General features: G+C 39.1%; 2 pseudogenes; both read left to right on the top strand.

Annotated features, from left to right (window-relative positions):
* The first annotated feature begins 13,743 nt into the window (after positions 1–13,743).
* LOC120572343 lies at positions 13,744–19,235 on the top strand (annotated as a pseudogene).
* Positions 19,236–20,926: 1,691 nt separating this feature from the next.
* Positions 20,927–58,324, top strand: LOC120572545 (annotated as a pseudogene).
* The last annotated feature ends 13,765 nt before the right edge of the window (positions 58,325–72,089 follow it).

Below are 72,089 nucleotides of genomic sequence, written 5' to 3'. Positions count from 1 at the left end.
AAGAACAGCTTTACATACATACATCACCTTGCAGTAATCTATACAGTGGTACGGCACAATATGCAAGAGTCTTATCCTGACAGATCATCTGCATCAAACTGTGGTTTAGGCCATGAAAAGAAATCAAAAAAGGTTATTGAGATGTGGTCTCTATGGAACGGAGGAACACTAGCCAAGCCAGCATAGACTTCATAATGTTCCAAACATTTTCTCCTCAAAGTAAATGAGCACATAATAGCACATATGTATACAGCCACAAGTGTATATAATACAAACAGGTCAAGTATGCCAGGGGAGATACAAAAAAAACAATAATAAAAAGAAATACAACTCAATTTATATAAAGCATTTGAAAAGTACAAATAGTGTGTGTGTTCTAACAGAGTTCTTATACTGCAACAGGATATAGTAGAAATATAGTGTTTAATGAGAATGGACAGCCCTATGAAGTTTTATTTTGGAATTTGGACTTCTGGATGTACAATTTTGTCAAAATTAAAATCAGGTTTTGAGATTTGTGTAATAGTTAATGAAACCAATAAGTAAATGTTCCCAGCACAAGGAGAATTCAGGGTAAATAAGATCAGCTAAGTATCAAGACAGTTTACTCCAAAGTAATATAGTATGAGGGCATAACCAAAATAAATGCATAAGAGTTTCTCTTTGATTCCCACAGAATGTACAGTTTACATTAATGTCTTTTTTGAGCTTCTGTAAATAGTGGTTCGTTGTAAAACCTATGAAGCTTTTTAAAAGAAATCTCTTTGACTTTATTAGTCAGAAAAAACTTCTGCGACAGAAGCCAGACCTTGTCCCAACATATATCTCCAACAAAGCTGGACCAGTGTGATAAAGAGGAGGCTGTACTAATGACATCAAGTTGAAAAAGTTGACGAATTATTTTGTTAATATTCTTACAGTGTGGAGAGAAGCAACTTCTACCGACATCAGTAACGAGTACATTACCTAAAACAGGGAGGTTACCATCATCCCTAAAACCTCTAAAAATTAATAAATAATTGTTTAATAAAACGTGTTGTTCCAAATATAAAATCTGTGGCGACTAAAATTATGTTTGAAGATTAAAGACCAGGCCAATAACATTTATTTATGAAAAGAAGCAAGTTTGAGGAGAATTTTGTCAATATTATAGTTACAGATCAAAATAAAGTTGAGACCACCTAACGAAGAAAAGATGTAATGGGGAATAAAGTTCCACAGAGAAGTTGGACACCTGAGGTATCGCCTGATACAATTGATTTTAAATGTATTATTTAAAGTAGTAAAGTCCAAAACGTTAAGGCCACCTTTACAGTACTCATTCATTAGAACAGATTTTCTTACATAATGAGTGTGGTTTTTCCAAACAAAGTCAAAGAGAAGTTTGTCTATAGCTTTACAGGTGTGGGTATCAGCACAAAGTGAAAATGCAGTGTATGTTAACCTAGATATCCCTTCAGTCTTTGAAAGTAAAACCATGGTTTTAATGGTCTCTTAAATACTGTTGATTCAATTTTCTTTTTGTTTTTTCAATAATAGGATTAAAAATAATTGAACATCTCTAGGAGTCATTCTTATCTATAGTAATACCTAAATACATTACAGAATTCATTACTGGAATGTTGGTCACTAAGTCAGTATTACAATCTTTTATGGCTAACAACCTTGACAGAAGCCCCAGTACATCAAATCTAGGTCACAATCCATGATTAGTCTTAATAGAACAATTAGCCTTGTTGTATAAGGTTCTAATGGCATTGCAAAATAATTCACCAAATCAAAATCTCCTGAGTGAATGAAAAAGAAACTTGTGCTCCATAGTGTCAAGAGCTTTAAATAAGTCTAGGAAAAAAAAAAAAAAAAACTGTTTTCTGAAATTAAGTGTGAGTACTCAAGTATATCTAAAACCAACCTAATATTGTTAGAGATAAGCCTGTTAAGCATGAACCCTGATTGTGCTTCGTCAATAATTGATGCCATTCACTCTACTTCTACTGATAGTTAGATGACAAATGAAGTATCAAATACAGTCTACTCTTCAATACACTGGTACTATTTAGAATGGTCTGTAATAATGAGAAATGTCCTTGAGGCCTGGTAGAAACCTATGTCAATTGTAAGGCATTGCCAATGTACACAGATTTAAACTGACCAGAAGGAGAGCACACATTACACCTATTTTAAAATCTTTACACTGGTTATGTTAGTTTTCGTTTTGATTTTAAAATTATGAGGCAATAAATGGCCCAGCACCAGACTACATCTCAACAAATGCTTTTATTTTATAATACAGGAAGGCCCCTCAGATCCTCCAACTTTTCCCTTTTAGCTCTTCCACAAAGCAGAACAAAAACCACTCATTACATTTCTGCATTAAAAATGAACTAAATAAAAAATACAAAACTTTTATTAGCAAAATGTACTTTCATTTTCAATATCTGGTCGGTTGTACCACTGTCTGGTTATTTTGTCCAGCGTCTATGCACCGAATTTGGATGACATGCAATTGTTCAAGGATTACCTGACATCAACACACCTAAGGGCCATCCACACGCACTGCCTGAAACACACTTTTTTTAAACCTGGTCCCAACGGAAACGGGTTCTTTTGGACAGCGAATCTGCATACATGCGTATTGATGATGTCATCGCCACACCCCTCGACCTCTAACGTTATGTAGCTAACGTTAAACATCGCTAAAGTAGCTGACTCTCCAGCAAGGACGTAACGTTAACTGCTATGGTTAGCTGTTTATAAAGGGGAAGTAGACAATTTATCAACTAGCTAGCTAATCTGTCTGCTTATCAACTCCTTGAATGGATTATTGTAATTTTTAGCACGGCTTATTGTAGAAAGGCTACCGCAAGAAAAACGTGTTGATTATCAAAAAGACATGGATCATTGATGTTTGTTGGACTGACAATGTTAGCTAGCAGCGTTAGTGCGTTAACGTTAGCTGTGCTAGCTAGTGCGCTGATATGATGTCCGATGGCAGACAGAATTGTAAAATAAAAAGCAATCTAACGTCACATTATACAATGTAAACAAAGACGTTTTCTTGCGGCAGCCTTTTTAAAATGAGCAGTGGTGAAAGTTATTACAGTCTATCATGTTATGATCGGGAGTGACTATGCTTTCCTTCTCCATTTTTGCTGAATTTCTATTGCAGAAACAGCGCCACCCATAGGCCTAGCATATGAAGTAGCGTGTTGAGTCTTTTACAAACACATCGTTTGAACACAATTCTTTTTTTACATGGTTCCAGGGAAGACGGGGAAAAAAAAGATCGTTTTGGTATGTGTGGACATGGCCATAGTCTGATCCTGGGAGGGGATCTTAACTGTGTCCTTTCCACTTTTCTCGATCGAAGCTCTCAAAAACCTACTCCACTTTGTAAATGTTCTTCCATTTTTAACAGCTTCTTATGCTCCTATGGTGCATCGGATGTCTGGCGTTTTCTAAACCCCACAAGCCGTGACTATTCTTTTTTTTTTTTTGTTAGGTCCATAAGACTTTTTCGCGAATTGATTACTTTTTGCTTGACAATAGATTACTTTCGAAGCTGTAGCTACCAGGCTATTGTTATTTTAGTCCATAGCCCATTAACTATTAACTTTACTAAATCAGCCTCTATCCATACAACAGTGGCGCTTCAACTCCCTTTTACTTTCTGATGAATCCTTTCTCGACTTCATGTCTAACCATATTGTTTCCTTCCTAGAAATAAATTGGACTCTATAGCAACCTTATGGGAGACATTAAAAGCCTTTATGAGGGGTCACATTATATCATACTCCGCCTTCACCCAGAAACATAAAATGCAAAGAATCAATGCCTTAAAGGATGAAATATTGGATATTGATAGAACTTATGCTTCTTCCCTGTCCCCTGAGCTGTATAAACACAATTTGAAACCACGTTTCCACGTTCTAAGTTCTACGAATAAGGAGAGAAATCAGGCAAGATTCTGGCGCATCAGCTACGCCAAGCAGCAGCCCGCCAAACTATTACAGAAATTCGCACTCCCTCAGGTACCACTACTACCTATCACGACAAAATAAATGACACATTCGGTAACTTCTACTCTAAACTCTATTCCTCTCACTCCCTTGAAGATAAGACACCCATAAAAAGTTTCTTTGAAAACTTAGAGATTCCCTCCATTGACGAGAATATTAGAGACAGATTTGAGGAGCCGATTTCTGAAATTGAGATAACAAAAGCTGTTTGAGCCATGCAGACAGGGAAGTCACTGGGGCCTGACGAATTTCCAGTGGAATTATATAGGGTATTCTCAAACCTCCTCCTCACCACTATTGGCTGAAATGTTTGGCGAGGCATTTAGGGCTCACTCTCTTCTTCCGTCTTTATGTGAAGCTTCAATTTCAATTATACTTAAGAAGGGTAAAGATCCCCTCGACTGTGCGTTGTATCGGCCAATCTCGCTCCTCAATACTGATGTAAAGATACTGGCTAAGGCCCTTGCCCATCGCTTGGAGACCGTCCTCCCTGATATAATTTCTCCAGACCAGGCTGGATTTGTTAAAAATAGCCATTCTTTTTTCAATCTCCGTCGTCTTTTCAATATTTGTATTCCGAGCCCTCTCAAACCCCGGAGGTGGTGGTCTCATTCAACGCTGAAAAGGCCTTTGATCGCGTCGATGGGATTACCTTTTTTTTTACCCTTTACTCAAATTATTGTACTCCTTTCCAACGGCCTCAATTCGAACAAACGACACCATTTCACGTCCCTTCCAGCTGCGCCGAGGTACTAGGCAGGGATAACCTTTAAGTCCTCTACTCTTTGTAATAGCAATAGAGCCCCTTGCCATAGCCTTGCGCATGGACGATAGCATCCGTGGTATACATAGAGACAATGAACATAGTGTATTGCTCTTTGCGGACGACCTGCTTATCTTGGTATCTGACCCGATGAGCTGCATCCCCAAGATTTTAAATTTATTAAAGATTTTGGGTAGTCTGTATATGCATGGAGGTGAACTGTTGACCGCTACATTTGCAACGGCGACGTACCGCAGACGTCGCAGTTCACACCTATCGATATTTACCGACGTTTGCCTCCCCGCTGCCAGGCTTCAGGTTACGCTTTTGCACGCTCCCCGGGGCGTCAGGGCCGACTGGCATCGGAGGCTTGGGCCCCGTCATAATTGCTTGCAGTTCTAGTTAAGATTTGTAATTTGAGGTTAGCCATGTCAAGCCCACATACAGTCCATCACCTGTGGTCGCACAGGAGAGCTGAACATACCAATTCCTATCTCTGATGCGGGTCAAACCGAGCTTCTCTTGGATTTTGTGTGGCTAAGGGCCAGTTCTAGCCCTTTGGTTGCCCTAGGCGAGATTGAGTTTTGCGGTGTATGTAGCCTAGGCATCATTTACTCTTCCCACTTTTGCATCTTTTGTTGAGGAAGTAACCTCCTTAAATGTGCATATTAAAATGATTCACCTGAATGATACATGAATTCATTTTAATGAATTAATAATCCCCTGGACTGTAATCTTTCAGATGTGTTTGAGCAAGAATTCTGCTCATGTTCAAAACTTCAGCAAATTCTCTGAGGTTTGGAGGAGTCGTGATATTTTGAGAAAAATAAAGTGATAATAGGCTATTACAAAAATAAAGTCAGTATATTTCATAAAATAATCCACCTGCACCATAGTCTGCTGTGCATTACGTGATTGCTCTGCTGATACGGTAGATCTCAGACCTCTTGACAAACACAGAGCCCTGTTTGGGACGCTGGTCTCTGAATGAGACAGTTTAGGGAAGTGGCTGTACGCTGCTGTACATCGGAGGTGGAAACACAAAACTATGCAGAAATAGGGACACATCTGCCGCAGCATGCCCACACAGAGCGCTGCACAGACCCCGGAAGGGGCCCTGCAGCAGCTCCGTGTCTGTGCCGCTGCTCGTCTCTATTTTTACAGCGAGAGTGGTCACTAAGTGACGCACAGGTCTGCTTCAGAGCTCTGTGTGTTTGAGTCTGACCCATAGACTGGAAACATTGCGTAATGAAAGGTTGACAAGTAAACGTGTGGCTGAGGGGGCGCCCTAGGATGATCGTGTTTAATAAACACGTTTTATTTCGCTTGTCATTCTAATTCTATTATTAATGGGAAGTAGACCTAAGGGCGACACAGCGCCCCCAACACATTTGACGCCCTAGGCAATCGCCTAGGTTGCCTATGGCAATCGCCGGCCCTGTGTGGCTTCATGGCATCAGGAAGGTCTTACTTATTGGCGAAAATCAATATAATGGCATCCCTCATCTCCTGGTCATTAAAGGGACACTTCACCGATTTAGCATTAAGCTTTGTATCAGTAGAAACCCGGTAGTATTTTTGAATGACCGTGCTTCCCTCCCTCATGTCCCCCTGAGAGGGGAGATCTCTGTATTGTGGGTCTGGAAAAAAGCCTCAGATGACGCAAAATGACGATTTTTGCGTCATCTGAGGCTTTTTTGCCCAGAGACAAAAGACTACAGCCAATATTAGGAGCCACTTCCGCATAGCCCATAGGGGATTGGACTGTCGGCTTTTTCCGGAGATTGCCGAGGAAAAAATGAGTGTCAGCCATCTTGAATCCTCGCTTAGCTTCTCAGCAGGAGCAGAAACAGTTCATCCCGACGAAAATTTTAGAACAACAATTATGTGCATTCAAACTACCACACACGTGTACCACTGGGATACATTGGTACACATCGGAAAATATGCAGGACACTTTATTACAGACGCAATACTCGACACACGCAAGCTTCGCCTGCATGGAGACCAGCAGTGGTGCTCGATGCCTCTGGCCGGTAAAGAGACCTCATCAGCGGGGAGTGTTGAACAAGTGTGCCGGTGGAAAGCTAACGCTAGCCGGCCACCTGTTCCACCAATACTGCTTGCAAGTGTCCGCTCATTAAACAAACTGGACTACATCCAACTTCAACGAAACTCCCAACGTGAGTTCAGAGACTGCTGTGCTGTGTTTTTGTTGTTGTGGAAATATTGCTGTGGACAATCCAGCCTGCTGCTCGGTCACCGGGTAAGACTACTAGTGGAGGTGGGCTGTGTTACCCCGGACTGCCTGTTGCAGAAATGGGGTGATTTGTATCCAACTAACTGCTAACTGCTGGTGGAGTTTGTGACTGTAAAATGCCTACAATTCTAGCTACATCCCACGCAAATGTACGGCTGTGTTTATACTCGATATTTATACCACAGCCCACCAAGAGCTAATGCTAGTAGCTAGCTATGTGTTAGCCTTCTTTTATTACATGGCTTGGTTGAATTCTAATGTAGAATGCGGTCTGTTATTTGTTGATAACACACCGTTGCCATGCATAGCAGAGCGTTGCCATGGACACAGTTCTGTTCAATCTGGAGCTATCAATCAATCCGCTGAAAGAAAGAAGTCCGGATAATGTATCAGCTGTGGCAAAAAAAAGCATGTTTTAAATGTGTAACACCACTTGAGCCACGGTGAAACGTTTTTTCGTGTATGTGGTTGAAATGACAATAAAACACACTTGTTGAGTTGATCGTCTCACTGTCTGTCTGTAAAGGGTATGCGTGACTTGGGAGTAGACGCTACAGCTGCGAAGCAAGTGCATTCGGGGATTTGGTGTCTTTCATCCACATGAGCCAAAAACACATTTTCTGGCTTTTCTCGGCCTAGAAGCAGGGGCGGATTGGCCATCGGGAATACCGGGAACAATCCCGAAGGGCCGCTCCATTTCAGGCCGAACCGGCCGGTGGTCCATAAGTTTTATTTTTTTTATTTATTTATTTTTTTTCATACGCGACCGGCCTGGCCGGCCGTTCAGCTGCAGTCTGAACGGCTGTGTCTGTGTGTGTGTTTCAGACCAGGCCAAACCAATACTTTCAATCTTGAGGGGGGATACGAGCGGCCCCTCCTAATTTGGACTGATCCTCGTTTTTCCTGACATCCGATTGGCGCAAACTTAAGGCGCCGAAAAAAGAGTTTACTTTCAGTCAGGTTTGGATTTGGTGATGTGAGGTAGGACAGTTTTAGGTTTTTATGAGTTTTAGGCCTGTATACCTGAGTTGTTTCTGTCTCCAAATGTTTGCTTTGATAAGCTAATTGTTTTTATTTTCTATTGTTGCACACATACACTCTCATCAGGAGGAGAGAGGAGGAGGAGAAGCAGTACGAGAGAAGAGGGGTAGCAGGAGGAGAGAGGAGGAGACACACACACACACACACACAAAAATCTCTATTTTATGGGACTGCATTGTAGTTTTTGAGTATATGAGTGTGAGCATTTGTAACTATTTGATCAATCCAACTGACTGTGCACATGACATGCTGGTAGTTAGCAGTATACTGTGACTTATGTGTTGGAGATTAGGTTTTGCTGACCTGGTTGTGTTCAGTGCAGTGGTGACTTACTTATACAACCTGAGGAGGCAAGTGTCATCCTAAAGTTTCTTGAAGGTCTTCAGCGTAATCTGATTCTCTTCTTACTATAAAAATACTATTAGAATTAAATTAACTGCAAAAAATCCTTCTGCTCGTGCACCATGGGCACTCGCATAAAAGGCCTCTCCATCTTAAAGTCCCGGGCTGAATTTCAGTCCCAGTACGGCCCTGCCTAGAAGCCACCAATTTCTAAAAAGAATTCACATTTCTACTACATAAGTGACCCAATTTAAATATATATTCATCTTTCCAATGGTGAAATATTCCTTTAATGATGCGGTGGAGTTCCTGCCTTGCCTCGTTGATGCGATCCCTGTCTGCTCAATCCACCATGATAATTAACCCTTGGGTGCCTGTGCAGTAGTGTCGCCACAAAGGACGAATCTTAACGTTACTCGGCCGTGCTAATGTTAAAACCTGTCAAGCATGCAGCGGAGTAACACAATGAACACAATAACAATCCACCTACGGTCCCACTACAGACCGTCGAGAAAGACGGTTTACAGCAATGATTAAAACACTGGATTTAAGATGTTCTTGCCTCGCTGAAATACGTCCGCCAACCTAACGTTATACAAACACCGAAGGAGCTGACAGCGGAGCCCCGCCCACTTTACTACAACCTAACATTACCTGTTGTCAGTGGTATTGTTTAAACAGCAATCTTACAACTATTTTGTTTTGAAAAGGAAGCATGTTAAAGTTGTTGTTATGTGTATTTATTTAATTTAAGTTTATTTTACTACTTTGTATTTTGCACAATAAAAAAATAGTTTAGATTCTGTAACTGTTTCATGCATTCTCCTTCATATAATGTTATATAATGTTGTGGAGCCAAGCAAACCCTTCAGTAATCAAAACTTTTATTAAACATGACATTGAAATGTTTGTTTTTATATTCTGACAGTACTGAATTCTGACAGTAAAATAAGCCATTATAAACCTTTATAAAGACCCAGTCAAGCAAAAGAAAGAAAATACCGTGATATACCGTGAAACCGCCAGAATCTTGAAAAATACCGTGATATACATTTTTGGTCATACCGCACAGCACTATGTTATCTTCTCTCATCCGCTCCATCTACAAGGGAGATCACATTCTCTGAAACAGTGCTGATCCAGTTCAACCTTTCCCGAGGAGGCGGCGGTGTCATCCATTGTTTTGAAAGGTGTCACTTCACTTTCAGCTCTCCATCGCAGCCCTGCATGGCAGTCAAGAAAAGAATCTCCTGAACCATTCCTGCTTAATTCACCTCCACTGGACCTTGCACATTTTTTTTTCATCTCAACATCAAACATATTGAACTATACTCTGAAATGTTGATATATTGCCCAGCCCTACGTCTGCCCAAACTTACCTTTCCTGACACATTTAACATTAACTTGTACATAATCCATCCCCATACACTGGAGTATGTCAAGAGTACAGATGACCATCAATACGCTGTTGCAGGATAGTTGAATGACAGCAAGTTATGGCACTTGAAGAAAAACAAATGTGATAACAGGACATGCAAGTCGTCAATTATCAACATTGTTATTTTGGTGGTGGTTAAGTCTAGATTGATCATGCTAGTAATGTTAACTAGCAAGTTGTTCGTTAAGGGCTAAAGTTAAATCAAAAACAATTTCTTCAGCGTATTCTCTTGAGTGTATGGTGGATCCGTCTCTTCTAGTTGTGTGGTTGATATGATGTAGGCAGTGTTGGGAAGGATACTTTCAAAACGTATTTCGTTACAGAATACAGAATACATGCCCACAAATGTAATTTGTAACGTATTCCGTTACGTTACTCAATCTGAGTAACGTATTCTGAATACTTGGATTACTTCAGGATTACTTCCACATTGAATTGCGTTTTATAAGTGTAGGAATGCAGCTATCACATCCAGCTTACTAAACAGGCCTATAATGGTGTGTTCTTTTTATTCCAACTAGCTGAATGTGTACCTGAACAAGCAGATAGATTATTGTATTGGTAGTCCCGAACTGCATACTACAAAAATCTAACCGCAGTCTTGCTACCACGAGCTAATTTTAGCTAACGTTAGCTAGCATGTAAAACGGGGCTAGTCAGTCTTTAAACGGCTCTGGATCTAGTAAATCAGCACGTAGGAGAATGTAAAGTCGCACGTCAATGTTAAAATAGCAAGGTGACCAGTAAAACTACAGCAGACGACTACACCTGGCTAATTAAAAAAATAGCTTACTTTAAGATGCTTCTTCAGGTTGGAGGTGGAGTAATTTGGACGCTGAAAGTAGGTTGGTTGCTGGCAAGCAGAGGTTGCACTGCACAGTTATATTTCATTCTCCCTGTTCGTTCTTTAATGTGAAATGCTGTTTGAATTTCCAAGTTAGAAACTTATTCCTGTCCTGGCTCTGTCGTGCCGGTTCCGACTCCATTGTGACTGATCACGCAAATAGCTATTTTTTTTTATTTCATATCGGGGCTTCTGGAAAATGCATAGAGTTGCCTTAATTTAGTCAGAGTGAATAAACTCGTCATGTAATCCATTGATTTCAACAATGTAACTGTATTCTAAATACCAACGATTTAAATTGTAACTGTAACGGAATACAGTTACTCATAATTTGTATTCTGAATACGTAACGCCGTTACATGTATTCCGTTACTCCCCAACACTGGATGTAGGTCCCCTAGCTTTGACCGGACACACAAATGGTGACAGCAAAGCACTGTGACGTCACGTGGTCCTTGTAAATATACCATAAACTATTCACAAAGGACTACTTGGACCCTAGTGCTGCTGAATTTTTTATGTTATTTAATATATCTCAAGTTTTATATCTGTCATGCTTTTGCGTTTGTCAGTACATTTTTCAGCTTAACATTTTTAGGAATGCATGGAATAAAAATGTATGAAAATGCTTATAATGATTTATTATTACAACTTAATGTCCATTTGAGTCAAGATCATAAACCATAGTATTTAAATGTGTTGAGGGATCTGACACCTGCTGTTCCTGTGTCATGGTAAGTCTCCTGAAAGGTGAAATGTTTTTAAATCCCACACAGTGATGTGATAAGTCAAATGAGGTATGAGACATGTATGTTTAATTTAGTTGCTATATATTGAGCGCTGGTGGGTGTTGTTTGCATAAAGATATGAAAGTAGAGGGAAGATGTCAGAATATATCTATATCTAGCCATCTTCCGGTCGACTCCGCTTACTGGAATTAAAATAATTGATGATAGTGCCTTATGCTGCCATTATAATTCTAATTTAGTTTGTGTTGAGATAATTCTTATTTGACTGTATGCAAGACAGCTGTGACTGTCTAAAATTGTACCAAATGAGCATTTTTTGTAGTTTGTAAATAAATAAGCCAAACTGTTATTTAGGTTTTATTGTTGCATACTTTACAGAAACTATTAATCCTTTTTGTCAAGAAAGTTTTCAGAGTTGACAGATTTTATGGTAAGCTACTCTTTGGTACTTAGTCGTTGAATTAAAAGTACAGTATATTTGAAAATTTGCTTACTCTTCATGTTAAACCCCCACTTACACTCACACTGAAGATAGCTCCTCACCACTTGTTATAACATTTTTGGGAGGATGATTGGGATTGATTAATTAAATAAAGTATGAGCAGCCAGTGCCTAGTGATGTCTGGCAATACAAAACTAACATACTACAAAGTTGTGCATTTTCTTTAGGCAACTAAAACAAGCTGCAAAGGAGATCCATGCGTGACTAGTTTTGACCGGAACTTCTTCTTTACTGATTGGGTGATTAGAGTTCAAATCTATTGGCTGTGAAAACCACAGGGCAGAGTTGATTATCAAAATGCCACCAGGTGTCTAATAAGCACCTGGTGCTTGTTTCTGATCTTCCTCCTGCACATCCAAACTCACCGACTGCTATTCACTCGTTCTGATCCAAAGATATATTAATGCTTCTGTGTCTGAGTGAACTATTGGCACCCAGGACAGGTTATGTTTGCATGTTGTCAAACAAATGATGGATTCCGTGTCACTTTATACTCTTAATCGTGGCAGGCAAATTTTCTTTTCACATTACTCTTCCACAGTGAGGATATTTCAGGATCAAAAACTTTGAACCGGAATAATTTGTTAGATTTATTTTTTTTGTGCTTAAGATATTTCCTAACATTGACTTTCAGTCCATCATGTATGACAGGATTCAAATAACCTGCTAACTTAGACAGGTTTTTATTCAAATTCAGTGTCTTGCTGACAGGAAGTCAGTGTTCAGACAGCAGTTTGGTGGAAATGTTCTGTCAGGTGCTTCGTAATGACCATGACAACAAATGAGTGTGTTATACAAATAAAGCTTTTATTGTAATTAGAGTAAGTGTGACCACGGCAAGGTGGGATTTAACCATCAGAATTCCTCATTCTATTAATCAACCCTTATATTGTGTAAGGGTCCAATTTGACTCGAGTTCAGACATGTAAAAAGTACCGTTTTTGATTGGAACAAGGCTTCATGATGTCTTCAAAAACAACTATTCCAACACAACAAAACATGTCACAATTTTAGGTAATTCTAAATGTCTCTGAAAAAAAAAAAAGTGTCAAATATGACCCGTCAGAGAATATTGGCTGTCAAATTTGGCTCAATTTCTCCCACCACACACACACACACACACACACACACACACACACACACACACACACACACACACACACACACACACACACACACACACACACACACAACCCCATGCCTAAATCCCGTGAACACAGGCTTTCTTGCAGAGTCCTCTGCTGAGTCCCTACACATTTAGGCATTATTAACTCTTCCATTGCAACCTGGCAAATTCACAATATTAATTCTAATGCTTCATTTTCATTGTACTACAACAACAACATAAATATTTATGTTATGTATCAGTTTTGAAAGCAGTAATGTTACATAAAGAAAGTTCATGGAGTGATTTTGAAAATATATTATTGAAATTCTATAATAATGATGCTAGGTGTATTTAAGTGTATGTACTATGAGTGTGTGGGTGTGTTCAGCCCTTTTTCCTCGGAATCTAATCTTCCTTCTAGTCCTGACAAGAACATTCTATTGAAGTTCCGACTTCCAAAGAATTGATCAAAACACTTCATGGGAATATGCGTGTGTGTGTGTGTGTGTTCAAGTTCTACTTGTTTTTTTTCCAAACTTGAATCTTGACAAGTCGTGACAAGAACAATATTCTTGTGCAGGTGTGTTGGCAGTTAAACCAGTTAGATGAGCAAAAAAAAAACAGCACTAAATGTATGTATATAAGAGGTGTCCCCGTCAATTCAAGTTACTCTTACAGCAGATGTTGACATTTAAGCTCTTTAAATGGTAAGAATCTGTATTTTTTATTTTTTTTAACTCAGACTATCATTACAATTTTACCATAAAAATATATCAGTCTTTTCATCAACTTTATAAATGTGTTCATTTCTGAAACATGAGACATTGCTCTTTATGTCACCAAAGAGGGACAGAAGGCAGGATTAATAACTGAGATGTAGGACTGCTCGATTATGGAAAAAAATATAATTACGATTATTTCGGTCAAAATTGAAATCATGATAATTTAACACGATTACTCGTGGACTTCTGGAAAGATCTTGCAATTACTGAACTTAAAAAAACAGTGGAAAAAGTTAAATAAATCAACAGTAAAAAACACATAACTTTATTTTTCACTCAGAACACAAGAGAAAATAACAGACAACTTGCAAAAGTAATGAGCGAAATAATTGTTTTTCTCGATTATTCTGTTTTTGTGATCATTGAGAGCCAAAATCATAATCATGATTACATTTCAATTAATTGCACAGCTCTACTGAGATGGATCTGCGTGGGGCAAGATGGAAATTGTGTGAGTATTTTCTAGCAAAATGAATATTTAAGATATTATCCATTAAATAAGAACTCTCTTTAAACTTCTTTATTTTGTGATGACTACTTTTTTTGTTATTGTCAATCTGATCCAGCTTGTAGTAGCTAAATGGCCCGAGGCATTAATTCCAAAAGTGATGCATGGGCAATGTGCAGAGTTAGGTGTATGTATGGCTAGCAGAGTCAAATATGTGGTTATAGTGCACATGTAGTCTGCTCAGTTCCTTGACGTAGTCCCTATCTACGATTCAGACCCATTGAAGAAATCAATGTTTGAGTTTAGCTTCACACTGGTACACTTTGGATTTCATCACTCTATTATGAAATGAGGATATGTTTATGTTTTGCTCAACTTCAAAATTAATGTATCCTTCCAGAAGAGGAACTTTAAACTGTTTTATTATACTTATTGTATAAATCTTTATTCATAACAGCATCAGAAAATGTCTGTAAATGTGATGCAAACAAGTTCAAGTAGTCAAGTGTCTCGCATCTAGTTGCTCAAATAAACTTTGGAACAGTAAAATTCTGTAATAATTAATAAAAACACCTTGCTAAACGTTTCCTACTGGGGTGTGCTTCTCTCTTTGTTTGATAAGTAGCCATCAGTGTGCTGCTGCTGCTGCTCACACTCTACCACAGCCCTGCTGATGCTGTCAGCTTGAAGGACAATCTGGCTGATTGTCTGAATGACAAAGACTATGATGAACTGCTGAAGACACACCCAATCAGAAGTTGGAAAATGTATTTTCTTTGCTACTTATTCAATTAGCTGAAAACATTTTGTTAACTTTTGATTGTGTGAGAACGACCCACGTTTGGGTGGGCTGAGTCCACCCCTGCCCCTAGCTTCCACCGGCCTTGACAGCTGAGACAGTGGGCGACATTGGAGCAGGGTGAAAAACTCAGAATCAGAAAGGAGTTTATTGCCACAGTAGTTAGCCTACGTGGAATTTGCCTGGGTGATAAGTGCATACATAACAAACAAACGTATTAAGCATGAACACAGGAGAAGCACATTTGATATTCACATACATAAAGGTAGGTAGACTTTAATGACTTACACAGAAGCATTTAATGGAATCTATTTTGAGGAGAAAATTAGGCAGGCCGTACAGGTTAACCAGGATGTCATGTTGTGCTGTCCCAACTCTCTGAAGTTCCAATCTACTTGAAGGTATATTTAAACGCATGCTGGAACCATTAAGTTTAGCTGAACCTTCAATGTCAATGAAGATATTGTGGGTGCTGCACAGATGCTTAATCCAAATACCTCAGCACAGACAGAATGTGCTATGTGTTTACTTCCTCCATGACCTTGGCAGGATGGTAGCGATTGAGGCCGCACTGTCTTTATCATACTGCTGTTACCTCTCCCGTCATCTATGGAGACACAGAGTTCAACTACTCCTCTGCCTAAGACAGGTTATGAGGTTATGTTGGACACTGACCTGAATGAGATCTAGGGCACCACTGTCTCAACTTACATAGCATGAGTTCGTAAGCTGTAACTTCCACCAAAGAAGGCTTTAGGCTGCCCAGTTGTAGCAATGCCAAACCTACTACCTTTCAAACATTACATATTGGCCTTATTTTGTATCTGTTTGTATTTTTCTGTTCTGACAAGGTAACCATAATAGAGTCGTTGGAGGACGTGTGGAGACCTACAGGAATGAAGAAGAAGGCTGGTATGCTGAACTGGGAGCCATGAGGATCCCAAGTACTCACCAGTGAGTTTAAGTTTTAAAAACATTCAGTTGGGCATTTACATATAAACATGGCATGCAACCCTTCCCTGTCTCAGACTAACATGATTGTGTAAAAAGGATGCTGATGAAACTACCAGCTTTTTATGGAGTTGATTTGCAAGGAAACCATCCATATTATTGTTATCACAATTATTTAAAACACTAAAGGTGAGATACCAATTAAACTTGGATAGAATCAAAAAGAAATTAATAGTTATGTTATGTTATCTATAGAGCGAAACATTCCTGTTTATTTACAAAAAAAATAACATGGCGAGTTACTTAAAGGTCCCATGGCATGAAATTTTCACTTTATGAGGTTTTTTAACATTAATATGCGTTCCCCCAGCCTGCCTATGATCCCCAATTGGCTTGAAATGGCGATAGGTGTAAACCGAGCCCTGAGTATCCTACTCTGCCTTTGAGAAAATGAAAGCTCAGATGAGCCATTCTGGAATCTTGCTTGTTATGAGGTCATAACAAGCAAGGTTACCTCCCCTTTCTCTACTTTGCCCGCCCAGAGAATTTGGCCAACCCATGGGAGAGAGACATCATGGCTTTCAAACGAGAAAAGTGGCAGTTAGTCAAGGCCACACCCCCACCCTCCACCTTGCCCCACCCTCTCTCCTCCTCAATAGCTAGAGACACAAAAATGGCACATCCTAAGGAAATTGTGGGACTGGCTCTAGTGGCTGTAATTCTGCACCAAGGCTGAATTTCAGGAACGAGACTTCAGATACAGTATTAGGGGACCACTAAGGTCTATATAAAAGCATCCAAAGAGCAGCATGTCATAGGACCTTTAAAAATAGCAGAAGGTAAATTTTGTTGTTGAGGCCCTTGGAGGCTACCACTGTTGTCACTGTCTTGTTAACTTAAAACTCAAAAATGATATAGGGATGTTACATGTGCTACCATTAAATGTCTTGCCTACACATCAAGTAGTTAGTAAATGTCATTGTTTACTGTCTGTCTCACACGGTAAAGATACATTACACTAACTAATAAGCTAACCACCATCCCCTTTGTCACCAGCATCATCCACTGGTTTGCTAATGAGCTGAATGTCAAGCTGAATAATTTCATCATGTATGACCCCAACACCTTTTACTTGGTTAATGGGTTGTTGGAGAAGATGTCCATAGTGCAAAAGGACCCCAACGTTCTGAAGTACAACGTGCGGCCAAGTGAGAAAGGGAAGTCAGCCCATGAACTGCTACAACAAGCTTTGCAGAAGGTACATAAGACAGAAGAAAGGAAGGAGGGATGGAAAAAAAGTTACACAAATTCACACATCCTTGGAAAGCAAATTTATTTTTCTTTATTGTAGAGTAGTCTATCATCATAGAAGGTTATATAAAACATGGTGCAACATATCTAATGGGATAACTTCCTCAATATTGGACCTACCGGGTCCAGGAAATTCATTAATTGCAGAAGTCAGAGTTTACTGTTAAGCTGTTCTGGCCAGTAAGGTTAAAAGAGGACATGTTTATAGTCTGAGCTATATAAAATTAGTGGAACTACTTGCATTGCTGTCCGGTGGGCCCAACCTCTAAGAGCTTCCACTTGGTGCCTTTTTGTGTCAGGCTAGGCCATACAGTCGAGTTACGCATTCATGTTTCATTAAAGGCAAATCAAAGTTCAGTTTTACTCATTGTGACACCATCAGCTCAATAGATAAATGAGTGAATTGTTCCTGTTTTTTGTAGGTAAAACCTTACGTGCAGACTCATGGCTGCGATGCTGCGCTGAAAAAATATGACCACTACTCTGTGAAGGTAAAACCCAATGATATCATAAAATGTTGTAAAATGAGAACATGTAGGGTAAATTGCGAATCACAACTGATATTTTTGTACTTTATGAATAGCATTATTTTCGGATGCCATTTTCAATGGTTTAGCGTTTGAAAACAAACAAGTTCTTACTGAAACATCCCACCACATCCACAAGTGTCAATTACATGGAAATTTGTTTAATAGGAGTATCTGAAAGAAGAAGGAGATCTGAAACCCCTGGCCAGAAAATGTGAGGTGGTCATGAAAGGTCTGGGAAACTAAAGTTGTTCACTGTTTACTGGCTTTAGGAGAAAACCAGTAAATTTAATAATTTCATCTGAAAGACAGTAATTCAGTGGCTTTATATGTAGCACTATGTAAAGTACTGTTTTAACCTAAACTTAGATTAAATTGAAAGTCATTTTTATCAACTGGCAACAAAACTCCTTAGACACATATGCCTGAATGTTTCTCTCCCAGTTTAAAACATAACTTATAAATATGACTGTACATGGACATACCATATTGACATATTTGAAATTTGCACCTCTCTAATACACTGCACTCAAACAATTATTTTTGTTTTTAAGGTATTATGAAGTGACTGGTGGATCTGACCTTCTCCCGAAAGCTATTCTTAATGTCCTGAATGTTCCTATTCTCCTCAACTCCAAGGTCAAACGTATCAGCCAGTCAAATAAAGGTGTAATAGTATCGTACCAGACAGGACAACAGTCTTCTTTTACTAGCCTTTCAGCTGACAATGCCCTGGTAACAACCACAGCCAAAGCAGCCCTCTTCATTGACTTTGAACCACCTCTCTCCATCAGAAAGATGGAGGCACTGAGGGCAGTCCACTATGACAGTTCTACTAGAATCAACCTAACCTTCAGCGAGAAGTTCTGGGAGAAGGACGGCATCAGAGGAGGAAAGAGCATCACCGACCGGCCCTCTCGTTTCATTTACTACCCCAGCCACAGTTTCCCAACAAATAACAACATTGGTGTCCTACTGACCTCCTACACTTGGTCTGATGATTCCCTCCTCTTCTTAGGTGCGAGCGATGAAGACCTGAAAGAGCTGCTTCTGAGAGATTTGGCGAAGATCCACGGTGAGAGAGTCAAATCTCTCTGCACAGCGGTGGTGGTGAAGAGGTGGAGCGCGGATCCTCACAGCTTGGGTGCCTTCGCTCTCTTCACACCCTACCAACATGTAGAGTATGCTAAAAATCTCTTCAGCAGTGAAGGCAGGGTGCACTTTGCAGGTGAACACACAGCTTTTCCTCACGCTTGGATCGAGACATCTATGAAAGCTGCGATCAGGGCTGATACCAAGATTAACAAAGAGTCAGCTAGAATGCGACACCATGACGAGCTCTAGGGTCTACTTTCTAGGTCTATCAGTGCTATCATAGTAATGAAATGGCTGTGTCAAATTGTTTCTTACGCTTGGTGATTGCATTCCTTCCTTAAAAGTAAAGCTCATTGTGATTGTCCTTACACCATGCAGTTCTAATCTGCATCAAACTGGTGTTAATGATGGCTAGTTGTTGCTAGGCAAAAGTATAATCTGATATAATTTATTTCCAAAACAGCTTTTGAGATAATTGTCTCTAAAAATCGATAGTACGTGCACTACTAATCATGCTTCAACCTTGATGTTTGTTGTGTTCATTTCAATTCTGCTGTTTGGCTGCAATGTCAAAGCCTGGCACTCTTCCTGGGCCTGGTTGTTCCTCGCAAGTTAACTAGCAGTTTTAAATTAATTATATAGATTATAGCCTTTCTTTTACCAACAAAACATGTTTTTTTAATCATTTTTTTATTGCTTTTTTTTCATTTATGTGCTTTTTGATTAACTCTTTTTGGTCCAAATTTGTATTGTTGGTTGTTAAACATTTAATCATTAACAACCCATTAATTAACTTCAAAACTTTATGCTAACTAATTTTAACATTTTCAGAAGGCATTTAGTCAAGATACAATCATTGGAAAAACACAGGTAATCTTCAAAAACCAAACCACAACAAATGGAAATATTTTATTTCGGTGATTGTATATAGCAATTGTCCCTTACAATGAACAGCATTGACACATGGTAAATACAGAGAATGAAAGAGCAGGCAATTGACATCTGATCTGATTTAAACATAACATAAACAGTCAGCACATTACAAAGAAACAAACTGTAAAATGTGTTCATACAAAATTGCCACTTTTTCAGTTCATTTCTGCTGTCAAATGATTTATTTATATGCTCAAATGAATAGTTTTTTGTCCATTACTTCATCCTTGTCCTTTCAATACTCTTTTTTGTGAATGTTTAGCAATTCTTACCAGCTCTATTAGTTGGGTGCAAACATACATTTTAAGTTTCCAGGTGAGGGTTAAATTATCTTAATGTGCCATGTAGGTTAAACATGATTTCATTACATTATAGATACATGTACGCAGATATAATGAGGATGTTTATGCTAAACAATATTGTTTTATCATAAACATCCTATGAATATAATTCAAATGTTAAGAAATGTGTAATTTGTGAGTGTGTGTGAGTCAATAAACAAAATCGTTGATACAATATAAATGTATTATTGATTCAAGAGAAAAAGTACAAATTTTGTTGATGACTTAAGAAAAACATTTGTGTGCTTGGTGAAAGACACATGTAACCCCTTTAAATTGCAGGTGCTGCTGCAAACTCTGTTATTTTGTGACACAAATATAATAGGAAAACTCCAGGAAATCCTCATGGAATTACTTTATGGACACTATAAAACTTGCTCTCTTTCCTTTTTTTCCAATAACAATGCTAACCTTCTGTGATATGTCTTCCTAAAATGAATTCCTTTTCATTGTCTGAAGTTAAGTTATAGTGTCACTGACATTGCTTTAGTGGCAACAAGGCAATTTTCCTGCTCTGTGTAGGAACAGCAGAGGTAAAACCAAACTGCTGGGCAGACTAAACCAGATTCCAGTAACCAGTGCCACACACCTGTCATCGAAGTTCATCAGATTTGAGAATTTCAGAGCAAGACCAACAAGCAACCCTGCAAGCCACAACCACAACACTCCCATTATGGCAGTGATGGTGTGGAAAGCCCTCTGCTTTGATTGATCAACCCGCTCCCTGTCCCCGCCCACTTCCCCCGGCCCTGGACGAATCAGAACATGGAGAACAGAAAGGCTGCAGAAAGATACGACAACTGAAGTGAAGATCATTGCACAGAAAAATGAGACATAGGGAAAACCATAGCGAACTAGTACACCACTCCATCCAAAGCACGGCAACCAAACACATACAATGCTGATATTTCGTATCTTGACTCCACCCGACTGTCTCAGCCCCATGTAGGTGACGGGGTGAACAACAGCCAGGTAGCGCTCCACACAGGTAAGGATGTGAAATAACATCTCTCCAGGGAAAACCATAGTATACAAATAAGTCCCTACCCTCACCAACTCTGAGAGACCAGTGTATACACCACAAAAGAAAGCTATGCCTCCAAATGCACAGATCAGCTCAAGAGCAGCCATGTTGTAGGAGAAGATGTCAGAGTGGCTCGTTGTTGCAAAGGAACGCTGTCGCCGCCATCGTTGGTGACCCAGGTAGAGGACGAAGGTGGAGAGAGGGAGGATGAGGATGTTCTTAGTGACACTGTAGGCCACGGAGACGATAAGTCCAGCTCTGGAGTCTTGGCAGGTGTAAAGGTGGGAGGAAGAGGAGTTGACGGACATAATGGTTTTGTATGGATTTGCTTTTATGGAGAAAAGGGAGAAAAGAGGAACAGAAATAAATTAACTGAGATCATTTCAAAGATGATTAAAGTGATTTAAAACTACAACAAATTATTTTGTTTATCCATTGCACATTTTGTCCATAGTAACAGCAGATATATTTGCCTATAATATTGCGATATATTGAGCATTTACTGTATGCAGGTGTAATAGGCATGTGTGACTACATGACAGCAGAGTATGCTAACCTGATCACAACAGTCCACCGCTTCATGTGCCAATTGGAATTTGTCTTGAGACATATCCATGTAAAAGTACGGCAGTGTTATTCTGACAACAAATCTCCCCAAAAAAATGAAATTGAAGTTAGTAGACTATGTAAAAGTTAATTAAATTATATTACAATATACTGAGTTATGTATTAACAAAAAAGGTTTTCTTGTTTCAGTGAGATACATTTATTTTGTATCAAAAGTACTAAAATCATTTGTTTAACATGAAGAGTTTTTTTGTTAAAATTAAGTATAACAATAGAAGTGTTCTAATAATGTGAACCATAACTTTGAATGAAGTGAAATGAAAACTGAAGGTTTCATGCAAGAAACTTAGGGAAGTTAATTCTAAAGAAATAAAAGGATGAAATTCTAGGACAAAAATAAATAAAATTGCAAAAGTATCAAGAGAATTAGATCCTAACTCAAAATATCACTGTTTTGAGTCACAATTCACCTTTCCATCTCATCACTTTGAATTTAGTCTCATTTTGGACATAATGTTGACTAAAGTCAAATCTTAATAAATTAGATTTCTCGTGTATTTTTGCTTTAATCATTAATAACTTTTCACCACTTTTGTTTTCTTCTTTTCTTTGCAGACATGGGCTTCCATAAAATGTTCATCTTGTTACGGAAAAACAATCACAAAACACGTTTTAGTCTCAAGTCCCTTCTTGAGATTAAAGTTAATACAAATAAAAATTCAGATTATTTTGCACAATTATATTTTATTTTCAGATACTGACAAACACTACTGGGTTTTTGTGTGGTTACCTTCAAAATATATGAGTAAAATTAAGACACAACATGATAAGTTAATTTACAGAAGGCTACTGGTCTCTTGATTTTCCCCAACTTGAGTCAATGACTGGAAAATGGTAATGCTAATTGTTAATGTTGATAAACATTTACACAGTGTTGCTTAATATCCAAGGAAAAGTAATGAAATGATATAAACTTAAAACTGTTACTTAATTCAAGGACACCCACCTTCTCAGCACTGCTTGTTTTTGATCTCTCTCCTGTGCATCCAAACTCACCGACTGCTATTCACTCGTTCTGATCCCAAGATATATTAATGCTTCTGTGTCTGAGTGAATAAATGGCACCCAGGACAGGTTATGTTTGCATGTTGTCAAACAAATGATGGATTCTGTATCACTTTATACTCTTAATCGTGGCAGGCAAATTTTCTTTTCACATTACTCTTCCACAGTGGTGATATTTCAAATGTGTTTTTGTGCTTCATTAACTTTCAGTCCATCAAATATGACAGGATTCAAATACCCTGCAAACTTAAACAGGTGTTTATTCAAATTAAATGTACTACTGACTGAAAGTCACTGTGTGTACAGACAGCAATTTGTTAGAAATGTTCTGTCAGGTGCTTCGTAATGACCATAAAAACAAATGTGTTATGTGCTGCAGGACCCAAATGCAGGAGATCAGGCAGGAAAAAGTTTGAGCTTAAAGATTTATTAGAAAGAAGAGTAAATACCAACAAAGCAGTCAAAAAATCAACACAAGGAGTCAAAAAAAGCAGACAAATCTCTGTCCAAAATGAAGATAAACACAATGAAAAGGGTGTGACCAAAAACAGAGACTGGAACAAACTCAGAGCGAAAAAAAATTCACAGGAACAAAAAACCAGGAAGTAAAACTAGACAAGACAGCACAGAAAAGCAGACTATCACAATAAAACAGGAAACAGAGCAAAATACAAAACAGACCACCACAATAAGACAAAACAGAACAAAATGCCAAACCCATAACAAAATGATCTTGTTATACAAATAAAGCTTTTATTGTAATTAGAGTAAGTGTAGGTGGGCTGAGTCCACCACTGCCTCTAGCTTCCGCCGGCATTGACTGCTGAATCAGTGGGCGACTTTGGAGCAGGGTGTAAAGGAAAAACTCACAATCAGAGTCAGGCCCTGTTTACACGCTTGCAGGTGAAAACGAAAAGATATTTTATCGGATTTGCCTTTCGTTTATACGGCGACAGCATTTTTCCAGGCTTAAAAACGCAAAAAAGTGCAACCACCCTCCAGAGTGGAAATCTTAAAAACGCTCCACCGTCGTGTTACCGTCTGATGGGTAAAATCGCAAAAAGTCCGAAGACAGCAGTGTGGAGGGAGACGAGAAAAAGGTCCAATTAGTCTGTTGTTACGGAGTAGACTACAGAAATTATAGGCTCCTGTTATCTAAAAGATTTTCAATGTAATGGCTCAATATTTAAATGATTTCGACAAGAATGAAGAAAAAGAGAGAGAGAGAGAGAGAGAGAGAGAGAGCGCAAGTGGCAGCAGCCAGCGGGCAGAGGAGGATCTGCTTCAGCCTCCACTGCCCGCTGCCTCTGGCTCTCAAGCAGTGGCTGAAGGGCTGCGAGGCTCAGGGTATTCGTAGTGCTCCCGTGGGTGCTGTGCTGTGGCTTATCACGGTCGACTGTGCCGGTCATCATCAGACAAACATTCAACTCCACCTCCTCGTCTGTCCAGACAAGCCTTTGTTGTTCGCTTCGACATGTTTTGGTTTCGCGCTACTAAGGAGAGAAGTAGAAGGAAGGTTCTACGCTGGCGAACGGACATGGTGGTGTTGTGTGGCAGTGCCACTTAGCCGCCTGGCGTGCATACTACATAGAATTTCACAAACTTTTGCATCACAATATGCACGCAGATTTCCCCCCCAAAACTCTCGTCTAAACAGGGAATAAAAAGTGAGAACGCAATGCCACTTTTGCCGCCCAGATGCTTAACCCAAATACCTCAGCACAGACAGAATGTGATATGTGTTTACTTCCTCCATGACCTTGGCAAGATGGGAGCGCTTGAGGCAGCACTGTCTTATCATACCGCTGTTATCTCTCCCGTCACCTATGGAGACACAGAGTTCAACTACTCCTCTGCCTAAGACAGGTTATGAGGTTATGTTGGACACTGACCTGAATGAGATCTGGGGTACCACTATCTCAACTTACATAGCATGAGTTCGTAAGCTGTAACTTCCACCAAAGAAGGCTTTAGGCTGTCCAGTTGTATCAATGCCAAACCTACTACCTTTCAAACATTACATAATGGCCTTATTGTGTATTTTTCAGTTTGTATTTTTCTGTTCTGACAAGGTAACCATAATAGAGTTAAGTGGTCATGTTGGAGGACGGGTGGAGACCTACAGGAATGAAGAAGAGGGCTGGTATGCTGAACTGGGAGCCATGAGGATCCCAAGTACTCACCAGTGAGGTTAAGTTTTAAAAACATTCAGTTTCTGCATTTACATATACACATGGCATGCAACCCTTCCCTGTCTCAGACTAACATAATAGTGTAAAAATGATGTTGATGAAACTTCCAGCTTTTTGTGGGGTTTATTTGCAAAAGAAACTGTCCATATTATTGTTATTATACAGTCATTATTTAAAACACTAAAGTTAAGATAAAAATTAAACTTGGATAGAATCAAAAGAAATTAATAGTTAAGCTATTGTAAAGGTTTTACTATCACTATAGTGGAACTGACTCAGAGTTATTTTATGTTATCTATAGAGAGAAACATTCCTGTTTATTTACATAAAAATAATACGCAGAGTTACTTCATAATAGCAGAAGGTGAATTTTGTTGTTGAGGCCCTTGGAGGCTGCCACTGTTGTCACTGTCTTACAACTCAAAAATGATGTAGGGATGTTATATGTCTTGCCCACACATCAAAAGCAGTTAGTGAATGTCATCGTTTACTGTCCTGGCTCACACGGTAAAGATACATTACAGTAATAAGCTAACCATCCCATTTTCACCAGCATCGTCCGTTGGCTTGCTAAAAAGCTAAAGGTCAAGCTGAATGAATTCATCATGTATGACCCCAACACCTTTTACTTGGTTAATGGGTTGCTTCAGAATTCTAGAAGAGTGCAGAATGACTATGATGTTCTGAAGTACAAAGTGCGGCCAAGTGAGAAAGGGAAGTTGGTTGATGAACTGCTACAAAAAGCTTTGCACAAGGTACTGTACGTCAGACAGAATAAAGAAAGGAGGGATGGAAAGAAAGTTACACAAATTCACACATCCTTTCGAAGCAAATGTATTTATTGTGGAGTAGGTTATCACCGGTATAGAAGGGATATATAAAACATGGTGCAACATAACTAATTGCAGAAGTCAGAGTTTACTCTTAAAGGTGCCGTAGGTAGGATTGCAAAGATCCAGGACTTAGACAAATAATTTGAACATCGACAAATTCTCAGTCCCTCCCCCTTCTATCCGATAAAGCCCAAAACAGTGTCCTAAGCCCCTCCCCCCCACAAGACAAAGCTGTGCATGATAGAGCGGGGAGAAACCTATCTGCAGCTCGTGCGATGGGAAGGGGGAGGGGAGGATGCTATGAAATGCATGTGCAAGAGCAGTGATTGACACACAGTTAGACACCCCACCCCCCTGACCTGCTTCATGTAGTTCTACTTGAACATAGGGTCAGTTTCAGCAAATATGTCTTAAAGTTAGCTTCATAAGCCTTACCTGCTGCATCTTTAATATATTCCGGACAGTGAGGTTAAAAGAGTACATGTTTAAAGTCTGAGCTATGTAAAAATTATACAAACATTCAACTACTGGCATTGCTCTTTGGTGGGCCCAACCTCTGATAGCTTCCACTTGGTGCCTTTTGTGTCAGTCTAGGGCATACATTCAAGTTACAAATTCATGGCTCATTATAGGCAAATCAAAGTTCAGTTTGACTCATGGTGACACCATCAGCTCAATAGATACATGAGTGAATTGTTCCTGGTTTTTGTAGGTGAAAGATTACGTGTAGACTCATGGCTGCAAGGCTGTGCTGAAAAAATATGAGCACTACTCTGTGAAGGTAAAATACAACGATGTCATAAAATGTTGTAAAATGAGAACCATGCGTGGGGTGAATTGCGAATCCCAACTGATATTTTAGTGCATTATAAATAGCATTATTTCCGCATGCCATTTTCAATGGACGGCATGAGAAGAGAGAAGAGCATCACCGACTGGCCCTCTCGTTTCATTTACTTCCCCAGCCATAGTTTCCAATCCAATAAGGCCATTGGCATCCTGCTGGCCTCCTACACCTGGTCTGTGGGTTTTTGGCAGTTACTGATGGGTTTTTGTTCCTAGGAAAAAGTATAATCTGATAGAATTAATTTCTAAAACAGCTTTTGTGATAACAGTCTGTAAAAATCAATAGTACGTTCAACACTAACCTTACTTCAACCTTGATGTTAGTTGTGTTCATTTTAATTCCACTGTTTGGCTGCAATGTCAAAGCCTGGAACACTTACTGGGGGCCTGGTATTTACTCGCAAGTTTTAAATTTAGTTATATAGATTATAGCGTATATTTCTTTTACCAACAAAACGCGTTTTATAATTTTTTTAATTTTTGTTTTAATATGCTTTTTGACTGTTCAACTCTTTTTGGTCAAAATTTGTATTGTTGGTTGTTAAACAGTTAATAATGAACAACTCTTTAATTAACTTAAAAACTTTATGTGCATCAGGAATTTTAACATTTTCAGAAGGCATTCAATAAAGATACAATCATCGGCAAAACACAGGTAATCTTCAAAAACCAAACCACAACAAATGGCGCCCATTTAGAAATATTTTATTTTGGTGATTGTATAGCAATTGTCCATTACAGTGAACATCATTGACACATGGTAAATACAGAGAATGAAAGAACAGGCAGTTGACATCTGATCTGATTTAAACATAACATAAACAATCAGCACATTACAAAGAAACAAACTGTAAAATGTGTTCATACAAATTTTCTACTTTTAATCTAGGTTCATTTGTGCTCTCAAATTATTGATTTATATGCCAAAATTAATAGTTTTCTTGTCCATTACTTTATCCTTGTCCTTTCAATGCTCTTTTTCTGTGTGCATGTTTAGCAATTCTGGCCAGCTTTATTAGTTGGGTGCAAACATACATTTTAAGTTTCCAGGTGAGGGACAAATTATCTTTATGTGCCACATAGGTTAAACATGATTTCATTACATTATAGATACATGTACATAGATATACTGAGGATGTTTATGTTAAACAATATTGTTTTATCAGGAACATCCTATGAATATAATTCAAATGTTAAGAAATGTGTAATTTGTGAGTTAGACTCATTAAACACAATGGTTGATACAATATAAATGGTAAATGATAAAACTTGCTCTCTTTCCTTTGTTTTGTCCAACGATAACAACGCTAACCTTCTGTGCTACGACTTCCTAAAATGAATTCCTTTTTGTTGTCTGAAATTAAATTATAGTGTCGCTGACATTGCTTTAATGGCAATGAGGCAGTTTTCCTGCTCTGTGTAGGAACAGCAGAGGTAAAACCAAACTGCTGGGCAGACTAAACCAGATTCCAGTAACCAGTGCCACACACCTGTCATCGTAGTTTAGCACATGTGAGTAGCTCAGAGCAAGACCAAGAAGGAACCCTGCAAGCCACAACCACAACACTCCCATTATGGCAGTCATGGTGTGTATAGTCCTCTGCTTTGATTGATCAACCCGCTCCCTGTCCCCGCCCACTTCTCCCGGCCCTGGACGAATCAGAACACGGAGAACAGAAAGGCTGCAGAAAGATACGACAACTGAAGCAACGACTGTCGCACAGAACATCGGGATATAGGGAAAGTCAGAGCCACCTGCTAAATTACTCCATCCAAAGATCAGCAACCAAACACATACAATGCTGATATTTCGTATCTTGACTCCACCCGACTGTCTCAGCCCCATGTAGGTGACGGGGTGAACAACAGCCAGGTAGCGCTCCACACAGGTCAGGATGTGAAATAACATCTCTCCAGGGAAAACCATATTATACGCATAAAACCCTACCATTGCCAACTCTGAGAGACCAGTGTATACACTACAAAAGAAAGCTACGCTTCCAAATGCAAAGATCAGCTCAACAGCAGCCATGTTGTAGGAGAAGATGTCCGAGTGGCTCGTTGTTGCAAAGGAGCGCTGTCGCCGCCATCGTTGGTGACCCATGTAGAGGACGAGGGTGGAGAGAGGGAGGATGAGAATGTTTTTATTGATGCTGTAGGCTAAGGAGAGAAGTCCAGCTCTGGATTCTAGGCAGGTGTAAAGGTGGGAGGAAGAGGAGTTGACGGACATAATGGTTTTGTATGGATTTGCTTTTGTGGAGAAAAGGGAGACAAGAGGAAAAGAAATAAATTGATTGAGATAATTTTAAAGATGAATAAAGTGATTTAAAACTACAACACATTATTTTGTTTTATCCATTGCACATTTTGTCTATAGTAACAATAGACATATTTCCGTTTAATATTGCAGAGTATTTACTGTATGCAGATGTAATAGGCATGTGTGACTACATGACAGCAGAGTATGCTAACCTGACCACAACAGTGCAACAACTATCCCCGCTTCATGTGAAAATTGGAATTTGTCTTGAGACTTTTCTAAGTAAAAGTATGGCAGTGTATTGCTGTCACCAAATTTCACCAAAAACTTGTTCAGTTTTTCTTTAAAATGAGGAAATTGAAATTGAAGTTAGTAGAATATCTACTGTTAATATAATATTTAATAAGTTAATTAAATTGTATTACAACATATTGAGTCATGTATTCTTGTTTCAGTGAGATACATTTATTTTGTTTCAAAAGTGCTAAAATTTGTTTTAACATAGATTTTCTTTCTTAAAATTGAATGATTTTGTATGAATGTATAGCAATAACAATGTTCTAATAATGTGAACCATAACTTTGAATAAAGTGAAATAATAACTAAAAGTTCCATGCAAGAAACTTAGGGAAGTTAATTCTAAAGAAATATAAGGATGAAATGGCAACGGCATCAAGAGAATTAGATCCTAATTCAAAATATCACTGTTTTGAGTCAAAATTTGGCTTACTATCTCATCGCTTTGAATTTAGTCTATTTTTGTACATAATGTTGACTTAAGTCAAATCTTAATAAATTAGATTTCTCGTGTATTTTTGCTTACATCATTAATAACCTTTCACCACTTTTGTTATGTTCTTTTCTTGGCAGACATGGGCTTCCATAAAATGTTCACCATGTTACGGAAAAAACAATTACAAAACACTTTTTGAGAAAATATCTAGTTAAGCAAAGTTCCTTTTTGAGATTAAAGTTAATACAACTGTATTGTTGGCTTGTTTTTCCCAAACATCAGTCAATGACTGAAAAATGGTAATGCTTATGTTATGTTAATGTTGATAAACATTGACACAGTGTTGGTTAATATCCAAGGAAAAGCATTGAAATAATATTAACTGAAAACTGTTACTTAATTAAAGGACACCCACCTTCTCAGCAGTGCTTGTTTTTGATCTTTCTCCTGCACATCCAAACTCATCGACTGCTATTCACTCGTTCTGAGCCAAAGATATATCAATGCTTCTGTGTCTGAGTGAAGTAATGGCACCCAGGACAGGTTATGTTTGCATGTTGTCAAACAAATGATGGATTCCGTGTCACTTTATACTCTTAATCTTGGCAGGCAAATTTCCTTTTCACATTACTCTTACACAGTGAGGATATTTCAGGAACAAAATGTTTGAACTGGAATAATTTGTTAGATTTGTGTTTTTTCTGCTAAAATCTGTCATAATGCAATGTTTAGATTCAAACATTTGCATTTGAATCACTCGTGGTGTTAAGATATTTCCTATCATTGACTTTCAGTCCATCGTGTTTGACAGGATTCAAATAATCTGCTAACTTAGACAGGTGTTTATTCAAATTCAGTGTCATGCTGACTGGAAGTCACTGTGTGTATAGACAGCAGTTTGGTGGAAACGCTTTGTCAGGTTCTTCGTAATGACCATGAATACAAATGACCGTGTTGAACAAATAAAGATTTTATTGTAATTAGAGTAGGTGGGACCATGGCCAGGTGGGATTTAACATCACAATTCCCCACTCTATTAGTTAAACGAGTAACTGCAGTCCTAAACAGTTCTAACCGTACTTATTAACAGTTTGGGGCCAAAATTCACTGCAACCTCAGTCAACGGTGTGTTCTAATATATATATATTCTTTTTTGTGGTCTAATTGCGAGATATTTTAGCTAATTACACTGCTACAATAGATGTCTGAAAATAAGTATCTGCACTTTGCAATCCATTTTATCGCAAAATAATCAAGTGAAAAGCCACAGTGTCCATGTTTCAATCAAATCAAATTCAATTTAATTTAATTTCAATGGTATTTATATTTTCAAATCATAACAGAAGTTATCTCAGGACACTTTACAGAGTAGTAGATTACAGAGTTGGTCTAGACCATAGTATAATTTATAAAGACCCTACAATACAGATTATAGACAAACAACCAACACACACACACACACACACACACACAGAGAAAATAAAAAATAAAAGAAGTAAATAAAAGGTTTAGAACACATAACCACAGGCTCAGGCTTCTAAAAAGCTTCATCAGGAAAGAAAAAGGAGAGAGAGAAGAAAAAAAAAGTTTCAGTAACAAAGATAGAAAATGGAGAAAAGAAAAGGGCCATTATATTACTTACCAAGGAGAACTGAACAGCTTTGAAAGTCCAATGGTTTTACGGCAATGTTACACTTTATAACATTACGACAGTCTTGACTGACGTCACAGTTTTATGGTAAACATGCCATCATGGCGTCTAGTAGGCTGGTGAAAATAAAGTTTGCAGAAAAGTTATTGTTTGCCAGTAACGCAACAACAAAAAAGTATGCTGAAGTTCTTGAAATAATATATTCACTGTTCCAGTTACACAACGCGATCCAGTAGAAGGATTAACGTCAGTCAAACAAGGAAATTAGGAGGTTGGAAACTTGCAGGATCTACTCACGGGAAGCGTTGCTTTCATGGGGAGGAGAGGGAGAAGTCCCGGAAGAATGTCTCATCTTCATCAGAACAGCGGAGCAGTTTGGGCTTCTCATCCACCATTACTCTCTCAGGGTACTGAGCTACACCAGAGAGTATTTAATTACAGTGCCACAGAGTTTTTTTGACAGCATCAAGCCGACGTTGATTGATCAGACCAGGACTGAAGTCGGAATACATGTGGGCTCGAGCACCAGTATAAGTGAGCTCCTTTCTCTCTCTGGCCAGACATAGGATCTTGACTTTGTCTTGGAAATGTAAGACTTTGACCAGGATAGGTCCCGGAGAAGATTGGGTGCTGTAGCTGAGCGTGGGAGAGCGGTGAGCCCTTACTGTGACCGGTGTAACGGTTTAATTGGTTACTAAATTAACTGGTGACACTCTAGTTAGGCTACTAGACAACCTAAAACTTGCATGTTGAACTTGGTTTTGTGTACTGTATTAACATGTGTTGACTTTTGTTTGGTTGTTTTGGTTTTCACACCCCACCTGGGGCCTATTGCACAAAAGTAGAATAAAGAAATCCAGGATAAATGAAAAAGCGCAGCTTGACTTAGTGTGATCCACTCATCGCGGCTTAATCGGTTGCACGTTTGCCGAGCCAGGATAAGTAGGTGAAGCTATGTCAAGCCAGGTATACATTGCTGGGATAAGTGCACGTTCACGGCTTTCTTAAATAGACCACGGTATTGATCACAGATTTACTGATGCAGAAATCGAAAAGACGTGTGCAGCATATGTTTGACCCGTTGAGCAGCAGCTTCTAATGGAAATTTACGAGGAGGTGAAACATATAATATGCAAAAAGGGAAATACGGCTGTTATCAAACGGAAAGAAAAAGCCCGACAGACAATAGCGGACCGACTGAATACGTATGGATTTAAAAAAAATCGACTCAGTCACTCCACGTTTTAATTGCTTTAATATGCTTTTTTATGTGTTGGTTTTATTGCTGTATCTGTTTTTATGTGCTAAATGTGCTGGTTTTAGTGTAAAGTGTCTTTGAGTAGCCTGTAAAGCACTATATAAATAAAAAAATAATAATTCTTGTTCCTGGGAAATTTATAAGGACTAGGCTTAATTTCAAAGCTTATTCATAATGCCAGAATGTTTTACAACCATATGCACAGATCTCCATAAGCTATGTCTAATTCTAAATATCTTTCTACAATTAATGTTCATACAGAACAAGCATGACTGGACAAAAACTAGAAAAAGAAGTGACTTCAATACACACTGTAACCCAGTAAGCACACATACGTCGGCACGACGTATGCAATTGATCGCTTCGTCTGCAATTGATTGCGGGTCATAAAGAAGAATAACGAAGCATCGTTTATTGAGCGTCTGGACGTCTTATTATGATCGCAATCTATACATCGCAGCGACGTATTAACTATGTCAGTGAGATGTATTAAAAGTTCCTCAGTTGTTCACGTGTCATTTGGAAGCATCGTTTATTGAGCGTCTGGACGTCTTATTATGATCACAATCTATACATCGCAGCGACGTATTAACTGTCGGTGAGCTGTATTAACAGTTCCTCAGTTGTTCACGTGTCATTTGGAAGCATCGTTTATTGAGCGTCTGGACGTCTTATTATGATCACAATCTATACATCGCAGCGACGTATTAACTATGTCGGTGAGCTGTATTAACAGTTCCTCAGTTGTTCGCGGGTCATTTGGAAGCATCGTTTATTGAGCGTCTGGATGTCTTATTATGATCGCAATCTATACATCGCAGCGACATATTAACTATGTCGGTGAGATGTATGTATCGTTTATTGAGCGTCTGGATGTCTTTACTGTACACACACACTGTTGATGTGATGGACAGTGAATCTGAATTCTGCCCAGCAACATATTCGCGCCACAGTCGATAAAGGAAGGGGAAAAAAAAGTTGCCAGTCTACGATGGGTTAGGATGGAGACTGCTTCTTTGCTGCTGTCAAATACCATGGTAAGCACTATTTCATCTTAAGTAACGTTAATACATTTTCTCATGTGGAAGTTGGTGTTCATCGGACTAATAACAAGATATGTTAGTAAGTTACGCCATGTCATGGTTTAAAGTAACTTTAGAGCCGTTAGATCAGGCTCACATCGCACTAGCCGCCCTTTTTCACATTCATTTAAAATTAAAATATCCGTGCTCTAGCTAGTTAGCTTGCTAGCTATATGTACTAATCTGACTGAATTTGAATGTAAAGTTAACGTTAGCTGCTATGTCAGTTGCAGTACATGCCAGTAACTATCAGTGTTATGATAGCCAGTAAACACACATTATTGTTATTATAATTATTTAAAACACTAAGGTGAGATAAAAATGAAACTTCGATAGATTCAAAAATAAATTAATAGTTAAGCTATTGTAAAGGATTTACTATCGCTACAATGGAACTGACTCAGAGTTATGTTATTTTATCTATAGAGCGAAACATGCTGTTTATTTACATAAGAAAAATAACATGGCAAGTTACTTCAAAATAGCAGAAAGTGAATTTTGTTGTTGAGGCCCTTTGAGGCTGCCACTGTTGTTGCTGTCTTGTTAACTTAAAACTCAAAAATGATGTAGGGATGTTACATGTGCCACAATTAAATTTCTTACCTACACCTCTGTAGGATTCTCGTAGGGTACAGATTTGATCATTGGCAAATTATCAAAGATGTTTTATCAATATTAATAAAGTTATGAATATGGTTATTCATATAATATAATAACTTATAATATATATAATAACTATAATAACATATAATAACTTTATCAAATCGACAAACAATCAAAACGGGGCACCACCCTGCTAGTCAGGGACCAATAATCAAACTGTGGAACAGTCTCATTTCTGTGGTAATCCTTTAAAAAAGAAATAAAGGAAGGGGTGAATCCAAGCACGGACCTGATCGACCAGCGATTATTACAACAAGTACACAAATAATCACAAGCAACTGCTAATTAAGTATAATAAGATTTATTAACGTCACAATTATCAGTAGCTAATCAATAATCCTTCAATAATAAACTTATATATCTTTTACCATATCACAACCAAAACAAAGCCAAAACAAAGCAGCATGTGTCATGGACACGTCTGTGGGTGTGTGTGTGTGTGTGTGTGTGCGTGTGTGTGTGGGTGTGTGTGTGAGCGAAGGAGGAGGGGCGGTGTCAAATTGTATTCCTAACACAAAAAAAAACAAACTGGCTACTCCTGTGAGCTGCACAAAACTATTTAGCCTCAAGAGGGCGGTAGTGGTGCTGCGTGCACGGGGAGGAGCTGAAGAAGCCGAGGGGGTTGCTAGGAAACGCGCACGCTTAGCCTAGTATGCTAGGTCATGTGTTTACTCTGTACAAGGTGATGCCGACTCCACGTGTGAAACTAGCCTAGGAAGCTACGCCACTCAGGTCTGGGCTAACGTGTAGTTTAGGACAGACGGAGACTTTTGGTTTTGCTGAGGGAAACGTCACTATAACCACTCCAGTAGCTAACAGCTGATTTCCGCGATTCTATCGCAGACAGTAACTAAATTCCATGAAAGGAATGAATTAGCAGGTAGCGATTACAGTTATACCCAGCTACTTAACACAACCTAAATCAACGGTATAATTGATCAATTTATACATTCACAGACAGATTAATAATCACATATGGACCAGTACATGATTAAATCAGATCACATTAATGGCCACAATGGTAGCGAACCCTTTGCTCATTAGTAAACACACTACTTATCTCTGCCCAGACGTCAGCCTTCTTACGGTGTGTTCAGTTCGTTTGTTTCTGTCCATAGATTTCCACAGAAATGAAACAGAAGGAATCCCGGGCGCTCGTCAGGGCCACGGAGAAACTCCCTCCAAAAAGGCAGTAAGGGGAAAATTTTGGTCGACTTTGAGAAGAAAAACGTTTTTTCCTTCTCACTACAGTTATGAAAAACACTGGTGCGTTTTTCATAGGATCCTCCGAAATTAAATCCACTTTCTCCAGAAAATAGAAGTTGAGCACAAGCGCTTGCGCGTCTCCTGTCAGCAACGGGAGTTGCAGATGAAGACGAGGGGGTTTCCTAGGGTCAGGTTATTTATAGGTTCAGACCCCCTGCTGTGTTTATGGTCCCGCTGAACCAATAGGAAGACTCGAAACTCTTGAAAGGGTGAAAACTACACTTTTGTAGTCCTTTGACTTCCTGCCAGTTGTGAGGAGTTTCCCTTCTGGCTGGCACTTTCACATAGAGGTGTGAATTAACCAGGCTTTGATGTTTACGTACAGGCCAAGATTCCTTTGTCTTGGCCACATGTCCCCTTGTCTCTGAGCACATGTGTGTCTTCTATCCAGAGGTCAGTTTAATCTGAGGCCTTTTGGTTAGAATCAGGTTTAACCAGACTCTTGGTCCCCAACACCTCAAGAGTAGTTATTGAATATCATTGTTTACTGTCTGGGCTCACACGGTAAAGATACATTACAGTAACAAGCTAACCACCATCCCTTGTCACCAGCATCGTCCTTTGGTTTGCTGAAAAGCTAAAGGTCAAGCTGAATGAATTCATCATGAATGACAACAACACCTTTTACTTGGTTAATGGGATGTTGAAGAAGACGTACACAGTGCAAAATGACCCTGACGTTCTGAAGTACAACGTGCAGACACTTGAGAAAGGGAAGTCGGCCGACGAACTGCTACAAAAAACTTTGCAGAAGGTACATAACACAGAAGAAAGAAAGGAGGGATGGAAAGAAAGTTACACAAATTCCCACATCCTTGGAAAGCAAATGTATTTTTCTTTATTGTAGAGTAGTTTATCACCGGCATAGAAGGGTTATATAAAACATGGTGCAACATAACTAATGGGATAGCTTCCTCAATATTGGACCTTCCAAGTAATTGCAGAAATCAGGGTTTACTGTTAAGCTGTTCCGGCCAGTAAGGTTAAAAGTGTACATGTTTAAAGTCTGAGCTTTATAAAGTTAGACAAACATTGAACTACTGGCATTGCTGTTCGGTGGGCCCAACCTCTAAGAGCTTCCACTTGGTGCCTTTTTGTATCAGGCTAGGCCATACAGTCGAGTTACACATTCATGGTTCATCATAGACAAATCAAAGTTCAGTTTGACTCATGGGGACACCATCAGTTCCATATATAAATGAGTGAATTGTTCCTGTTTTTTGTAGGTGAAAGATGAAATTCAGACTATTGGCTGCGAGGCTGCGCTGATAAAATATGACCACTACTCTGTGAAGGTAAAACAGAACGATATCATAAAATGTTGTAAAACTGAGAACAATATGTGGGGTAAATTGCAAATCACAACTTATATTATAGTGCATTGTAAATAGCATTATTTTCTCATGCCGTTTTCAATGGTTTAGCATTTGAAAACAATTTTTTACTGAAACTTCCCACCACACCTGCCAATTATATGGAACTTTGTTTAATAGGAGTATCTGAAAGAAGAAGGAAATCTGAGTTTAGAAGCAGTAAGGATGATTGGAGACCTTCTTAACGAAGCGAGCCTTATGTACACAGCGCTGACTGAGATGCTCTATGACCAGACTGACATCAATGACAACACTACGTAAGGCCCTACATCCCACACTGTCAACTATTCAAGATTGGAATATACTTTTTTTGTAGTAGAGTTAAAAAACTATAAAACCCCTGGCCAGAAAATGTGAGGTGATCATGAAAGGTCTGGGAAACTAAAGTTGTACACTGTTTACTGGCTTCAAGAGAAAACCAGTACATTTAATATTTTCATCTGAAAGACTAATTCAGTGGCTTTACATGAGGCACTATGTAAAGTACATTTTTGACCTAAATTTAGATAAAACTGAAAATTGTTTTTATCAACCGGCACCAAAACTCCTTTGACACATATGCCTGAATGTTAAACTCCCAGTGTAAATCATAGCCTATAAATATAATTGTACATGAACAAACCATATTGACATATTGGAAATTTGCACCTCTCTAATACACTGCACTCAAACTCAAAACTATTTGTTTTTAAGGTATTATGAAGTGACTGGTGGATCAGACCTTCTCCCGAAAGCTTTTCTTGATGCCCTGGATGTTCCTATTTTCCACAACTCCAAGTTCAAACACATCACCACTCAAATAAAGGTGTAAATGTATCGTTCCAGACAGGACAACAGCCTCGTGTTATTAACATTCCCGCTGATGTTGTCCTGGTAACAACCACAGCCAAAACAGCCCTCTTCATTGACTTTGATCCACCTCTCTCCATCACAAAGATGGAGGCACTGAGGGCAGTCCACTATGACAGCTCTACTAAAATCATCCTGACCTTTAGCGAGAAGTTCTGGGAGAAGGATGGCATCCAAGGAGGAAAGAGCATCACCGATGGGCCCTCTCGTTGCATTTACTACCCCAGCCATAGTTTCTCAACGAATGAGACCATTGGCGTCCTCCTGGCCTCCTACACCTGGTCTGACGAATCCCTCCTCTTCTTAGGTGCAAGTGATGAAGACCTAAAAGAGCTGGCTCTCAGAGATTTGGCGAAGATCCACGGCGAGTAAGTCAAATCTCTCTGCACAGGGGTGGTGGTGAAGAGGTGGAGGTGGATCCTCACAGCTTGGGTGCCTTCGCTCTCTTCACACCCTACCAACATGTAGAGTACTCTGAGGAGCTCTTCAGAAGTGAAGGCAGGGTGCACTTTGCTGGTGAACACACAGCTTTTCCTCACGCTTGGATTGAGTCATCTATGAAATCTGCAATCAGGGTGCTTCCAACATTAACAACGAGTCAGCTAGAATGCGACACCCTGACGAGCTCTAGGGTCTACTTTTTACTTTTGTTAGAGTAAGGCTCATTGTGATATACCTTACACCATGCAATTCTAATCAGCATCAAAATGGTGTTACTGATGCCTTGTTGTTGCTAGGCAACAGTATAATCTGATATTCATTTCCAAAACAGCTTTGCGATAAGTGTTGATAATAGTACGTGCACCACTAACCTTGCTTCAACCTTGATGTTTGTTGTGTTCATTCCAATTCCACTTTTTGGCTGCAATGTCAAAGCCTGGCACACTTCCTGGGGGCCTGGTTTTTACTCGCATGTTAACTAGCAGGTTTAAATTTAATTATATAGATTATAGCGTCTTTTTCTTTTGCCAACAAAACACGTTTTTTATCATTTTTTATTGCTTTTTTTTCATTAATGTGCTTTTTGACTAAAGCTTTTTGGTCAAAATTTGTATTGTTGGTTGTTAAACATTTAATCATTAACAACCCTTTAATTAACTTCAAAACATTATGCGCATCAGGAATTTTAACATTTTCAGAAGGCATTCAGTCAAGATACGATCACTGGCAAAACACAAGTAATCTTCAAAAACCAAACCACAACAAATGCCGCCTATTTAGAAATATTTTATTTTGGTGATTGTATATAGCAATTGTCCCTTACATGAACTGCATTGACACATGGTAAATACAGAGAATGAAAGAGCAGGCAATTGACATCTGATCTGATTTAAACATAACAAAAACAATCCGCATATTACAAAGAAACAAACTGTAAAATGTGTTCATACAAAATTGCCACTTTCACTCTAGGTTCATTTATGCTCTCAAATTATTCATTTATATGCTCATATTAATAGTTTTTTTTGTCAATTACTTCATCCTTGTCCTTTCAATACTCTTTTTTTGTGCATGTTTAGCAATTCTTGCCAACTTTATTAGATGGGTGCAAAGATACATTTTGGCCCTATCTTGCACTATCTTGCAATTGCCTTTGTACACCGATGCATGTATCATTGTATTTTGCACCCGACGCACAATGGACTTTTCCCTCCACAGACGCACGTCGGTAAATTAGGGAATGTATGAATGTATTTGCGCTCCCGGCGGCGGCTCAGTGAAAAGAGGAGGCGTGTTCCGGCGCAAAAGTTCCCTTGTGCTATTTTGCAGTTTCAGAAAACAATTCCGCCACTGACCAGGAAAAACCTGGACTAAAGTCAGTGGCGCTAGTCTAAAGTCAGTTGCGCCACACGCCGGCCACAACAACAACGCGATCCACGGGGGCAGGAGCACACAACAACGGGGAAATTAAACGCTACAATAACTGGACGGTTATGGTTAGGAAAAAAAAACAATGGGGAAAGGAACCGTCACCGGCGGGACACTACGACAAAGGTACTGCAACATGCAGGACGCGATCCCCGGTCTCCGGGGTGAAAGTCCTGTGTTTTCTGACCCATCCACCACCCCGACCAACCTCCCTACGCGGACTTTTGCCTTATCAATATTACTCGCTAACGTCAGCGTTCTGGGATCACGAAATATGCTTCCCATTAAAATGCATTGCTTTCTATTTCGTAATCAGCACACGAAAAAAAAGGCTTTTACGTAACCTGTCCACGACTTAATAGATTAAAATAACGTAACTATATAACGACCTGCTGTGAGACCTGGCTGAGATACATGTACGTAGATATACTGCGGACGTTTATGCTAAAGAATATTGTTTCATCATAAACATCCTATGAATATAATTCAAATGTTAAGAAATGTGTAATTTGTGAGTGTGTGAGTCAATAAACACAATGGTTGATACAATATAAATGTATTATTGATTCAAGAGAAAAAGTACTCATTTTGTTGATAAAATTGTGTGCTTGGTGAAAGTCAAATGTAACCTCTTTAATATCAGGTGCTGCTGCAAACCCTGTAATTATGTGCCACAAATATAACAGTAAAACTCTAGGAAATCCTGGTGGAATTACTCTATGGACACGATAAAACTTGCTCTCTTTCCTTTGTTTTGTCCAATAATAACAACGCTAACCTTCAGTGCTACGTATTCCTAAATTGAATTCCTTTTTATTGTCTTAAGTTAAGTTAAAGTGTCACTGACATTGCTTTAATGGCAACAAGGCAATTTTCCTGCTCTGTGTAGGAACAGCAGAGGTAAAACCAAACTGCTGGGCAGACTAAACCAGATTCCAGTAACCAGTGCAACACACCCATCACTGTAGTTTAGCAGATTTGAGTATTTCAGAGCAAGACCAACAAGAAACCCTGCAAGCCACAACCACAACACTCCCATTATGGCAGTGATGGTGTGGAAAGCCCTCTGCTTTGATTGATCAACCCGCTCCCCTCCAAATGCACAGATCAGCTCAAGAGCAGCCAAGTTGTAGGAGAAGATGTCCAAGTGGCTCGTTGTTGCAAAGGAGCGCTGTCGCCGCCATCGTTGGTGACCCAGGTAGAGGACGAAGGTGGAGAGAGGGAGGATGAGAATGTTCTTAGTGACGCTGTAGGCTACGGAGATGATAAGTCCAGCCCTGGAGTCTAGGCAGGTGTAAAGGTGGGAGGAAGAGGAGTTGACGGACATAATGGTTTTGTATGGGTTTGCTTTTATGGAGAAAAGGGAGACAAGAGGAACGGAAATAAATTAACTGAGATCATTTCAAAGATAATTAAAGTGATTTAAAAGTACAACACATTATTTTGTTTATCCATTGCACATTTTGTCCATAGTAACAGCAGATATATTTACCTATAATATTGCAATATATTGAGCATTTACTGTATGCAGGTGTAATAGGCATGTGTGACTACATGACAGCAGAGTATGGTAATCTGACCACAACAGTCCACCGCTTCATGTCCCAATTGGAATTTGTCTTGAGACATATCCATGTAAAAGTATGGCAGTGTAATTCTGACACTAAATCTCCCCAAAAAATTTAAATTGAAGTTAGTAGAATATCTAAAAGTTAATTAATTTGTATTACGACATACTGAGTTATGTATTAACAAAAAAGGTTTTCTTGTTTCAGTGAGATACATTTATTTTGTGTCAAAAGTGCTAAAATTATTTGTTTTAACATGAAGAATTTTTTGTTAAAATGGAGTAATTGTGTATGCAAGTATAACAATAGAAGTGTTCTAATAATGTGAACCATAACTTTGAATAAAGTGAAATAATAACTAAAAGTTTCATGCAAGAAACTTAAGGAAGTTAATTCTAAAGAAATAAAGGATGAAATTCTAGGACAAAAATAAAAAAAATAGCAACGGTATCAAGAGAATTAGATCCTAACTCAAAATATCACTGTTTTGAGTCACAATTTGGCTTACTATCTCATCGCTTTGACTTTAGTCTCATTTTGGACATAATGTTGACTTAAGTCAAATCTTGATAAATTAGGTTTCTCGTGTATTTTTGCTTTCATCATTAATAACTTTTCACCACTTTTGTTTTCTTCTTTTCTTGGCAGACATGGGCTTCCATAAACTGTTCATCATGTTACGGAAAAACAATCACAAAACACGTTTTAAGAAAATATCTAATTAAACAAAGTCCCTTCTTGAGATTAAAGTTAATACAAATGAAACGTAAGATTATTTTTTAACGATTATATTTTATTTTCAGAAACTGACAAACACTACTGAGTGTTTGTGTGGTTACCTTCAAAAGATATATGAGTAAAGTTAAAACACGATACGATAAGTTAATTTACAGAAGGCTACCGGTCTTTTGTTTTTCCCCAACTTGAGTCAATGACTGGAAAATGGTAATGCTAAGTGTTAATGTTCATAAACATTTACACAGTGTTGGTGAATTTCCAAGGAAAAGTAATGAAATGATATGAACTGAAAACTGTTACCTAATTAAAGGACACCCACCTTCTCAGCAGTGCTTGTTTTTGATCTTTCTCCTGCACATCCAAACTCACCGACTGCTATTCACTCATTCTGAGCCAAAGATATATGAATGCTTCTGTGACTGAGTGAAATAATGACCCCCAGGACAGGTTATGTTTGCATGTTGTCAAAAGAATTATGGATTCCGTGTGACTTTATACTCTTAATCATTGCAGGCAAATTTTCTTTTCACATTACTCTTCCACAGTGGTGATATTTCAGATGTGTTTTTTGTGCTTAAAATATTTCCTATCATTAACTTCCAGTCCATCAAATTTGACAGGATTTCAAAATACAACATTAAATGTACAAACTTAATACATGGTGTTTATTACAACACAATTTAATTGTACTTTGCTAGTCCTTTTTTGGAAATGTTCTGTCAGGTGCTTTGTAATGACCATAAGAACAAATGTGTTATGTGCTGCAGGGAATGGTGGACCCAAATGCAGGAGATCAGGCAGGAAAAAGTTTGAGCTTAAGGATTTATTAGAATGAAGAGTAAATACCAACAAAGCAGTCCAAAAATCCAGCAGGGAAAAACAACACAAGGAGTCCAAAAAAGCAGGCAAAACTGATGTCCAAAATGAAGAAAAACACGAGGAAAAGGGTGTGACCAAAAACAGAGACTGGAACAAACTTACAGCGCAAAAACTCACAGGAACAAAAGACCGCTGGGAAGATACTGAATGCAGGCACAAGAGTGAAACACACTGACAGGAAGAAACTGACCAGGCACAAACACAAAATGATCTGACACAGGAAAAGGGGAAGACAAAGACTAAATACACAGGTTAATGCGGTAACAAGAGGCAGGTGACACAAGGGCTGGGAAACAGGTGAGAAACATCAGGCAAATACAAGAAAACACAGGAAGTAAAACTAGACAAGACAGCACAGAAAACCAGACTATCACAATAAAACAGGAAACAGCAAAATACAAAACAGACCAACACAATAAGACAAAACAGAACAACATGCCAAACCCATAACAAAATGATCTTGTTATACAAATAAAGCTTTTATTGTAATTAGAGTAAGTGTAGGTGGGCTGAGTCCACCACTGCCTCTAGCTTCCACCAGCATTGAGTGCTGAATCAGTGGGCGACTTTGGAGAAAATTTAGGCAGGCCGTACAGGTTAACCAGGATGTCATGTTGTGTCGTCCCAACTCTCTGAAGTTCCTGTCTACCTGAAGGTATGTTAAAACTCATGCTAGAGGGATTAACTTTAGATGAACCTTCAATGTCAACGAAGATATTGCGGGTGCCACACAGATGCTTAACCCAAATACCTCGGCACGGACAGAATGTGCTATGTGTTTACTTCCTCTATGACCTTGGCAGGATGGGAGCGCTTGAGGCAGCACTGTCTTATCATACTGCTGTTATCTCTCCCGTCACCTATGGAGACACAGAGTTGAACTACTCTCTTGCCTAAGACAGGTTATGAAGTTATGTTGGATACTGACCTGGGGTCTCATTTATAAAACTGTGCGTAGGATCCTTACTATAAGTGTACGTACACCCAAAAGCCCAAAATGGCGTACGCCCCAAAAAAGTCAGATTTATAAAACCAAAAATCCTTTTTGGTCAAAATTTGTTTTATTGGTTGTTAAACAGTTAATAATTAACAACTCTTTAATTAACTTAAAAACTTTATGTGCATCAGGAATTTTAACATTTTCAGAAGGCATTTAGTCAAGATACAATCATCGGCATAACACAGGTAATCTTCAAAAACCAAACCACAACAAATGGCGCCCATTTAGAAATATTTTATTTTGGTGATTGTATATAGCAATTGTCCATTACAGTGAACATCATTGACAAATGGTAAATACAGAGAATGAAAGAACAGGCAGTTGACATCTGATCTGATTTAAACATAACAAAAACAGTCAGCACATTACAAAGAAACAAACTGTAAAATGTGATCATACAAATTTTCTACTTTTAATCTAGTTTCATTTGTGCTCTCAAATTATTGATTTATATGCTAAAATTAATAGTTTTTTTGTCCATTACTTCATCCTTGTCATTTCAATACTCCTTTTCTCTGTGTGCATGTTTAGCAATTCTGGCCAGCTTTATTAGTTGGATGCAAACATACATTTTAAGTTTCCAGGTGAGGGATAAATGGTCTTTATGTGCCACATAGGTTAAACATGATTTCATTACATTATAGATACATGTACGTAGATATACTGAGGATGTTTATGTTAAACAATATTGTTTTCTCAGGAACATCCTATGAATATAATTCACATGTTAAGAAATGTGTAATTTGTGAGTGTGACTCAGTAAACACAATAGTTGATACAATATAAATGTATTATTGATTCAAGAGAAAAAAATACTCATTTTGTAAATGACTTAAGAAAACAAATTTGTGTGCTTGGTGAAAGTCACATGTAACCCCTTTAAATCACAGCTGCTGCGAGAAGAAAAATCTGCTGCAAGCCCTGTAATTCTGTCCCACAAATATAACAGGAAAACTCCAAGAAAACCTGGTGGAACTACTCTATAGACATGATAAAACTTGCTCTCTTTCCTTTGTTTTGTCCAATAATAACAACTCTAAACTTCTGTGCTACGAATTCCTAAAATTAATTCCTTTTTATAGTCTGAAGTGAAATTATAGTGTCACTGACATTGCTTTAATGGCAACGAGGCAATTTTCCTGCTCTGTGTAGGAACAGCAGAGGTAAAACCAAACTGCTGGGCAGACTAAACCAGATTCCAGTAACCAGTGCCACACACCCGTCATCGTAGTTTAGCATATGTGAGTAGTTCAGAACAAGACCAACAAAGGACCCTGCAAACCACAACCACAACACTCCCATTATGGCAGTGATGGTGTGAAAAGCCCTCTGCTTTGATTGATCAACCCGCTCCCTGTCCCCGCCCACTTCCCCCGGCCCTGGACGAATCAGAACACGGAGAACCGAAAGGCTGAAGAAAGATACGACAACTGAAGCGAAGACTGTCAAACATAACATTGAGATATAGGGAAAGTCAGTACCACTTGCTACACCACTCCATCCAAAGATCAGCAACCAAACACATACAATGCTGATATTTCGTATCTTGACTCCACCCGACTGTCTCAGCCCCATGTAGGTGACGGGGTGAACAACAGCCAGGTAGCGCTCGGCACAAGTCAGGATGTGAAAGAAAAGCTCTCCAGGGAAAACCATATTATACACATAAAACCCTACTCTCACCAACTCTAAGATATTAGTGTATACACCACAACAGAAGGCTATGCTTCCAAATGCAAAGATTAGCTCAAGAGCAGCCATGTTGTAGGAGAACATGTCAGAGTGGTTCGTTGTTGCAAAGGAGCGCTGTTGCCGCCATCGTTGGTGACCCAGGTAGAGGACGAGGGTGGAGAGAGGGAGGAGGAGGATGTTTTTATTGACGATGTAGGCTACAGAGAGGGGAAGTCCAGCCCTGGAGTTTTGGCAGGTGTAAAATTGGGAGGAAGAGGAGTTGACGGACATAATGTTTTTTTATGGATTTGCTTTTATGGAAAAAAGGGAGACAAGAGGAACAGAAATAAATTAACTGAGATCATTTCAAAGACGATTAACCCTTAGATGCATGACCTACCAATACCTACACTCTTCCATGAGTGGGGTCAAAAATGACCCCAATTAGAATGAATGCGTTTTATGCAGTAAACTTAATAAATTTCTATCTTAAGTCAAAAAACGACTTACTACTTAACAATACAATATCATACACACACACACACAGACACCTCATGATTGTGATCAAGAGTATATTCACATAGTGTGCATGCCTAAGGGCAGCACGGTATCACAGCAGTTCGTGAAATGGTCACGTTATTTTCAATCTATTGATTCGTGTACACAGACACGATTATCTCGTTGCTGAGGATGTCATTTATTTGTGTGGTCAGCATATAATGGGAAGCATCTATATGGAGGTTGGGTTTCGGAAAGGAAGCACGGGGAAAAGACACACCACGCCAACACCCCACAACAATGGGATGCTGATGCGCCACAACAACCGGACGGTTGGGTTTAGGAAAAGAAGCACGGTGAAAGGACATGCCACACGCCGGGATGCAATCCCCGGTCTCTGGGATGCCGACGCGCCACAACAACGGGACAGTTGGGGTTTATGCGGGACGTGAACACCGGTCTCCGGGGTGAAAGTCCTGTGTTGTTCGAACCATCCACCATCCCAACTAACCTCCTTACTTGGATTTTCTGCATTTAATACTACTCGCTACTGTAATGGTGCTGTGATCACGAAATATGCTTCCCATTGAAATTCATTAGTTTAAAAATCGTCCTCACCAACACAAAAAATTGAGAAAAACGTGTCCTTGTACATGAATCTATAGATTAAATAATGTGACCATTTCACGAACTACTGAGAAATGCTGTAAATGCTAGCAGGTTTAGAGCCACTACTAAAAATAATAAATCATTTTGAAATGGTAATTGGATTGTTACATTCCATAGACTAAACATTTAATTGATTAAAAATAACCATAAGTTGCAGCCATAATATTTACAGTCTATGGTTGCATCCCAGCTACTGACAGGAAATGTAAACACACCAATATTTAGTTTCATCAAGGCTGACTGTCATCGTGATACATTATAATTGAATGACACAATGTTGAGCACTGAAATTAATTTTCAACTGGAAATGTCAAAGTGCCAACAGACCTTTCTGACATGTTGGTGGTTACCAGTAAGAAATTATATAACTAACCACATCACTGCCTCTTGAAAAAACTACTTACTACTGAACAATACTTCGAACTTAAACTTATTAAAGTATTTGTATAACTTAACTCATGGTAAGGGAATTAAGGTAAAGTAAAGTAAACATGAAGGGATTTTGGTAAGCACTGTTTCACATAGGAATACACTAATGCACTGTTAGTAGCATTGATCAGATCAGTAATTGGTAGAGAGTATTAAAAATAATGTTAACATTTAGTAAAAATAACCTTCAGGGTGGTGAGACTGCTGGCATTAGATGTGTGGATCAACAGTAAATGTATACCTGACAGTCACAGTTGATAAAAACCAAAGGCTCCTAGAATTAACCTTTGAAATTCCATAGAAAATGCTTTCCACGTATGGAAAAGTGTGGTACTGATACAAAACATGCAATTACTTAAAAAATATAACAATTAGATACAAATCCAAATGGCCTCATGTCAAAGACAACCTATTTGAGGAATACATGGAAGATTAAATGATAAAAATGTAAAATTACAAAGACAAAAAACAACCGCTGGGGTCATTTTTTACCCGACTTATGCATCTAAGGGTTAAAGTGATTTAAAACTATGACACATTATTTTGTTTATCCATTGCACATTTTGTCTATAGTAACAATAGATATTTTTGTGTTTAAAATTAGTATTAGAGTATTTACTGTATGCAGATGTAATAGGCATGTGTGACTACATGACAGCAGAGTATGCTAACCTGACCACAACAGTCCAACAACCATCCCCACTTCATGTGCCAATTGGAATTTGTTTTTGAGACTTTTCCGTGTAAAAGTATGGCAGTATATTACTGTCACCAAATCTCCCCAAAAACAGTTTTTCTTTATAATGAGAATATGCAGTTAGTAGTCTATCTAAAAGTTAATTGAATTTTATTACAACATACTGAGTTATATATTAACAACAAATGCTTTCTTGTTTCAGTGAGATACATTTATTTTGTGTCAAAAGTGCTAAAATGATTTTTTTTAACATGAAGTTTTTTATTAAAATTGAATAATTTTGTATGCAAGTATAACAATGAAAGTTTTCTAATAATGTGAACCATAACTTTAAATAAAGTGAAATAATAACTAAAAGTTTCATGGACGGAACTTAGGGAAGTTAATTCTATGGAAATAAAAGGATGAAATTCTAGGACAAAAATAAAAATAGCAACGGCATCAAGAGAATTAGATCCTAACTCAAAATATCACTGTTTTGAGTCACAATTCGCCTTACTATCTTATCGCTTTGACTTTAGTCTCATTTTGGACATAATGTTGACTTAAGTCAAATCTTAATAAATTTGATGACTTTAAATTTTGGTTTTCATAATTAATAACTTTTCACCACTTTTGTTTTGTTCTTTTCTTGGCAGACATGTGCTTCCATAAAATGTTTATCATGTTACAAAACACGTTTTATGAAAATATCTAATTAAGTAAAGTCCCTTCTTGAGATTAAAGTTATTAAAAATAAAACTTCAGATTTTTTTTTCACAATTACATTTTATTTTCAGATACTGGCAAACACTACTGGGTATTGTTTGTGTGGTTACCTTCAAAAGATATATGAGTAAAGTTAAAATAAAAATGGACAAGTTAATTTACAGAAGGCTACGGTCTCTTGTTTTTCCCCAACTTGAGTCAATGACTAGAAAATGGTAATGCTAAGTGTTAATGTTCATAAACATTGACACAGTGTTGGTTAATATCCAAGGAAAAGCAATGAAATAATTTTAACTGAAAACTGTTACTTAATTAAAGGACACCCACCTTCTCAGCAGTGCTTGTTTTTTGATCTTTCTCCTGCACATCCAAACTCACCGACTGCTATTCACTCGTTCTGAGCCAAAGATATATTAATGCTTCTGTGTCTGAGTGAAGTAATGGCCCCCAGGACAGGTTATGTTTGCATGTTGTCAAACAAATGATGGATTCCGTGTCACTTTATACTCTTAATCTTGGCAGGCAAATTTCCTTTTCACATTACTCTTCCACAGTGAGGATATTTCAGGAACGAAATGTTTGAACTGGAATAATTTGTTAGATTTGTGTTTTTTCTGCTAATATCTGTCATAATGCAATGTTTACATTCAAACATTTGCATTTGAATCGCTCGTGGTGTTAAGATATTTCCTATCCTCATGTTTGACAGGATTCAAATAACCTGCTAACTTAGACAGGTGTTTATTCAAATTCAGTGCTGACTGGAAGTCAAAGTGTGTACAGACAGCAGTTTGGTGGAAATGTTTTGTCAGGTTCTTCGTAATGACCATGAATACAAATGACCGTGTTGAACAAATAAAGATTTTATTGTAATTAGAGTAGTTGGGACCATGGCCAGGTGGGATTTAACATCACAATTCCCCACTCTATTAGTTAAACGAGTAACTGCAGTCCTAAACAGTTCTAACCGTACTTCTTAACAGTTTGGGGCCAAAATTCACTGCAACCTCAGTCAACGGTGTGTTCGAATATAATATATATATATAGTGGTCTAATTGCGAGATATTTTAGCTAATTGCACTGCTACAATAGTTGTATTGATGTACTGCTACATGTTTCAATCAAATCAAATTCAACAATGGTATTTATATTGTCAAATCATAACAGAAGTTATCTCAGGACACTTTACAGAGTAGTAGATTACAGAGTTGGTCTAGACCATAGTATAATTTATAAAGACCCTACAATACAGATTATAGACAAACAACCAACACACACACAAACAACACACACACACACAGAAAATAAGAAAAAAATAAATAAAGAAGTAAATAAAAGGTTATAATACATAACCACAGTCTAAGGCTGCTTTAATGCTTACATCAGGAAACAAAATGAGAGAAAGAAGAAAAAATGTTTTAGTAACAAAGAGAGAAAATGGAGAAAAGAAAGGGGCCGTTATATTACATACAAAGGTAGAATTGAACAGGGTTCAGCATCCAATGGTTTTACGACAATGTTACAGTTTACAACGTTGCGACAGTCTTGACTGACGTCGCCGACGTCACAGTTTTACGGCAAACATGCCATCATGGCGTCTAGTAGGCTGGCGAAAATAAAGTTTGCAGAAAAGTTATTGTTTGCCAGTAACGCAACAACAAAAAAGTTAGCTGAAGTTCATGAAATAATATATTCACTGTTCCAGTTGCACAACGCGATCCAGTAGAAGGATTAACGTCAGTCAAACAAGGAAATTAGGAGGTTGGAACCTTGCAGGATCTACTCACGGGAAGCGTTGCTTTCATGGGGAGGAGAGGGAGAAGTCCCGGAAGAATGTCTCATCTTCATCAGAACAGCGGAGCACTTTGGGCTTCTCATCCACCATTACTCTCTCAGGGTACTGGGATACACCAGAGAGTATTTAATTCCACCGGCACAGATTTTTTTTTTTTGACAGCATCAAGCTGACGTTGATTGATCAGACCAGCACTGCAGTCGGGATACATGTGGACTCGAGCGCCAGTGTAGGTGAGCTCCTTTCTCTCCCTGGCCAGACATAGGATCTTGACTTTGTCCTGGAAATGTAAGACTTTGACCAGGATAGGTCCCGGAGAAGATCGGGTGCTGTAGCTTAACGTGGGAGAGCGGTGAGCCCTTAGGATGACCGGTGGTGTACCGGGGTGAAGTTAGGTTAATGTGTGACATTCGTCGGTTTTCACAGGTGTTACCTTCAATAGGTCCTTGTCAAAGCCTCGATTTCACTCAGTTTCAGGGTATGTTGGAGCGCTAATTTAGACAGACGTTTCACATTTATTTTTAACTAAAAATCCCAAAAAATTATGATGCATTTAAGAGCGCAAAGAACTGAATGTCTTGTCCAACGCGCCCGTCACAACAGACGTACTTAGGGACCGTCGTAAAATTGCAGTACCCACTATTTCAATCTTTAGTACCTTTTTTTTTTGCTGTTCAACATAGAAGTATTAAACTACTTCCATTATAGAGAGGGAGAGCCATTAAACATTTCACATTTGTGAATTAGTAAAAATATAATAAAGATAATTAAGATAAATAAAGATGTATATTTACCAATAAAGATGGTAGTTTCAACATGTTTCTTATTAATGAATATATTGACAACTTTCACAGCTGTTAATACTTTGAAAATACCATATCAATATCCCTGATATGCTGACTAATAAATGCATATTTAAAGAGTATTATTTTAAAAGGTTTCTCATTTATGAATATATTAGCATCAAACCACCTGTAATATGTATCAGACACCTTACACTGAGTGAAATTGAGCCTTTGACACGGACCTATTGAAGGTATAATCCGTGAAAACCGACAAATGTTAAACATTAAACTAACTTTAACCTGGTGACCGGTGTTACAGTTTAAGTGGTGACTAAATTAAAAGGGGGAAACCTTAGACAACCTAGAGTTTGCATGTTGAACTTGGTTTTGTGTACCATTTTAACGTGTTAACTTTTGTTTGGTTGTTTTGTTTTTCACACCCAACCTGTCTTGTGGCCTATGTTGAGGATTTGATTTTGGTAGGTCTAAATCAGGGGTGTCAAACTCAATTTCACTAAGGGCCACACTGGAAATGACAATCAAAATATGAGCCAGACATGTTCAGTTTATTGACATGCTTGTATTTAACAAAAAAGTTTCTTAGCCATCGTAGAATTTAGCAAGTCATGAAAAACAAACATTACATTTTTAAAAGCAGCTGCAACCCAGCAGACTCACCATAACTTGTTTCACAGCCTGAATAATAAAAAAATCTTTGCTTCTTCGAGGAATTAAAGTCATAAAGTCGGCATATCTGTCAAATTCTGTGTGGTGCACAACTAGTCTAAATTTGACACGTGATGATTAACGGTGAATATGAAACATCTGGGCGCAGTGTAACTTTACCACAGCCACTGTGAGTTAGAGCCGCTTCATCAACAAGCACCTCATACTGTTTCCCGTACATGCACAACCATGGTACAAATAAGAATGACAACGTGAACATTTCGACGATTTATTGACGTTTACAGTGTTTTGAATAGGCATTGATACAGTCACCCACATGATTATTCGTTCAATTTTACATTAGCAGTTTGAAGAGATCCCTGTGAATCAATGTGAAGAATGGTGATGTCTCAAACTACATTCTGAAGCATGTCTGCAACAAAATATGCAATACGTAGGCGTTCCTTATGCCATGCCTACGTCACTTCTCAAACAACGTCACCAGTTAATTCAGACACCACTTAAACTGTAACACCGGCACAGTGGGGAAGTTCTCCTTGCCGAAAAGTAGAGGGATCATCTGGTTCATGAAGGCAATCGTGTGTCTTCCCTCACTTCTTTCCGGAACATTAATAAAAGGAAGGTTAGAGGACCAACTTTTATTCTCATCTTCATCAACTTTATGCTTCAGGTAGGCATTTTCCTTTTGAGTGTTTGCATGTTTTGTCAGGTCATTAATATTATCCGCATTAGAGCTCACCCTATGTTCGAGCTCCGTGACTTGCTCAGACACAGAGGACACAGATCCCTGAATATTGTTCAGACCAGCTTGAATAGTCTTGATCTGGTTTATTGTAGGGGTGCATGATTGCACGACGTTGCGCAATATTATATCGAAAGTGTTGCAATAAGTATGCAATATTTAGCTTATTTGTGGAGTGCTGTATCCCGTCTGTTGGCTGTGTGGCTTAGTTGTGTTCGATTTAGAGCCCACTTGAAACGCTGTAATGATCTGGTTTCATTGGCCAGTTACCGTGCAACTTGCACATGTTAGTTCACGTCAGCGCACTGATCCACTACGTGACAAACCCTATGGAGCGTACCACGTGTGTGCATATTTCGACAGAGTTACAGTGTAAGTGAAGAAATAGATAGACAACGGAACGAATCAGAGAAGCAAAAGAAAAGTTGTGTCCTGTTCTCTTTATTTATTTATTTTACACTGTCCAACCAGTAGAACATGTCCTGTTCTGTAAACATGGTCGTTATTTATTTATTCATGTTGGACCAGTCCAATATGACCGTCGGTTGAAATAAACCTTGTATTGTAAGAAAACTTGTTGTATTTGTTATGAATCTATTTTGAAACGTTTTCCCGTAACTTTTGTAATTTTACATATGTTTAAAAATATCGAAATTAATATCGATATCGCAATATTCATAATCGATATCGCAATATCACATTTTGTTAATATCGTGCAAACCCTAGTTTATTGGCATTTCTTTAACACTGGAAGTGCCGGAATTCCATAACTACTAGACTGCCAGATTTCAAAGTCTGTAATCTCTCGTGATAAATACCCAATTGCCACATTAATGCTTTTTTTGTGTAAGGCTATCTTTAAAAAAACAAAATAACACCAACATGTACATTTTTAAAAAGTTTAATTATACATTTGAGTAGTAATACATTTATCAATAATTCCTATCGTGGCAAAGTAAACCGTGATTATTTCATACATTCACACCAGTATTTTTTCCGTATGGAAATCTATTCCACATAATTTATAACAGGCAAATAACAATTAAACGTATCTTATTTGATTATAAAACATTTTATTTGAATATTACAGCCCAACCTTACCTGGTACTGCCACCGTTTTGGTGTCGGCTGCGGTGCCCAGCACTGCTTGGACCGTGTTCTGCTGCCCTTTTTTCCTCCATAAACTCCTCTCTCAGCTCCTGTGGCCACAGAGTAGTGTCGACAAACTTATTCCAATGAGGGGAGATGGAAAGTGTGATAGCGCTCCACTTTTAACGCTTTTTTCTCTCTCGCTCGAGACCGCTGTGTCCAACGTTACTAGAAGGTAGAGCGAGCTACAGCTGACAGGGAGAGAGAGAGAGAATGTATCACTACAGCCAATCTTGTCTTTGTGTCTTTGCTCGTTTAAGACCGACGCACTTGTCAATTTCCCGTCCAGCGCCCGCGACTAGGATTAGTGTGTTTGACCGGGGGGGGAAAGAGACACATCACGATGGTTGCTCTCCATCGTGATGTCGGGCAGCCATCACGATGGATGATGATATCGGCACAACCCTAATCTTACATACTGTTCAATGTTGTGTGGATTGCACGTTACATCTAAAAGGTGATATGAGGGACCCTAGTGTTAAGGATCATGGGAAACATCTAGGTGTGACGCCATGACAGGATCGGAGGCCATGAGAACTAATATTCTCCAGGTGTAATTGTTATGTTTCGTGCGAAGGAGAGCTGGAAAACAAGTTATGTAATCTTCATCTGTGACCTGTGGAAGGGGCCTAACCGACATCAGAGACCAGCTAAGTGTGGGACACTTAGTTGTTGTGATTGTGTGATTGACAGAGGGGTTCTCCAGATGGGAGGCCAGTGAGAAGATTCTCTGTGCATGTTTCTGTGTATAAGACTGTCTTCTCCGCTCGGCCGTGAGTGCTCTGTGTGTGAATAAAGTAAGTGGTCAGTTCACATTAGCAGTGTACTGACGGAAGTATGTGGAATGAGACACAGCCTTAGACTTATCCCAACGAAACTCCTGTAGGAAGAGAAACTTTGACTCTTCATAACAGCATCAGAAAATGTCTGTAAATTTGATGCACGGTGTAATACAGTGAAGTGCCTCGTGTCCAGTCAACTAGACTTTCGATCTGTAAAACTGTAATGTACGCTGAACCAAATATCCCAGAAGCAATAAAACTGGTTTCATAAAAGGGTATGCTTCTCTCTTTGTGTGATTTTAGTTTCCGTCAGTGTGCTGCTGCTGCTCCTGCTGCTCACACTCTCTACCACAGCCTTGCTGCTGCTGTCCGCATGGAAGGACATCTGGCTGATTGTCTAAAGGAAAAAGACTACGATGAACTGCTGCAGACTGTGAAGACCGGCCTCCCGCACATAAATGCATCTCATCATGTTGTCATTGTGGGAGCTGGCATGGCTGGACTGACGGCTGCCAAGCTACTGCAAGACGCAGGACACAAGGTACATGCAATGGGCTGATATTATAAAAACCACTGCACGGTGAAATTAGTAGCATTATTGACAGTAGTATTAGCAGCAGCAGCAGCAGTAGTAGTAGATAGTAGTTGTATACAAGTAGCAGTATGAAAAGCTGTTGCAGCAATGCCAAAAGTAGTTTTACACCTGTGTAACACACCTATTACCTTTGAAACATTACTTACGTGTATTCGTTTTTTTATGTTTGGCAAGATAACGATATTAGAGGCCAGTGGTCGTGTTGGAGGACGGGTGGAGACCTACAGGAATGAAGAAGAGGGCTGGTATGCTGAACTGGGAGCCATGAGGATCCCAAGAACTCACCAGTAAGTGTATTTTTTTAATTTATTCAGTTGAGCATTTTCATATAAATATTGGCATGCATCCCTTCCCCGTCTCCAACTAACATGATTGTGTTAAAAGGAAGCTTATGAAGCTATCACCTTTTTGGGGTGGATTTTGATTTTAAAACCGTCCATATTATGCGTATTATTATGATATTATTACTGTTATATTATTTAAAACACTAAAGGGGAGATGAAAATGGAACTTGGATAGAATCCAAAAGAAATGAATGGTTAACCTAATGTAAAGGTGGTACAATTCGTACAGTGGAACAGACTCAAAGTTGTTATCTATAGAATGATACATTACCGTTTATTGTCATAAAAGTGTCTTGCAAAATAACAGAAAATGCATTTTGTTGTAGAGGCCAGTGGAGCCTGCCATTGTTGCCACCGCCTTGTTGGTTACTTAACTAAAACTTAAAAAGTTACGTCAAGATATTACATGTGGCACCATTAAATGTCTTGTCTACATCAACAGTAGTTACTAGCGGTGTGACGAGACACCTAGCTCACGAGAACGAGAAGCTGTAATAATAGATATAGCTAATGGTTGTAATTGTATGTAAAGCCTGTAAATTGGATGTAACATTCTTAGCGTTTCCCAAACTGCCGGAGATTACGGGCCCTATCTTGCACTCAGCGCAATTGCCTTTGTACACCGACGCATGTATCATTCCTATTTTGCACCCGACGCACGGCGGACGTTTCCCTCCACAGACGCACGTCTGTAAATTAGGGAATGTATTTGCGCTCCCGGGGGCGGTTCAGCGAAAAGAGGAGGCGTGTTCCGGCGCAAACGTTATCTGGTGCTATTTTGCAGTTTCAGAAAACAATTCTGCCACTGAACCGGAAAAACCTGGTCTAAAGTCAGTAGCGCTAGTCTAAAGTCAGTGGCGCATTATTCAGATGCTATTTTAGGGGCGCATGCTTGGCCATAATGTAGCATGGGCACAACGCGCATACACTTCTCTCATCTAAACGGACGCAGCAGTTCCCATTTTTGCAAACCATACATAATTACAAAGAAAAATATTACTGAAAATGCGCTTCAGGGTGTTTGGATAGATCAGGAGGCACTTTACAGTACAGTCCTCAAAAAGTCGTAGCATTCTTTGTGGCTTGTTGTGTTTTACACAACATTTCCATGAATCATGGATGTGTTGATGACATAAATGAGGAAATATTAGAGGAATTAAGGAGACGTTATGTTGAACTACGGTGTGATTGGACACTCCGGCGGAATCTGGTCCGGGAGTAATGCGCGATGCGTTCCTGGTGGAGCGGGTGGACGGAGATGGAGTGGGGGGAGGAGGAAGGGGCACAACAGGAGCAGGTGGTGCGTTTGAAGGCCCACGCTCCACGGCTGCAGCAATCCTCTCCAGACTTGAGAAGAAGCGCCCGAGAGGCCGCAGCAACATCGCCACCCGGCCAAGACGGGCATTTATTACTTTGCCGCATCTCGGACAGCCTGTAAATAGCTTGTCGCCGGTCATGTCCGATCACATCAAAAATCTGCCAATTCCGGTCACCAGCCGGTTAATCGGTGCATCTCTATTATAAAAAGAAGAGAGTCATCTACGCAAGTCTGTCTGAACTGCACGCTGCAGTCTCTGTGTGTGTCAGGCGCGAGTAAGAGAGAGAGAGCGGCTGTTCCCACTAACGTTCTAACGCTGGGTTTTACCGGCAGCTTTTTACAACTGCAACTCTGCTACCGCTCTGAAAAAGTGAACTCTGAGTCAAATTTGGCGAACATGCAGGGGATCCTCTATGCTGATGTAGAGTTCCAAGCTAGACTCATCTTCGAAGCCAGATGTATTATAAGACCAACCAGGTCAGACTCCGTCTACTGGCGGCTGCTCTGCACTTGTGACCGATATCGCGAGAACATTTTTACCTCGGCGAGTAGTCTCATCACACTTTAATCTCGTGGGACGAGATCTCGTCACACCTCTAGTAGTTGGTTAATGTCAGCAGGAAATTTCTTCATTCACTGTCTTGGCTCACAAGGTAAAGATACCTTATAGTAACAAGCTAACCACCATCCTCTTTGTCACCAGCATCGTTCACTGGTTTGCTAAAGAGCTGAATGTCAAGCTGAATGAATTCATCATCAACCTTCTTAGGTTTGAGCGATGAAGACGTGAAAGAGCTGGCTTTGAGAGATTTGGCGAAGATCCACGGGGAGCATGTCAGTTCTCTCTGCACAGGGGTGGTGGTGAAGAGGTGGAGCGATGATCCTCACAGCTTGGGCGCCTTCGCACACTTCACACCATACCAACAATTAGAGTACTCTAAAGAGCTCTTCAGAAGTGAAGGCAGGGTGCACTTTGCTGGCGAACACACAGCCTTTCCTCACGCTTGGATTGAGGCAGCTATGAAATCTGCGATCAGGGCTGCTACCAACATTAACAACGAGTCAGCAAGAATTCAACACCATGATGAGCCTTAGGGTCTACCTTTTAGGACAATCAATTCTGTAGTAATAATAATAAGTTTATGTCAAATGTTAGTGTAGTTCAGGATGTAAAGACGTAAAATTACACAGTGTACAATTGGAGCACTTTTGCTTGGGGATTGCATAACTTGCTTTTCGAGTAAGGCTCACTGTTATTGTCCTTCCACTATACAGCTTTAATCTGCATCAAACTGGTTGATTTTTGCAGTGAACGATTGCTTGATGTCGCTAGGCAAAAGTATTATCAGATATACTCATTTACAAAGCAGCTTTGGCCATAACTGCCTTGATCATCAATAGTATGTGCACCACTAATGTTCCTTAAAGCTTGATGTTTACGTTGTGGTATTTTCTGTCTGTGATTGAATAAAGCTTTGTCAAGGTATGCTGTTTAACTGATAGTATTATTCAAAATTCTGAATTTAGGTTAACAGTTAAAGGGATACTTCACCAATTAGCAGTAGAAACCCGGTAGTATTTTCAAATGACCGTGCTTCCCTCCCTCATGTCCCCCTGAGACTAGATTTCTCTGTATTATGGGTCTGTAAAAAAGCCTCTGATGAGGCAAAAATCGGCATTTAGTGTCATCGGAGGCATTTTTGCCCAGAGGCTGTGGACTACAGACAGCTAGTTCCGCATGTTTTCAACCCTCCCATAAGGGGTGGGACTGTCACTAGCCGATGCAAATCGCGTGTCAGCCATCTTAAAGCTAAGCTAAACAGGCTTTCTCTTTTCAGCAGCAAATTTTTACAACAATTATGTGCATTCAAACTACCGCACATGTGTACCACTGGGATACATCAGAGAATATGCAGGAAACTTTATTACAGACGGAATACTCGACACACTACGTGAGCTTTTGTCGGCTACGGAGACCAGCACCTCAGCCTGTGGTCTCGCTCGATGCCGCTAGCCGGGGAAAGGGACATCGAAAGTGAGGTGGAAAGCTAACGCTAGCCGGCCAGCTGTTCCATCCATCCTGCTTGCAAGTGTCCGCTCATTAGACAACAAACTGGACTACATTAAACTTCAATGAAACTCCCAACGCGAGTTCAGAGACTGCTGTGTTTTTGTTTTTGTGGAAACATGGCTGAACAACAGTGTACCGGACTATCCAGCTACAAGGCCTGCTAGCCCTTTGAGCAGATGTTACTCTGTCAGGTAAGACTCGTGGAAGTGGGTTGTGTTAACACGGACACGGACTGGTGCAGAAATGGTTGTGCTTTTATCCAACTGCTTCTAACCACTGGTGGAGTTTGTGACTGCACGGCGTGTTTATACTCTTGTGTTTACAGCCCACCAAGTGCTAATGCTGCGTTAGCTGAACTTTACGGAGCCTATAATGTGTGTGCACTAAATGTAGCCTATTTTGTTTATATATAATGTCGTTTTTATATATTTTAAATGTGTAACACCACTTGAGCCACGGTGAAACGTTTTGTGTGTATGGTTGAAATGACAATAAACACACTTGAGTTGACTTGACTGCCTGTCTATGTCTGTAACAGGTAGGCGTGGCTTGGGAATGGACACGTAGGTAAGTGAAGCAAGTGCATTCTGGGAGTTGTTGGATTTCATAAATTTTCTGTCCTTTCTCGGTCTAGAAGGCACCAACTTCTACAAAAATCTCATCAATTTTCGGATCAGCACAATAAAGGTGAGAATTTAAATGATTATTAAAAATCTAATAACTTTTTTTTTCAATAATGACTTTCACCAGGAAATTGATGTTAAATTATGAAAAGGATGTTTTACAATAAGTTTGAATGCACCACGAGGTTTACCAGTTTTAAGTAAATGCAACATTTATTCTTGTCAGTGTTGTTTTTCAGACAACAGCAGTAACCAGGTGCTAGTTTGTGTCTTTTAGCTCATAGCTTTAGCGGCAGAAGGTTGTACCTCCCATATTTGGAATCCTCTACAGTGAAATACAGTCACACTTTTACACCATTTATCTGTCAGCATTTCAACGTGTTTAATCCAGTTACTACTGTAGCTAACGCTAGGCTAACGCTACCTAATGTTAAGTGTAACATGTTATTAGTGTTAACTAGTGTGACATGCAGCGATGCTTCTGTTGCCTCCCTACCGTCTCTTTCAGAGCATCAGAGAGCAGCGCAGACATTTAGGTGGCACCGTAATGTGGCGCTGAAATCCGCGTTGATATTGCATCCGGTAGATACAGGGCACCGGTGCCACAATAACACCAATTTTAATGCGCCGTTAAGGTAAACAGTAAATTGCGTTGCGTGTATCTTTTTACGGCAAATGTGCATATGTACAAAGCGGTTGCACAACAGCTGAAATTTTGTGTTGTGGACAAACTGTTTAAATTTTACAGAGACAACCAACTTAAATATTGACTTCTTTTGAAATAAGATTTTACAGTTTTGTATGTTTTTATTTGTTTTTGAATATTAAAAAAAACATTGAACAGGTGGTTGCCAAAGGGGGCAACCAGAGGCCACGAAACGGTTGCCAGTCGACTCAATCTAGCAACCATTACTGTCAAGCCCTGCATCGCTAGCAACTACCATAACTTTTAAGTGCTGCTTATGTCAGGATCTTAAACATATTCAGAAGGCACTCAGTCAAGATACAAACATTGGCAAAACAGGTTATCTTCAAAAACCAAACCACAACAAATTGCGCCCATTTATAAATATTTTATTTTGAGGATTGTATAAAGCAATAGTCCACAACAATGAAAAGCATTAACAAATGGCAAATACAGAGAATTTAAGAGCAGACAGTTGACACTACTTATCTAAATTTAACAATAACCTCAGCACGTTACAGGAACAAACAGTTAAATGCGTTAATACAAATTCACAATTTGTAATCTTGAATAGGTTCATTTGTGCTCTTAGAGGAGTTAATTCGTATTCAGAAATTAGCTGTTTGTCAATAACTTAATCAAGGTGCTTTCAATACTCTTTTTTTTTTGCATGTTTAGCAATTGTAGCCAGCTTTGGCTGCTATTATTTGGGTACAAATATACAGTTGAAGTTGTCAAGTATGGGAAAATGATCTAAATGTGCCACATAGGTTATTTATGATTGTATTACATTAATGATACATGTAAATATACTAAATATTTCTATATTAAACAATAGTTTTATCATGAACATCCTGTGACTATTAATAAAATGTATGATTTGTGAATGAGTCATTAAAGTCAATGGTTGAAACTAAATAAATGTATTATTGTTTCAAATGAAAGAAATACTAATTTGTCTGCTCTAGTTGGTTAATTAAGAAAAGCAAAATGTGACCCGTTTTAATCACAGCTGCTGAGAGAAGAGAAAGCTGCTGCAAATCAATTAATTTTGGGCCACAATTATAACAGGATAACATGGAGAAACGGGTGGGACTACTGTATAGACATGATACAATTTCCATTTTTTATTCAATTTTATCAAATCCTTCTGTGCTACCACTTCATATAATAAGTTCTTATTTATTTTCCGAAGTTCAATTATAGTGAAACTCGCACTTATCAAATTTTAAAAAAAGTCATTGATTCAATGGCAACGAGGCAGTTTTCCTGCTCTGTGTAGGAACAGCAGAGGTAAAACCAAACTGCTGGGCAGACTAAACCAGAATCCAGAAAGCAGTACCCTACACGTGTCATTGTAGTTTAGCAGATTTGAGTATTTCAGAGCAAGACAAACAAGGAACCCTGCAAACCACAACCACAACACTCCCATTATGGTGGTGATGGTGTGGAAAGCCCTCTGCTTTGATTGATCAACCCGCTCCCTGTCCCCGCCCACTTCCCCCGGCCCTGGACGAATCAGAACACGGAGAACTGAAAGGCTGCAGAAAGATACGACAACTGAAGCGACGACCAGTGCACAGAAAATTGGTATATAGGGAAGATCAATGCCACCTGCTACACCACTCCATCCAAAGGACAGCAACCAAACACATACAATGCTGATATTTCGTATCTTGACTCCACCCGACTGTCTCAGCCCCATGTAGGTGACGGGGTGAACAACAGCCAGGTAGCGCTCCACACAGGTCAGGATGTGAAAGAACATCTCTCCAGGGAAAACCATAAAATACGCATATAACCCTACCCTCACCAACTCTGAGAGACCAGTGTATACACCACAAAAGAAGGCTGTGCTTCCAAATGCAAAGATCAGCTCAACAGCAGCCATGTTGTAGGAGAAGATGTCAGAGTGGCTCGTTGTTGCAAAGGAGCGCTGCCGCCGCCATCGTTGGTGACCCAGGTAGAGGACGAGGTTGGAGAGAGGGAGGAGGAGGATGTTCTTAGTGACGATGTAGGCTACGGAGAGGGGAAATCCAGCTCTGGATTGTAGGCAGGCATAAAAGTTGGAGGAAGACGAGTTGACTGACATATCGGTTTGTGTGGATTTGCTTTTATGAAAAAAAGGAAGACAAGAGGAACTGTATTAAAATAACTGAGATCATTTAAAAGATTATTAAAGTGATTCAAAACTACAGCACATTTGTTTTGTAGCCATTTCACATTTTGTCCATAGTAAGCAGATATCTTTGTTATGACATTGCGGATTATTTATTGTATGCAGATGTTTTAGGCTGTGTAAAAGTATGAGTATATGTATTGCTGCCACCAAATTTCAAAAAATATTTGCTTGTTTTTCTTTATGTGCGAAAATATAAATGGAAGTAAGTGGAATATCTGGAAGTTAATATAAAAGTGTTTTTTTATTACCACATAATGACTTATATAATAGCACGAAAGGTTTTCTTGTTTTAATTATATACATTGATTCTTTGTCACAGCCGAGAAGTGACAAAGAATCAGAGCTATAACATGAAATGACATAACAAGAAAAGTGTTGTGATTAAGAGAAAATAAGGTGCAAAATAACATGTAATAATGTGAAATAATAACCAAGTTTCATGCAAAAAAAGGAAAGGAAAATTGATTCTATGAATACAAATTGCAACAGGTAATCAAAATAACGAGATCCTTACTTAAGATTTCACTATTTTGAGTGAGTATATGGCTTACTATGTCATTTTGACTTTAGTCCCAATTTGGACATAATTTTGAATTACAAAATGAAAATTTGATATATTGTATTTTTGCTTTCATCATTAGTAACTTTTCAACACTTTTTGTTCTTTCCTGGCAGACATGGGCTTCCATTAAATGTTCATCATGTTACAGAAAAACAATAAAAAAACTTTGAAGAAACTCTTGAAGAAAATGTCTTATTAAACAGAGTCCCTTCTTAAGATAAAAGTTATTAAATATGGCATCTTACATAATTTTTAACAATTGAAATGTATTTTTCAGAATCTGACAAACAGAATTGTGTATAATTTGTACGAATAACTTAAAAAGTAAGTAAAACAAATTGACAGGAAGTTAATGTACTGCTCTCTTCCTTAATTTGAGTCAATGACTGTTAAAAATGTAAATGGTATATCCAAAGAAAATGCCGTACAATATTTTACTGAAAACTGTAATGTAATTTAAGGACACCCACCTTCTCTGCACTGCTTGTTTCGGATCTTTCTAATGCACATTCAAACTCACCGACTGCTATTCACTTGTTCTGATCCAAAAATGTATTAATGCTTCTGTGTCTGAGTGAATTAATGGCACCCAGGACTGTGGGATTTTTGCATGTTAAACAAATGATGGATTCCATGTCACATTATACTCTCAATCGTGGCAAGCAAATTTTCTTCTACAAGGAGGATATTTCAGGAGCACAGTTTAAAATGGAATACTTTGTTAGATTTGTGTGTTATTCTGTGTTAAAATATGTCATAATGCAATGTTTAGATCCAAACGTAAACATTTGACTCACTCATGGTGTTAAGATATTTCCTATCATTAACTCAAACAACCTGCTAACTTAGACAGGTGTTGATTCAAATTCTGTGGCATGCTGACTGGGAGTCACTGTCTGTACAGACAGCAGTTTGGTGGAAATGTTTTGTCAGGTGCTTCGTAAACCACAGTTGTGGTCATAATACACTGCAACCTCAGTCAGGGTTCAAGCGTCTATTACTTCTAATAGATTATGTTTGTATATATTTTTGTGTGCTGATTGCGAGATATTTTAGCTTATTGTCACAACTAATGTCTGAGAGTACGTTTTATTTGCACTTTGCAATGCAGTCAAACACAAAAGAATCATGAGTGAAAAGCTACAGTATCCATGTTACAAGCAAGTGTAATCATTCAACAATTGAGACGATTTGCGAGGGAGGTTTTAGTTGACAAATTACAGACATGGCACATTTGGACGTCATTAACATCACAGACGACCTCAAATTACTAGAGGTCTCCAGGCCCCCACCTTTCCTGTGTGAATAGGGCTATGAATACATATAAATATATAAAAACAGGAAATAACATTAGCATTTCTTTAGCTTTGACTTCATGATTCCCCCCCTTCAGAAACTAAGCATCTGCACCTTAATCCATGTTATGGATGGTAAAAACCAAGAGAAACAAAAACAATATTACATTTAAGTCTATAAAATCAGGTTTCAACCAACAATGTGTTACTGATGACCAAAGGAACCGTTAAGCAGCTCCTACTCTATATCCACGACATTCCACTTCCGAAATTACTCCGGTGATGCAAGAAATTCCGCCGAATGCATGTCTTTTCGACAATGTCCGTTTCCTTCCTCTTTCTTTGTGTTGCCGTTCTAAACTCGGTGGATTTCTGAGGACTATGGTTAACTACTCCTCAGATCTCCAGACAGCTAGCTAGACTATCTGTCCAATCTGAGTTTTCTGTCATACGACTAAAACAAGAAAATTGGGTTGCCTGTATCTTTTCACGGCAAACTTGCGTGTGTGGAAAGCGGTTGCACAACAGCTGAAATGTTGTGTTGCGCACAAACTGTTTAAACTTTACAGAGATAACCAAATGAAATATTGACTTCTTTTGAAATAAGATTTTAAGTTTTTATTTGTTTTTACATATTAAAAGCTGAAGCTACCCCAAAATGTTCCTAAGCCCCCCTAAATAATAATAAGAACAACAATAACAATTCGATTTATCCTCATTGATATTTAGACGCAACAAATTATATATATAGCTACAAAAAAATAGCCGAAAAGTCAGAAGTTAGACAGAAGTACAGAGAGTCGTTGTGCTATCAAGATGATGTACTGTCTCGTTGCATTGGTCTGAACTTGCAGCTTTCAGAGCGTTGCAGACCAGCGTGTTACAAGTAACTGGGGGATTCATCTTGTCTCGTCGCTACTCTTTGGTCTGAACTCGCTATACACCCTCCGACCCACACATACACACACCGATACCCACGTTAATGGTGAAAGGAAGATTGATTACACGTGCTACAGAGTGAAATTGTAAGTTGTTTTTAATTACCTGCTTACCTTTTGCTATGTTTTCTTGAGGTAAAGGAAAGAGGGATATTTTGGTTTGTTATGGGAAAACTATAGTCTAGCTAGAGTGAACGAGCGAAATAAAAGAAATCACAACTCTTTATTCATTGCCAGTAATATAGCCTATCTCTATAGTAGGCATATTGTAAACAATATCAATCCCTATAAAATGTTGTTGTCACTGAAAACTAAAATCATAGGGTCCCTGTTAATACCATTGTAATATTGTATCCTTCAATTCATTGAGCAGATGAGATGGATATTGGAAGATATTTAGAGATATATAGAGAAAGAGAAGCAGGAGATTGGCAGAGCAGTTGATTCTGAGGGAGCCGGTGTGATTGAGGTCAGTAGTGGTCTATAGGTCTAAAGATTGTTATGTAACAATAAGCATTTGTTGGCAGGCCTAGGCACAATGCATAGCCTAAACAAAATTATTTCATTATATTTACTATATATGCTAGCTATATTCTAACCAATTTAACTTTCTGCATTCATTGGCTGTGATAAATTAAATAAATATGTAGATGTTGCCTAAATGTAGGCTAGGCTAAAGATGAGTACATGCCCACAGATAACACAATAAAATGAAAGCAATCCTCCATACAGTACATACAGTATATAAAGTAATCATTACTCACAATATTTTATTCCTTCCGCCATCTGGTTATTGTATTTAGACAGTAGCCACTTTAAATAGGATCCATATTAAGATCTTACATGATAAAGTATGCAGTGATGCCTATTTTTGTCTTTTTCTTGAACTGCTATTTTTCATATTTGTTTAACTTACCAACTTATTAGCTGTCTGGCCTCTGTTTGTGTCATGATTGTGAGTTCTGTTATGTTCTGTTTCCTGTTTTATTTTGAAGTCCGTCTTGTCTCCCTTGTATTGTCCAGTTTACTTCCTGTCTTTGGTTTTCCCTCCCTTGTGATTGCCCTAATGTGTTTCACCTGTTTGCCCAGCCTAGTGTCACCTGTCCCTTGTTAGTCCTTGTTAACTGGTTTATTTAGTCTCTGTGTTGTCTTTGTCTGGTGTTGGATCATTTCATTCTGTTTGCCTTGTTTCCTGTTGGATGTTGGTCTCTGTCCTGTTGTGGATTCAGTAGTGATGGCGAACTGAAGCTTTCTGAAGCAGTGAAGCTTTCAAGCCAATTGTATCGAAAAAAGGTCCACTACTCGAAGCTTCAGAACTCTATGAGGACATCTGGTGGTGAAGTTAGGGATAGTGGTGGGCAGATCGAGGCTTCGTGAAACAGTAGGCTCGTTCGAGATGAACTGCGCCTCGTCTGTAAAGTAGACGAGAGCAGGCGGCAGCAGCGGGGGGCGGGGACAAAAGTCCGCTCTCAAGTCGGACAGTTTTCCAGCTGACACCAGCAGCCTTCAGGCTGAACAGGAAGTGACACAAACACTGTGGTCCGTTCGGGTCCGATTCCGATTTAATAAAATGTTATCAGACCCATATATCAGCTTGTACACAGTCTCCAGTTGGTTCTATTATGACAGAGTAGCTGTCAAAATTCTCTACATGTGATCTGTTGCTGATTTTAATTAACAGACTGTAGATGATCTGTAATCTGAACAGATTTAGTTTCTCTGACTTCTAAACATCACTATCAGCCTCACAACATGTGTTCTGTAAAGAATAAGCTTTTAAATCAGACAAATCGCAGTTAAAATCCCTCCAATTCAAAATCAATAAAAAGTTTATATAAAACGTCATCATGTTGAGTCGATTCTGAACCAATCAGCTGTTCGATCAGCTGAGAGGCTGGCGTTTCCCAGCATGCCCTGGGTCCACCTGCGTCCGCCTGGCTCTTGCAGTTGGTGAAAAGCAACTGCGCCACCTGCGTCTCAGAACTGCGGCCGCTGTCAGTACCCGATCCGTTCCACCTGCACAATCCGTTCTGCGCATGTGCAAGATGACACGTATGCCATGATGTAGGCGCAGATGATAATGCTGCGTTCATTCCACCACCACCTTGGAATAACGGCACCGCTTCCACCTGCACTATCCGTTCTGCGCATGCGCAAGATGTTCACACGCTAGCCTCCAGCTAACGTTAGTTAGCTAATAGCTAATTTGGCGGACCGCTAGGTGATTTTAGAGGTCTGCCCGTTAGCCTCCCGGAAGCTAACGTTAGTTTAGCTAACGGTTAATTCGGCGGACCGCTAGGGTATTATAGCGGTGTCCCGTTGCTAGCCCCACCGGGAAGCTAACGTGTGTTTAGCTAACGGTTAATTTGGCTAACCGCTAGCTGATTGCAGCGGTCTGCCGTTAGCCTCGCGAGTTAAGCTTAACGTTAGTTTAGCTAACAGCTAATCGCTAACCGCTAGCTGAGACAGCATGTAAACTTTAAAAGACCCTCAAAATAAAACTTGAAAATAAACGTTAACATATATAACAGCTGTTACGTCAGTTCTACTTTACTTGTGCTCATTTAAAATACAATCACTCAATACTTGTCTTTATTGTTATTACTGTAATGTCTTAATTTAGCTGTAGCTTGCTTTTCCCATTAAGTTTAACTTAACGTTATTTTAGACTGAATCTAGCTGCAGAAACAACGTAACCAGTGGGGCGGTGCCTGTTATTTCGAGGTAGCATGAACGCAGCATTATCATCTGCGCCTACGTCATGGCATACGTGTCATCTTGCACATGCGCAGAACGGATTGTGCAGGTGGAACGGATAGGGTACTGACAGCCGCCTTGGTGTCGTGAGATTATCGTTGCCCACGTGTGTATGACGTCAGAGCAAGTCGGGATCAAGTCGGACACAAATCTAACCGGCATGCATTGGGCGCCGATCACCGGTGATCGATTCTGCGCAGATCTGGCTCATCTCGAACGAGCCTAGTGAAACAGTTGAAGCAAATGTGCCATATTGTGTCGAGGCTTCGAAACTATCTGACGTCCGTCTCAACGATGACACCTAGTGGTCACTTGCAGGTGTTGATCTGAAACAACCTTGACAACGAGCCATTAAAAAAAATAATTATTATGGTATTTTTCTAATATGTGAAGCTTGTAAGGCTTGTAGGCTCCTCACTGTGCATAATGTTATTTTGGTCATGAAAAATGAGTAAAAAATAAAAGAAATCAAGCCACAATGTCTCACTTTTTTATAGATTTTTATTCAAAAATATTAATTTCTCTGCTGTGGAAGGACTTAGCCTACTTTTTTTTACAGATAATTTCTCCAGCCTTTGAAAAAATCCTCTCACAAGGGACACTTGTTGCTGGCATGCAAAGATATTTTTTAGCAAGGACATACAAATGAGGAAAGATTACTGCTCTGTCTTTCCAGTAAGTTAGGGGATCATGAGATCTGGGCAAAAACGCAGAGTGGAGGTATTTTTTCACTTCCACTGTGGCATCATCTGTAGCATTGTGTATCATCTTGGTTTCACGGATATCATGTATCACGTATCAAAACATTCCCATAAACTGTCCTGTGTTTCTACTGGTGTTGATGTTGATTATGATGGGCCTGATGTTGACATTTGTGGCTCTGAATGAAAATGAAAACAGAGCTTCCATTTTTATCTATCTATCTATCTATCTATCTATCTATCTATCTATCTATCTATCTATGTATCTATTTATTAATGTGTCACTGTATATATCTGTCTCTAGCCTATTAGTCAATGTGTAGATTTAAATGTAAGCCTAAATATAACTAAACAAATCGCACTATAACTGTCACTATATCACCAAAAATCCGCTATCTCAAAATCAAACTCCTCTCACAAAACCCCAAGAGATTGTGTGGTCTGTTCCAGACCCTGTCAATCAAACTCTGATTCGGCGGACCATGCCACCTGTCGAAACACTTTTGAAACACTCCGATGCTTCATTTAGCCGTAGTCACGTGACATGGGTGTTTTGAATCACGCTTCGGATCAGTGTTTCGAAATATCTGCGCTTTGGGATCTCAACAAAGCTTCGGAACGTCAGTTTCGCGTCAGCCATCCCTAGTTAGGGATAGCATTGTGTCACAAACTGTTTCACAGTTATTAGCCATGAATGTCTTTAGAGTAAGCCCGACCCAAGCCGAGCCCGTGCGCGTTGTGTCCAAGCCCGGCCCAACACATTAACTGGAATTATGAGCCCGATTTCAACCCGACACTTTTTTAATACGTTATAACTGACGTTCTCATACAATTCACAGTTGTTTGAACTGCAGAAATCTGTTTAAAATGATCTTAATGAATAATGCAAGGACGAAGCATGTAAACTGCGCTGTTTTTTTATTCAGAATGGAACGCAAATGGATCTGAATGAAGAAACGTAAAAAAAAAAAACTCAACATATTTCTCTGTGAGGGCTTGCCTCGCCCTCACGCTTGGAGAAGTAACAAATGAGGACGTTGAAGGCTGACTATCATCTTTTCTGCCACGGCGAGCCTGCTCCATGTGTCTGTTTATTAAGTCCCCGTTTTATTTGCTGTTATAGGCGACAGCGTGCCGCACTTAATGCACTCAATAAAGCCGACACATATGTAGGCTATTGTCACTGCCCACGACTTGTTTAAAATGGTTCCATACCTCTGACTTTCCTCCAAACTTGCTCAAAGGTAATTCTCCTATTTCTGATTATAACATAGCTTTCTCCCCACCCAATTAGGCTATAGTAAAAAACACAAAAGCTTGATCGAGGGGGCCCGGCCCGGCTTGGCCCAGGATAGTGGCGGAAAATAACGGACCGGCCCGAAAGTCAGGCGGGCTCGGGCTTGGGCAGAGAATCTAAACTCTACTTTAGAGTTGAAGATGAATACATTTTGAGTATGAATTCATTGATAAATAAATAATGACATAAATAACTAAGCCTATGTGGGACCTTGCATAAATAAAAATGTAATTGCCTTCTCCGCCAAAAAAAAAAAAAGAACTATAAAGTTAGGATTTTGGTTGTGAACTGTCTTGTGTTTGAAAACAAATACATCAATTTGGGAGGGAAATGAATGAAGAACACATTGCACACACATTTCTGTGATTAGGCCTAGGTAGCCTACGTACGTAGAGCAACATTGTCTCCTTAGCCAAATAGGTGAGATAGGCAGTGCAGAAGGCGCTCCAAACTCTCTTTTATAAACTCTCTACTCACTATAAACTAGGCTACTCGCTATGAACTTTCTACTGGCTATAATAATCTCTCTATTAACTAACTCTCCTGACTCTGTTGACTCTCCTACTGCAACAAACCCAGCCCCGTGTCTCGCTGCTCGCGCAGCTTTTGAATTCAACTTCGAAGCAGTCACGTGGGTGTGTGTGAAACGAAGCTTCGGACGTCACTGGTCAGTGATTATCCCAAAACGAATCAAGCTCCGATACAAAGCTCCATTCCAAATTGGTTCATGTTTTCGATACATGCCTCGAAGCAGCTGGTTCACAGGTAACATCACTATAAATCACCTCTAACTGCATTTGGGTCCAATCCTAGTCTTTCCTGACAAACCGTGACAGTTTGTCTGTTTTTGGACATTTTTGGATGTTGTTTCATGAGACCAATTTGCATTTCGAAGTCATGAAATTAGCATCAGGGTTTTGTTTTATCTTACAGGATAAGAAAGAAGGAACGGAGTAGAAATGGAAGAAGAGGATATGTCTGTCACTTTTGACTTGTTAACATATTGGTTTCTTGACTGGTGGTTAACATAAGTGTAGCTCTAATACAGTAACGAAAGATGTGAGTACAAAGATTTTGCAAACGCAAGTTACAAATACCCTGGGGGCTAAGCCCCCCCTGTCTTTCAATCCTAGTGACGTCCCTGCTGTTTGCCAAGGGCAACCTTTACTGTTGAGCCCTGCATCACTAGCAACTAACATAACTTTAGAGCTGCTTATGTCAGGATCTTAAACATGTTCAGAAGGCCCAGGAAAACCAAACCACAACAAAGGGCGCCCATTTAGAAATATTTTATATTGAGGATTGTATATAGCAATAGTCCACGACAAAGCACAGCATTGACAAATTGTAAAAAGAGAGAATGAAAGGCCAGGCAGTTGACACTTTCAGAAACTGATCTAAATTTCTTGGTATTGCTTCGTTTCAATACACGTATTGCTATACGAGGAGCAGACTCTGCGATTAACGGGGAAACAACCAACCTCCTTACGCAGCAATTTCCCCTTACATACTACTCACTAAATCTCATTCAACTGCGGCTCTCCCCAGTACGTTACACAAATACGCCGAGGGTGCCTTTGTCGTCGCATCAGACGCTGAAGGCCACTGTCCAAACGTCCTTATTTTACGAGTTCGGAATGAGAACGGGTTGGATTTCATTACGTTATCGATACATGTAAATATACTAAATATTTGTATGTTAAACAATATTGTTTTATCATGAACGTCCTGTGAATATAATTAAAATGTATGATTTGTGAGTGAGTCATTAAAGTCAATGGTTGAAACAATATAAATGTATTATTGTTTCAAGTGAAAAACAAATACTAATTTGTCCGTTCAAGTTGGGGAATTAAGAAAAAGAAAATGTGACCCCTTTAAATCACAGCTGCTGTGAGAAGAGACAGCTGCTGCAAATCAATTCATTTTGGGCCACAATTATAACCGATAACGTGGAGATCTGGGTGGGACTACTGTATGGACATAATATAACTTGCTCTATTTCCATTTTTTATTCAATTATACCAACTCCTTCTGTGCTACAACTTCCTATATACAGGGGCGGACTTTACCATTAGGCAAAGTTTGGCAATTGCCTTGGGCCCCGAGCTACCTAGGGGCCCCAAAAATGCCCCATTAT

The sequence above is a fragment of the Perca fluviatilis genome, chromosome 14 (assembly GCF_010015445.1).
Source record: "Perca fluviatilis chromosome 14, GENO_Pfluv_1.0, whole genome shotgun sequence".
NCBI lineage: Eukaryota > Metazoa > Chordata > Actinopteri > Perciformes > Percidae > Perca > Perca fluviatilis.
Note: the sequence above shows the minus strand (reverse complement) of the source record. Positions and strands in the feature narration are given on the sequence as shown.